This window comes from Sciurus vulgaris (assembly GCF_902686455.1).
Source record: "Sciurus vulgaris genome assembly, chromosome: 11".
NCBI classification, from domain to species: domain Eukaryota; kingdom Metazoa; phylum Chordata; class Mammalia; order Rodentia; family Sciuridae; genus Sciurus; species Sciurus vulgaris.
This window is the reverse complement of record NC_136472.1, coordinates 13,775,685-13,847,773: the sequence shown is the minus strand read 5'-3', so window position 1 is coordinate 13,847,773 and position 72,089 is coordinate 13,775,685. Positions and strand designations below refer to the sequence as shown.

The following is a 72,089-nucleotide window of genomic DNA, read 5'->3' as shown; positions in this document are numbered from 1 at the left end:
TTTTAGTGTTTGAATTTGCTTCTAATGTTTATAAAAGCTGTCTCAAGTGCTTGGTAATTGCATCATCTCTACCATGTATAGTTTTGTTTCAATTGTTTTCTTGTTTGCGGGTCCAAATTTCTAGCTTCTTAAGACTAGAAAATTGGAATTTTTATATTTTTTTTACTTCTCAAATTATTATTGCAATTATGTAAATACGTTAGGTGCAATGTGATAATTCAACAGATGTACACAGTGTGTAATGATCAAATCAGGTATTTAACATTTCCCTCTGCTTGAACTTAAAAAAAAAAAACCAAAACCTTTAACATGTAATAGTTGAACATATTTATGAGCTACAGTGTGATATTTCAATGCGTTCATACAATAAGGTAATGATCAAATCAGAGTAATTGACTTTTTATCTCTTTCTCATTGTTTTTTTGTAGTCTTTGAGTTCCTCTCATTTAGTACTTCATAAAATGTAGTTTAGAGTATTGTGAAATATAGTACCTGTTACGGTTTGGATGTGAGGTGTCCCCTGTAGCTCCTGTTAATTCAGGAATATTCAGAGGTGCAATGATTAGATTATAAAAGCTGTAGCCAAATTGACCCATCCTGGTGTGGATGGAGTAAGTAGGTGGTAAGTGTGGGCAGGTGGGGCTGGAGGAGGTGCCCTGGAAGGGTGTATCTTCCTCCTGCTTCCTGGCTAACATGAGCTTTCCTCTGCCACCATGTTCTACTTCCGCTTGGGCCCAGAGCAATAGAGTTGACCCACTATAGGAAGGAACCTATGAAACCATGAGACAAATTAAAATTTTCTTGTACAAGTTCTTTTTGTCTGGTATTTTGGTCACAGTGACAAAGAAAACCTTAATGCAGCACCCCCATATTATGAGGAATGCTGTACTTACTACTCCTACCTGTGCTTGGGTGCCTGTTATCCAACTTTGTTGGGAGAAATCCTAGTTCTTGGCTGGCAGTAGTGAACGTCTCAAGTGTGTAAACCTGCTGGGAGGAGCGGTCCGCTTTGACCACATAGGAAAGTAAACAACTGCCCCAAGTTGACTCAGTGCTACCAAGGCAACCCGTATAGGAGCCTGGTGGTCTGATCCCCTGTGACACATTGTGATTGGGCAAGAAACCTACAAAATGTATAGCTGCTCCCGCAATAAAGGAGTTTGCAGGCTGCTCACCACAAGCCTGCTTCCACCCAACTCCCAGAGTCTGGGTCTTGACTCTGCACCTTAACCCACGTCTGAGCAAGCCCAGCACAAGAGAAACTCACAACTTCATATTGCAATCACCATCCCCACTTCTCCTGGCCTTTAAACATAACTAACATTCATTCTAACGGACTTTGTTTTATAACACCAACATATGAGAAAGAAAATGTGGTGATTGCCTTTCCACATCTGACATCATTCACTTAACATAATACCCTCCAGTTTCATCCATTCTGCAACAAATAATAGGATATCATTCTTGGTGACTGAATAATATTCCATTGGAAATATTCTGCATTCTGTGTCCATTCATCTCCATGAGCACCCAGGTTGATTCCATGTCTAAGGCAGCAACAAACAGGTGTGCAGGCATCTCCTGGACATGATATCATTTTCTTCAGAGGTACACACAGAGGTGGGGCCACTGGATCCTATGCTAGATCTACTCTTAGTTTATAGAAGAACCTTCATTCTGTTCTCTACAGTGACTCTACTGATTTACATTCCTACAGCCTCTGTATGAGGGTCCCATTCTACAACTCACCAGCATGTTGTATTTTTTTTGATAATAGTCATTCTAACTGGGATGAAATAAGTCCCATTGTGATTTTTAGCTTGCATTTACCTTTCAGGAAAGTGAAATATTTGAAATGAAATATTTTTAAATAAATTTGTTGACCATTTGCATTTCTTCTGTTGAGAAGTATGCACTCATATGCTTTGTCCATTCTTAAGTGGATTCCTTTCCATTCATGCGAACAAATAGCTAAGATAATCAGCTGATAAAGAGAAAAGGTTTGGTTTGGTTCACAGTTGTGAGATTTCAGTCTGGGGTTAGTTGGCCCCATTACCATTGAGCCTGGGGTAAGTACGGAAAACCGTGGCTAAGAAGCCGGCTTGCTGCAAGCGGCTCGCCCCGCTCTTACGGAAAACCGCCGCTTCTAGCCTGGGTTGCTCCAAGCCGCTCTGCAGCCACTTCTCTTACGGCCCAACCAGCGGGAGGAAAGACACATACACTTCAGAGGTTCATGAAGCAGCTTCCCGTTTATTCAAATAACACCCTCAATATATAAGCAGTCTCATGCATAAGCAATTGTAACCAGATATGTCCATCCAATCCTGTTAAAGGTCAAGCGATCACTAGCTCAAGCATACATGTAAAGTATATCTGTCCACGGGCTAGGCGGCTGAACTGATTATCATGCAGCCAATTGTAAACGCTTCCTGCCGTTCTCCATGCATAATCAGGACGCCGTTTGCTCTCTGACAGTCCCCATCTTTAGATCCACGTGGCATAACCCTGGGCCCCGGGTTTTGCCCACCACAGGTAAGGTAGTACCTCATGGCAGGAACAGGTGGCTGTTCACCTCACAGCCAGGAATGAGAAGAGGAGGAATGTGTTGGGTTTCTAACAGCCCATTCAGGGCCACCAACCCAGTGACCAGAATTCCTCCCAGTAGGCTCTACACCTTCAAGGTTTCACTATCTCTCAATAGCACCTTGGGCTGGGGATCAAATTTCTTTTTCTTTCTTTCTTTTCTTCTTTCTTTCTTTTCTTTCTTTCTTTTCTTTCTTTCTTTTCTTCTTTCTTTCTTTTCTTTCTTTCTTTTTTCTTTCTTTCTTTTCTTTCTTTCTTTCCTTTCTTTCTTTCTTTTCTTTCTTTCTTTTTTCTTTCTTTCTTTCTTTTCTTTCTTTCTTTTCTTTCTTTCTTTCTCTTTTCTTCTTTCTTTCTTTTCTTCTCTTTTCTTTCTTTCTTTCCTTTCTTTCTTTCTTTTCTTTCTTTCTTTCTTTCTTTTCTTTCTTTCTTTCTTTCTTTCTTTCTTTCTTTCTTTTCTTCTTTCTTTCTTTCTTTCTTTCTTTTCTTTCTTTCTTTCTCTTTTCTTCTTTCTTTCTTTTCTTCTTTCTTTCTTTCTTTCTTTCTTTCTTTCTTTCTTTCTTTCTTTCTTTCTAATCACACATAACAGTAAAATCTATGTGTACCTATATGTACACATAATATCTCATTTTAATTAGGACCCCGGTCTTGTGAGCAGCTATGCTGGTGAGATTCACTGTGGTGTGTTCATGCAGGAGCATAGGAAAGTTGTATCAGATTCATTCCACCGTCTTTCCCATTCCTATCCCTCACCCATCCCTTCATTCCTCTTTGTCTGATCTACTGAACTTGGGCCTTCAGGGGACATTTGAGACCCAAATTAAAGTATCAAGTGTATTTCCAAACTGTTCAAGTGAGTTCGTTATGATTCTACGAAATTTTTAGAAAGGGAAAGGCATGTGATTTAGGATGGTGGCACGTATACGATCTATTTTTTTAAGATTGGCAACAGCCTGGGGATGAACACATTCATTGCAGCAATAACAAGGATACACTAATTTATGCTAAATTTGAAAGAGATGAATATCATTAAATGAAGAAAAACACTCTGGCCCATCAAAGATCCTATTGCTGCAATGTTTCTTCTTCCAATGAGGGCAATTTTCAAACTCTGTGTGTGTGTGTGTGTGTGTGTGTGTGTGTGTGTGTGTGTGTGTGTGTTTTTACCATAGAGTTAATTCCAGAGGGGATAATGAAGACATGGATTGTATCAGGACATCTCCAACCCCATGTGGTTAGAGTTGAGTTTTAGGATACATGTGGTGCTTTTTGTTTTGTGAGATATTTGAGTTAGGTGAGATGGCAAGGAGTTCACTTATTCTTGCTACATGGAGGAGACCATAATAGAATGAAAGTATCCAGAGACATGAGACTGGCAGAGACCTTTCTTTCTACTTCCAACCTCCTCAAATCTCCGTCTTCCATCTCTTTTGTTTTTGTGTCCTGTTTGGCAGGGTTGGTGACTGTAATGCTGGTCCTTGTTGCTAGAAGCCTGCATTGTTTGGCTTTCTCCATATTTTGGTGCAGGGCAGTCTGCTGTGTCAACAAGGTAAGTGTTATAGGGACTTACGGGTTCTCTCTCTCTCTCTTTCTCTCCTCCTTCCTCCTCCTCCTGCTCCTCCTTCCTCCTCCTCCTTTTCTTCCTCCTCCTCCTCTCCTCTTCCTCCTTCTTCTTCCTGTGCCTTTTTTCTTACCCATTCTATTCCCATCTTCCTTCTTTGATAAAGGTCTAGGAAAAAAAAGTAGAATATTCAGTTCATCTCATGAATTTTTCCTATCTTTGGGGGAATATCAAGAATATAGATGATATGAAATCATATTTTCTATGAAGCAATGAATGACCTGTTTCCAGAATCCACAGGGTCCTGACTGGCATTTTAACTGGCAAGGTTAAAAAGATCTTAGGAGGAGCTGGAATGCATAAATCTACTGGGTGCTAGGATACAGAGAGAAGGTGCCAAAAGACCATCATGTGGATGGATTTCCCATAGATGTGAGACTTCTCTTTTAACCAAACACCTGCATGCTCACAAAAATCTCACATTCTGACTCCTTTTGAGTTGAGGGTTTATTGCCCTCTCATGACCACATGCCTTCAGTTCCCTCTCCTGAACACATACATCATGTTGTTATGGGGCGCAATTTAATAACAGACCGATCACCTCTGAGAAGTCCAAATTTGAGAGTCTTTATAAAGCTGGCCCGCTGACTGTCTACACAATGCCCCAACAATGGCTATTGGGAGAACAGCCCCGACCACAGGGTTGTAGGGGTTCTTATACCAAAACTCACCTCAATCATAAATGTCTGTTGCTATGATTCAAAATTACAAATTAACATTATGAGATCATTGACAGAGGGGGAAGCCCTTACCTAGGTACAAACTAAAGAATGGTTGCTAACATCCACACAATTACCGTTTACATGGTACATTGGTTAAGAGCAATAGGAATCAAAAGAGAGCAATTCTTTACTACATAGGAGTTGCCATTGTATATTATTAAACATGTCACACCAAGTAACTGATGATGGGCACAGAGGTGGGGTGTTCCCATGGAAGAAGCTTATTTCCTACGTAACATGGAGTCTCAGAGCACAATGGAGTCCGTTTAGTCATTTCCCTTAGAGTCTGGCCTATAACATTCTCATGGAGCCGGATCTGTCAGCCCATCACAATGTGAACTTTCAAGGGACTTGAGCTGACTGACATTCCCATCACTCTGCCATTGCATCCTCCTGCTCTTCAACCTCCAAAACTAAATCAATGAGCGTGCACCCTGGAATCGCTTCGTCTTCATAACGAGGGGACACAGATGCTGAAAACCATCGTAATAAATATTTTTTTTTCACTTCTGATGTTGATTACGATTTTGATTTCCAGTTTTCCATATACTTCAATTTAGAAGGTGTCTGGGACATTGTGCCATTTTAAAGTTTCTACCTTTATAAATTCAGTGAAATTACAATGGACATTTCAAAAGTCTTTCTAATGTTCTAAAACATTTCAGTAAAGCCCAGTCTTTGCAGGCATTCGAGCCTTCCCTAGAACTTTTCTTTGAAATCCTGTATAACCATGGACGTGGACCTGTATAGCTATTGTGAAATAGGCACAGCCCTATGAAGCTTTTAGCAAACTGCGAGAGTACACATAAGAATCTCCTCTTCCTTCATAGCTGTTTGGATGCTTTCCTGAGAAACCAGAAAAATTACTGTCATACATTTTAAATAAGTTCTTATGCTTTGACCTGAACTCTCATAAAACATTGTCTTTTGTGTGTGTGTGTGTGTGTGTGTGTGTGTGTCTGTGTGTGTACCAGGGATTGAATTCAAGGGTGCTTAACTACTGAGCCACATACCCAGCTTTTTTTAATTAATTTATTTTTTTGTTTAGAAACAGTGCTTGCTGAGTTGCTTAGGGCCTTGCTAAGTTGCTAAGGCTGACTTTGAACCCATTATCCTCCTGCCTCAGCGTCCAAAACTGCTGGGATTACAGGTGCATACAACCGTTCCCCTCAGAACATTAAGCTTCTTACTTAAGAGGAAATAAAGCTGGAGAAGAGCGAATCTGAATGTCACCCCCTACTTCTTAAAGAATCTCGGATCTTAACAGGATTCAACATTTACTGAATGATGTCCTCTGGTCACCACCTCTTACAGTTTCAGTACAAGGTGTCCCCAAAAGTTCATGTGTGAGTCAATGCAAAAGGACTTAGAGGTGACGTGATTGCGTTATGAGAGCTTAGCCTATCAGTGTGTTCGCCCACTGATAGGGATTGGCTGGATGGTATCTCTAGGCAGCATGTGGCTGGAGCTGGGTCACTGGGCCTGTGCCCGTGGGGTTTACATTTCGTCCTTACTGAGCAGACCCCCGACCTCTCTGCTTCCTGGTACCATGTTCTCAGCTGCTTTCCTCCACCACACCTTTGCACCGTGATGTCTGCCTCACCTCGAGCCCTGTGAGTGGAGCTCGCTGTAAATGCACTGAGACCTCTGGAACCAAAAGCCCTGAAATGAACTTTTCCTCCTTCAAACTTGTTCTTCTCAGGCCTTTCAGTCACAGCAGCAAAAAAGCTGACAGAAACTCCATCATAAGGGGAGCTATGTAGTCAATAAATAATATTCTGTTGCAGAGAAGAGGGAAATGAGGTGGGATTATAATCAATGAACAGTGTATGAGCATGAGCTAATCTCTCAGGTAGGTCCATGTTATAATCACCAAATTGCTTGATGAGGGCTAGGACTAAATAAAAGCAAATTTTAGGCATCTCTGGGGCCTCTTTGATAAAGGAAGGTGAAGTTCACTGCCTCTGTGAGAAAATACATTAGGACATTGTTTTTAAGCCACCAAAGAAAGCATCTGACCTTCAAAAACGTGATTTTGGCCCTATCAAAATTATAAATGGAATTAATTGTCTACTTTAAATCAATTTCAGAAGGTTCAGCTAAATAGGGATGATGGATTAAGAACAGTCATTGAATTGATAAAAATGTATTTAAAATACCTGTAGGGGAAGCTCATGAAAAACACATGAGAGGAATTTCCATATTACTATTGAATAGTTACAGCCTTGGCAGTTATCAGGATGCTAATAGTTTTAATACTTCATTTCTATTTGCAAAAATGATGTTGAAAGAATTATGAAAACATGCGTGAACCGTGTCGCCAGTAAACATACTACATGTTTTCACTTAATTTTTCATATTTTGCCTGATTCTAGCCTCAAATCTAATGAAATATTTCTGCCATCTCATTATAAGATACACACTCAGTGGATACTGGCAGGAATGTGGCTTCTCTTGAATTCTTCAAATCTCTGAAGCCTTTGCAATGATCAGAGAGATGGACTGTTGAAAAATCCAGCTTGTGTGGCATTGGAGAAAACTCTTTCATACATGAGTTGTAAATTAAAAACAAACAAACATGGATTGTGATGAAAATTTCTTAACTGACAAGAAATTATACTATGGAATATGCATTATTTAGCTAAAAAGTTTTGTTCTAAATCAAATTGTTATTCACACAAATAGCCTAAAATTGTGTCAGTCAGAACAAGACTTCAAGCAAGGCCTTAATCTGAGTGTTGGTAGTTTGCATCAGGTAGCACCATATCCAGCTGGAGTCCCTGGGCTGAAGAAGGTGAGGCTCAGGAGGAGCATAGCGTGGGAAAGGCCCTGGGTGAGGGCAGGCCCTCCCTTCAGCATGACCTTGAGCAGGAGGAAGTGCAGTGAGGTCACCATCCTAGGGACCCATGCAAACCAGAAAGGACACACACACTCCTCTATCTGGATGGTGAGATAAACCACGGGAAGTGTGTGGCCACGTGGGACCTCCGGCAGGGCCTCCTCACAGAGCTCAGATCAGAACAGGTCACTCCTGGGGACAGTGAAGAGCGTCCTCACAGCAGAGAGGATAACGGCTCTCCTGGGTGCACTCTGAGGAGATGGAAAGGTAGGCTGAGCCCAGGCTCCTGCTGGCCCCGTGCTTGATCTCAGAAGACAGCCAATGTGAGGGGCGTGACTGCCTGGACTTAGGGACCCCGTAAATGATCCCCAGGAAACTGGTGTGCAAGAATCTGGTTGCCCAAGTTTGCCGCTGGTGAGGCGGCCAGGTTTCAGGCCTACAAACGGAGACCCTGCGTCAGTGCTGAGAATGAGGCAGCTCTTGGATGATCTGAGCTGACCCCTGGGTGGGTATGGGAATGAGGACCTGGAAATGTCCATGCTCTTCCCTAAGCCAGAGGTGGAAATCAAACGTCATTCATTCCCCAGAGAGAAAAAGCGTCCCCTGCTGCTGGCCTTTGCTATGGGTCAAGAAAGGTGTGGGAAAGCAGCCCATGCTGAGCAGTGTTTCTCTCCTGGTGCCAACAGCAATGCCTGGACTTCAGAGGCAGACGCAGCCAAAGCATCAGCCATCACCCTCCCCAGGGCTGACAGCATCTCCAGCCAGGCCAGCCTGGCCCCTGGGCCCTGCTCTCCCAGCAGCAGAAGGGTCTACTGCTCTTCCTGAAGGGGCAGCCCCAGGTCCTAGGGGTGAGTGTAAGCACGGTGATTCCAGAGTGCAGGCCTCGGGGCAGGCTGCCTCCCGCAGCACCACATGAGCAAGTACTTTATATCAACGACGGCGTCCTGTGTTGACAAAGGAAGAGGCTCAATGTGTAGATGGGCATGGCCCTGGGGGGTGTGCCAATATTGGGATCTGAGAGGTGGGAAGGATTCGTGGGCAATGATCTGGGAGAAGTTCCCGCTGCTGAGAAACTGCACCTTCTCACAGAATGTGTCTTCCTTCCCAGGTGGCCCAGATCCTGACTGGGCTGATGATTCTATGCCTGGGGGCAATGACTTATTTTATGCCACAACCCTATCGAGTCGGGGACCTTTTGTTCATTAATATAGGCTATCATGTCTGGGGATCCTGCTTTGTGAGTATTTGGCAATCATTTCACTCTTCCCAGCTTCTTCTAATATATGCAAATACCTTTAATCCTCCCTTTTTAGAATTTGAGTCTTTATGTTCAGGTCTCATGTTTAGGCTGAATGACTGGGTCCGTAATTTCAGCTTGGGGATTTCTGTAGGAACAGGGGAGCTGATGCACACTCTGAGTGAATTCTCTCTCTTCGGTCAGTTCTTTACATCTGGAGTGCTGTCCATTGCTGCTGGCAGGAAAATGAGCAAACGTCTGGTAAGTGTCTCTGTCCTGATGCCTAATGAGTCAGGGGGTTGTTCAAACTTAAATTAAGGCACATAAAAATTGCTTTTTCTCCAGTGCAGGACCCTAGAATTGTTGAGAGGGTCTTTATGAACATTCTCTCCATGGCACTTGGGGCAAGAATGATCCACGTAGTCTGAGCTCTGTGATGTTCCATGGTCAACCTGAAAGCTGTGTTAGAGCCCTAGGTCATCAAAGGTGCCCCTTCCTACTGCTTGTTCAGAGTAGTGAGGTCCCCAAGTGGATTCCAAACCCAGCTGAGCTGAGTGGAATAAGATTCAGCAACTTCTCAAAAATGGAGGAAGACAAGACGGACTTTCCAACAATCTCTGTCTTTCATTCTTTTCCAGCTCCAAGGCAGCCTTGGAATGAACACAGTGAGTGCCACCATAGCAGGGATTGGCTCATCTGTACTGATTTTTGATGAAATAAACATATTCACACCAATAAAATGGATCCCCAGAAAATTATTATTTTTTGGAGTAAGTATTTCCCTTTCCAAAAAATATTTGGATAAATAAGTTTATAGTTAGGATTCTTTGTGAATTCTAATCATGTTGCTGACTGGGGTCACTGATTATAGATCCTGGACAATTTCCTGAAGGTTACTGAACTGTGGTCTTTGCACCTTGCCGGAAGTGTCAAGGGGTGAAATTAGCCCTTTGGCAATCATTCCTCTCCAACCACTCTGCCATTGCCTGGTTGGTCCGTGGGAAATTCTACCAGAACTCAGGTTCTCCAAGGAGCCTGTTCACTAGGTTTCCAATGAGCTGAGGAGAAATAGGAAAACGGGAGCTTCAGGCGCTTCACTATCTTCAGGATTGTAGCAACACACGGACTGACAGGCATGTGCGTGTCGGTTCATGTTGTTCCATGTTCCATGTTCTTCCATGAGGAAGTTCAGACATTGGTTACAGATTTTCACAGGTGATAAGAAACGGTTATTTTCAAATTCCAAATGAGATCTCAAGACAAAAGCAACAACCAGCAACAAAACAGCCTCAGAAGTCAGTGAGGGAACTTCTGCTGGAAGCTGATGTTCTTGAACCCAGGAAGGAGAGAGGAATCCTATGGTGTGCTTTCACGCTGATCATTCAGGGCGTGGAATTGGGAGAAAGCTGAGGAATCCCTCCTGAGCAAAGGGGCTCCTGCCGAATGAGTCAAGGGAGAACCAGATGTGACATATTGCCATCCACTGTGCCCAGTGTGTCCCCTCCTATGAACCACTTTCCTACCCTCAATAGCTATTTCTCGTGCTGTTTTACAGACATTGGTGACTGGAGTTCTCACCCTCTCTCTGCTTGAAGCCTGTATTGCTTCATCTCTGTCCATATTTGGGTGCAGGGCGGCTTGCTCTGTCAGCAAGGTGAGTGCTCTGGGCCTTTACGGGGTTCTCTTTGCTCTCCCAGGTTGTGCGTGTGTGTGTGTGTGTGTGTGTGTGTGTGTGTGTGTGTGTGTGTGTGTATGTGTGTGTGTGTGTGTGTGTGTGTGTGTGTGTCCTCCACTCCAATCATGGGAAAGAACAGGAAGGAGAGAAGGAAAGTGTTGTTCTTACCACTGAAGAGCAGCCATTCCAACACTGAGAGCAGGTGGGCCCCGCCAAAGAAGTTTCCCCAGACCCTGAAGAGTCTCCTTTTCCTTTGTTTCTGGGGATCATCGCTGGCGTTATGAAAGGTCTAAGGTTGGGGGGCTTAGAGCAGGTTCCAGCTTAGACCCTCAGCATCAGGTGCCCAGGGAGGGTGCTTAGTGCCCTTGCTGTTCCTTGAGGAGTGGGCCTCCTTCTTCCCTCCTAAACTCCCGACTGCAGGACCCTAACGTGGTGGTCTTCCACAGGTCCTGGTCTACTCACCAAACAATGACCAAGTGCTCCCAGAGGTCTCTGCGGATCACATCTATGACGAAGTGGCATTTCGGTAGCTCCGAGTTGCTGTGAAATTCCTGGTTGGCTCGTTCTGCTTTCATTGAGTGAATATTCAACCCCAGTGACCAAGCCTGAGAGGAACTCTATCTGATGGTCCTGGGGTTTACACCGGGGAATCCTGCTGGAGAAAAGAGCACCATAAAGTCTACTCTTCATTTTAGCATGCAGATTATGCTGATCATTTTCCACCTTTCCATCCCCATACTTCTCAAGGAACCAGGACTCAGAATGTCGTTTTAAATTATTCAGACCTGTCTCGTGGTTCCAGTGGGGAGAGAAGGAGGAAGCAGGGAGTGGGGCGGCTTGGGGGGGACCCGCAGCAGCTGCTGCCACCGCCGCCACCACCGCTTCTGTGCTGGTGGCCTGGCGATCCGGCGGCGGCAGGAAGGCGATGGCGGATATAGATAAACTCAACATCCACAGCATCATCCAACGGCTGCTGGAGGTGAGAGGGTCCAAGCCAGGTAAGAATGTCCAGCTACAGGGGAATGAAATCAGAGCACTGTGCTTAAAGTCTTGTGAGATCTTTCTTAGTCAGCCTGTCCTCCTGGAACTTGAAGCTCCCCTCAAAATATGTGGTGACATCCATGGGCAGTACTACGATTTGCTTCGACCTTTTGAATATGGTGGTTTCCCGCCAGAGAGCAACTTTCTATTCCTTGGGGGCTATGTGGACAGGGGGAAGCAGTCACTGGAAACATTCTGCCTCTTACTGGCCTACAAAATCAAATATCCCGAGAATTTTTTTCTTCTCAGAGGAAACCATGAATGTGCCAGCATCAATAGAATTTGTGGATTTGACAATGAGTGTAAAAGAAGATACAACATTAAACTATGGAAAACTTTCACAGACTGTTTTAACTGTTTACCCATAGCCGCCATCAAGGATGAGAAACTATTCTGCGTCATGGAAGTTTATCACCAGATCTTCAACCTATGGAGCAGATTCGGCGAATTATGCAACCAACTGATGTACCAGATCAAGGTCTTCTTTGTGATCTTTTGTGGTCTGACCCTGATAAAGATGTCTTAGGCTGGGGTGAAAGCGACAGAGGAGTGTCCTTCACATTTGGTGCAGAAGTGGTTGCAAAATTTCTGCATAGCATGATTTGGATCTTATTTGTAGAGCCCATCAGGTGGTTGAAGATGGATATGAATGTTTTGCAAAGAGGCAGTTAGTCACTCTGTGTTCTGCACCCAATTATTGTGGAGAGTTTGACAATGCAGGTGCCATGAAGAGTGTGGACGAAACACTAATGTGTTCCTTTCAGATTTTAAAGCCTGCAGAGAAAAAGAAGCCGAATGCCACAAGACCCGTCACACCTCCAAGGGGTATGATCACAAAGCAAGCAAAGAAATAGGTGTCATTTTGCCACTGCCTGGTTGGGACTTGTAACATAGAGTGTATAACCTTCATTTTTAAAGCTGTCATGTACTGATCAGCCTGCTCAGATAGATCTGTGTTTGTGGGGGCCCTCCTTCTGTTTTTGAGTTAACGAATGGCATTTGCTGGTTATAGCAGCAAATGAAAGACGCTCCACTCCCAAGAAAAGGTGTTTAGCTTTTGTTTTTTAATTCCCTGCTCCTTTTGCAAACAACTTTAATGATGGTGTTAAAGCTGTACACCCCAAGACAGTTACTTGTCTACGGGGTAAGTATACAATTGATCTTTTTTAAATTCAGCACAACCCATGAATAATGTAAATGCTCATTTTCCTTAGGATATAAAGAGAGCCCTAGGGTGCTCTGAATCTGTACGTGTTATTGTCATAAAATGCATACTGTTGATACAAACCACTGTGAGCATTTTTTATTTAAAATTTTGTTTCAAAGGGATTGCTTTTTCTTCTCATTGTCTTATCATGTACAAACTAGTTTTTATAGCTATCAACAGTAGGAGTAACTATTTCAACCTTGCCAGCATCACTGGTATGATGTACATTTAATTAAAGCATACTTCCCCTACCTACCATATACTTAAAATGACAATTAAAGCCATTCTTTTAAATGTTTGTGACTCTTTCCTAAAGCCAAAGTTTCTGTTGGAAAATGTACTGACACACGTGTAAGAACAGGGTGGCATGGCGGTGCACGCCTGCTGCCTCCTCAGGGATTCAAAAACAGGTTTTTGATTTTGAATAGCAATTAGAATATAGTGCTGTTTAAGCTATTAATGATTAAAGTTAATAACATTTTGTACAATTTCCATATAGTCTATCCATTAAGTAATCTTTTTACAGTTGTATCAGGCCTGAACCCATCCATTCAGAAAGCTTCAAATTATAGAAACAATACTGTCCTATACGAGTGACCGATTATGCTTTCTTTGGCCTACATTCTTTAATCTGCGGTGAAGTTGAGGCTTATAAGTCAAAACAAAGGAACCAACTTGCTATCCACCAGTTTATACAGAACTCACAGTATCTATGACTTTTTAAAACTAAGATGTGTTAAAAAGAAATCTGTTTTAACAGATGACCATGTACAATACCACGTGGTGAAAATTAATTCAGATTTATTAAATGATGAACTTGTTAAAAAATAAAATAAAATAAAATATTCAGACCTGTGAAACAGAAAGAAGGTGCTATTTGTTGCAGGTTATTTTCATAACAGCCCATGTGTTACCACAGATCAAGGGTTAGGGTTCTCTTCATTCTGGCAAGGCCGTAGAAGTGAAGTGGTTTTCTACAGCAGGCTGCACCTTTCAGTGTTTCCTGAGGTGGTCAAACACTGAGGGAAGGAAGAGCAGGTCAGATCAAAGGAAGGAGAGGAATGGAGACCATGGTCTTCCGGTTAGAGAGGTTGCTCAAACCCAGGAGGAAAGAAATGAGGTTGGTTTCTGAAAGTGAGAATCAGGGTAAAACTGTATTTACCCAACATCAGAACATCAGAGATTTCTTCATTCTTTCTTTCTTTTCTTTCAGGTAATCCAGTTCTGTTTGCTGTCCCCATCCAAATCAACAGATCTTTATCTTTGCTGGAATAAATGCAGACATTTCCAATAACATCTCCTTAAGTACTTCATCTCAAACTTCATTTGCAGACAATATATCAAAGAACGTCTCTCCTTTCCTGAGAAAAGGCCAGGCTATTTTGTGAAGAAGAGTTGAGCGGATAGATTTCTCCCAATAGATTAGCTCGGCTTTGATGAGTGGGTCCTCAAGTTCCTCAGTGAACTGACCACTTACTGGTACTGTGGCTGGAGTAGATCTTAGCTTGGCTGGACTCATGTTTTCCATTTATAAAGTAGGGGTCACTATTCATGAGTGTGGTGTAGTGAGAGGGTTGTTTTCTCTGCATCAGGATGCTTCCTTCCACAGAGAGAAAGCTCCACCAGGGATCTCTTTCTCATCTATTACTCACTACTCCTCTATCAAGAGAGAAGTCATCTGACCCACTTGGACACAGGAATTAGACATAATGCAGAGAGCCACGGTTCTTCCTGTAATAATGGGCTTGCTACACATCTTTAAATATGCTGCACATGAACATGTGCTATTCCAGAGGTGTGTGTGTGCATGCATGTGTGCATGCGTGTGTGCGTGCACTGATAAGCCCTGCCTGATTTGCATTGCTTGTGCTGTTCTGAGGTCCACTGTTGGGCAATCTAGGAATCACCAGGTATAAACTGACAGAGGACAGAACCTTCCACAGAGCTGAGGCAGCTCCAGAGGCCTCTTCACCTCAGTTCATACAGGATAATTTCAGACCTGCAGCTCAGAGTAACAGGCCTGAGTTTATTAGAAGGGATAGGAAAAGGGAAGGAGGGACACTCTCAAGGGAGAAAGTAGGTCCTTTTAGAGAGGAGAATGGCATGTCTCTTGTCCTCTAGTTTTATTAGGGTTTCCAGGGAAGTTTCCAGAGAGTCCCACTCTGGTTCACCTTTTGCCTGACAGCATAAGAATAGCACAGACCTGGCACAGAGGATGGTGTGGTAGCCAGAGTTGGAGGTTTTAAGGAAATCGAGGCAACACTATTTCCCTAGGGAGATTGAGTCCCCTGTTTTTGCTTTAATTTCCTGCCTCCTTATTTGGGGTTTATGACCCTTTGAACAGCCCTCAGCGAGTTTTCTTCCTGAGGGTCTTGGCGTTTGGGTTTTCAAGGCGATGACAGTTTCTGTGATACGGAGGGCTCAGGCCACCAGGGCGGGACATGATCTTGCAGGTGACAGGATTACGGTTGGGAGAGGTTCTCACACTCCAAGTGCTGACTCTGAGGTGTTAGCTTGACAGACGAGGCTGGCTTGGTTTTCGGTTGTTCTTGGCTCTTTCCCTGCTCACCCACTCACAGCTGAGCAGCTACCCACCAGAAACCACATCTGCCAGTATCAGACTGACTGGTCTCCTTCTGTTTTACTTCATTACTTTTCAATAGGTTAGGAAGACAGTGAAGAAAGAAATGTTCCCCAGGTTTCCCTTGGATCTTGATAACTGGTGTTTTGGTTAGGCCACTAAACATATAATAAAATGACTTCTGTTGGGGGGCACAATGGCCTGTCACCATGGAGAATCAGGAGGCTGAGGCAGGAAGATCCACAGTGAAGACTTGCCTGGGGATGAAGGGAAAATGTGAGTTTGCAGACTGGGATCCAAGGCAGTTGCTGGCAGAATTCCTTCTTCTTTGGGGAGGTGAGAGTTTTTAAGGTCTCCAGATGGTTCTGTGAGGTTCACCCACATTGTGGAAGGTTCTGCTTTATTCAGTATCCTTATTTAAGTGTTAGCCTCACCCAGGAAAAATACCTCCACAGAAACACCTAAAACAACGTTTGACGAAATGCGTGGATGATGTGGTCCAGCCAGGTGTACACGCACGCTGACATCACCACGCACCTGTGGGAGGTGGGGCGCCACAAACAGCCAGCGGGATCTCGGCTGCTTAGGGGAAAGACACAACATGCCCTCGGTAGGCAGATGGAGCATTGTTGCGGCACAGATTGAAGCACGGCAGTTTAGAGAGGCACGGGGAGGTCCACAGAAGGGCCCACGGGCTGTGTCGCATGGTGGCAATGGAAGCCAGGGGTTTACATGAGCGAATCTTGAAACCCATGTCGTGCAAACGTCGGGGATCACTGTATTGACTTGTCTCTGCTTTAAACCAGGGCTGCCATTTCCATTCTGCTTCTCTGCTCAGAAATTAAGCTAAAACTTTTGAGAAGAACTGGAACAATTTCCCATAGCCTGAAATAACAACTGGGGTTCAAAGATGGCCCAACAGGACCATTTCAGGAGCCAAGACTGGCTCAGGAGAAAGATGCTGCTACGGACTGAATGGTCCCCTCCCCAGATTCATATGTCCAAGCCCTAATCTTCCTGTGACTCTTTAGAAATAGTGCCTGACGTGATAGGATTAGTATTAGTGTCTTTTTTAGGAGGAGACAGGGAATCAAGCTTCTCTTGATCTCTACTGCGTTTAAGCCACAGACATTTGCAGGTCTGTGTCACCATGAACCTTGTCCCCATGATACTACTGTCCACTTCCGGGATACCCCAGGCAAGGCGTGGAAGGAACATCTCTAGGTCTTGTTTCCTAACTGGCAAAATGATGGAGTAACAGGACCAAATTCAAATCGAAGTCATAAAGATTAAACAAGTCAATCAATTCTAAGGGCTTCGAACCATACTGGCACTTGGTAAGCACTCAGTACTCTCAGTCCTTATTTTTACTTTTACTTCTCATGTAGAAATATTCAAGTTGAAAATACTCCCTCACCTATATGGAAAATTAATGAGTCTATATTTCACTGGAATCTCTGATTGAAGGTGTGTTTTACTTTTATTAAGTAGTTGTTCTACCTTTTAAACTCTATCCAAGAAGGTATCTCTTGATAATCAAGGCTGACGACAGACTGCGATTTCAGAGATAGAGAATATCTAAAAAGATTGGTATGCCTTGTTTACTTGGTTGTGAAATTGTCCCTAAGCAGGAAATGACATGACTTGCCCTTGAGATTTAAATCATCTTATATTTCCATCCGATGTGCACAGTCAGATTAGGCCCCCAAAGAGGAACCTTCCAGAACACCTCTTCTTTACTAAGGAATACAAAATATGTAAACAATGATGTCTGTCATCTGTGCAAGGCAGGGCTGAGGAGACAACCAAATCAGTGTCTAGCTCTGACCCCCAAGACAGTCAATAACATGCTGAGCAAAGACCCACACCAAGTAACAAAGCCTTGCAGCAGGCAGAGACTCCCCATACTCTTGCTCGGGGTTCGCAGAGGTGCTGATTGACTTCAAGCAGGAGTGTGAGTTCAGGTAGCTGAAGCTGTGGTAAAATTTCCCCCTCAGGACTTGGGACAGGTGGGCAGAAACCAGCCTCAACCTCCGCCATTGATAGCTGCAGACCCCCCGAGGGTCCAATCTGGGTCAGGTGGTATGAGGACGTGCAGCCCGAGTCTACACTCTTAGAGGTCCAGCCAGACCCAGCGGTGCCCCAGGGAACCAGGAGAAAGTATGTTCTTAGTTTTGAGAGTGGCAAGAGGTAATTCCTAAATTCTATTCTATGAATATGAAGAAAAAGCTGATTCTCACTAGATTAAAGGCCAGCAGAATCGTCAAAAGAGCCCAGCCCCCTTCAGTGTGGCCATCTGTGCATTCTCCAGTTTCTGCTTTCTGAAGGAACAGTCTTTTAAAAAACAACAGGAACCTCTTTATTCAGGTATGACTGACATATAATAAACTGCATTTGTTTTAAGGTGATAATTGGAAGAGTGTTGGCTTTTGTATGCCACAATGGATCATTATCACCATCAAGATAAAGAACAGTTCAACATCTGTGTAATTAGAGAAATGCAAATTAAAACAACTCTAAGATTTCATCTTACTCCCATTAGAATGGCTATTATCAAGAACACAAACAATAATAGATATTGGCATGGATGTGGGGAAAAAGGCACACTCTTACATTGCTGGTGGAGTTGCAAATTGGTGCAGCCACTCTGAAAAGCAGTGTGGAGAATCCTCAGAAAAATTTGAATAGACCCACCTTTTGACCCACTCCTTGGTTTATACTCAAAGGACTTAAAATCAGCAAACTACAGTAACACAGCCACATCAATGTTAATAGCAGCTCAGTTCACAATAGCTAGATTGTGGAACCAACTGAGATTTCCTTCAACAGATGAATGGATAAAGAAACTGTGGTATATATACATAATGGAATATTATTCAGTCATAAAGAAGAATAATGTTATGGCATTTGCAAATAAATAGATGGAATTGGAGAATATCATGCTAAGTGAAATAAGTCAATCCTAAAAAACCAAAGGTCAAATGTTTTCCCTGATAAGTAGAGAATGATATATAATGGGGGTGGGGGTGGGGAGGGAGAGAAGAATGGGGGAACTTTAGAATATGTAGAAGGAAATGAGAGAGAGGCGGGTATGAAAAATGGTGGAATGAGACAGACATCATTACCCTCTGTACATGTATGATTACACGAATGGTATGAATCTACATTGTGCACAACCATAGAAATGAAATGATGTACCCCATTAGTGTACAATGAATCAAAATACAGTCTGTAAAAATGTAAAAGATAAATAAAAAAATATTTTAAAAAGAAGCATGGTAATGAGAAAAAAAAAAGAACATTGCCGTCTCTCCCTCAAAGGACCTGTCCTCCCACTTACCATCTCCTTTCCCAGGAAATCATTGATCTGCCTCCCGTGAGTGGCTATGGAGTTTGCCATTTTCAAATTTTATATAAATCATGTGGCATACTCCTTTAGCCTGTCCTCTTTCACTCAACATTATTATTTTGAGATTTGTACATGTTTTATTGTGCATAGGTAGTCATTTCCTTCTTAATCCCCAGTGGTAGTATTCCATTATCCAATGATATAGATATGCCATGATTTTTTAAAATTCATTTAGCTGTTAATGGGCAGTGACGTGTTTTCAGCTGTGGGTTATTACAATTGAAGTTGCTGTGTGCTTTGTGTATAGTCTTTAAATAAACACACCTACATTTCTTTGGGGCAAACACCCAGAAGTGGGATGACTGAGTCACAGATATATGTTTAAATTTTTAACAAACTTTCAAAATGTTTTTCCGACACCTTTGTACCATTTCGCATTCCCACTGGTCATGTTGGAGAGGCCGTGTTTGCCACACTCTTGCCAATACTGGTTACGATCAATCTTTTAGATTTTAGCCATTCTGGCAGGACTGTACAGGTGAGATCAGCAACTTGAATTTCCTCACAACTAATGATATTGAGCATCGCGTCATGTGTTTATTTGCAGTTCCAATATCTGTCTGGTGAAGTTTCTGTGCAATTATTTTGCATGTTTAAATTTTTAAAAATTTATTCTTTTTAGTTATGTACAACACCAGGATACACCCTGACGTTGTCACAAAAGCATGGAACACAACCTGCTCCAATTCGGTCCCCAGCGCTCCCCACACTCCCTTCTACCCTCCCTCCGCTCCACTGAGCCCTCTTCAGTCCACTCATAGTTTACTTCTTTTTCAAATTAGAATCGTGTGGATTCACTTGATGACCCGCCAGGCCACATCTGTGCATGCACTTACTAGAGTCCAGTGGGTTTATTCCACTGCTCTTCCCTTTTCCTGTCCCTTCATCCTCCTCCTCAGTCCCTTTGTCTACTGATCTTGCCTTATTTTGATGAAATTCCCTCTCCTCTTCTTTCCTCTCTTTCTCTTTCTCTTTTTGTTTTTGTCCCTCGACTCCCTTATTTTGGATTGGCTTCTGCATATCAGAGAAAACATTTGACCTTTGACTTTTTAGGGCTGACTTAGTTCACTGAGCATGATAATCTCCAGTTCTATCTATTTTCTGGCAAATGCCATAATGTTATTCTACCTTATGGCCAAGAAATACTCCATTGTGTATATGTACCACCTTCTCTTTATCCAGTCATCTGTTGAAGGGCATCTATGTTGGTTGCATAGCTCAGCTATTGTGAATTGCCTGCTATAAACATTGATGTGGCTACATCACTGTAGTATGCTGATTTTAAATCTTTTGGATGTATACCAAAGAGTGGGATAGCTGTCTAGAATACAAAAGAAAACAAAAAACTTACACACACACAAAGTCAAACAATCCAATCAATAAATGGGAAAAAGAACTAAAACACACTTCTCAAAAGAAGAAATGCTCATTTTTTACTTGGTTTGTTTACTTTCTTATGATTGGATTTCATCACTCATTATTCCTGAACTTGAGTTTCTAGTTCTTGCAAAGCAGAGATAGGGTATTTTATTGAGGGACACAAAAAGGGTTCTGCTGAAAATATTAGCATTGGTTATTTTGTAATCTTCAAACCAGTGAATCAGAAGGGAATGAAAGAAGTTATAAAGTCCACATGAGTTGAGGCAGTCTGATTGCTCTATGTCAGTGAGCAGAGAAGACTAAATCTAGAATTCTTGGTATTCACTAAGATGTATCTTGGTGCTTCTATGTCTGGTGATAAACATCAATGGAAATTTGGAGAAACCATGAAAAAGTCATGCAACCAGAGACTCAGACTTCTCAAGAAGTATGAGATTGAAAAGAAACTGAGAGAAGTCATAGGTAAGGAAGAGAGGAATTTAATATGGAGCTTAAAAGAAGGAAATAATGCAGATGAGTTGCATGCTACTTGTAGCCTTTGGAAAACTGAAGCCAGGGTGGGTTAGCTTATTCCACTATTGCAACTTCAAAAAATAAATATTGAAGAAAAAAAGAGTAGCATGAGAAGTTAGAGGAACTAACTAGTGCATGGTTTGGCTAATACTGCCAGGATTTTACTACTGTCCCATAGGTTTGATCTCAATATTGCACTCTGGGTTCTTCATTTGAGGTCCTTCTCCACACCAAAAGTAGGCTTTGCCATGAATATAAGAGAAAGACATTGCCAAAGAACTAGAATAACCTGGGCACAGCATTCAAATAGTGACTGCTAGGGGTTGGTACCTAACCATAATTTCCAGAATTTTTCTTCCATATTACCATAAACTTTGCACACTATTGGAACTGGATCAATTTTATTGGTTGTATTTCCAGCAAACCAAGGAAAGAGATCTCAAACAAAATCAATCCTGACAACACCTGACCACCTAACAATGTCTCCAGCTTACAGAATTGTGAGAAGAGAATTTCTGTTGGGTCAGCCCCTCAGTTGGTGGCCTTTGATTATGTCAGCCCTTGAAACTTAATATACCTTCTCATCTGGCTCTCTTCTAGTTTCTGTTCTTCTCTACTGAGATTTTTCTTCACTCTTTAAAGCAAAATATACACACTCAAATCCTCATCTTAAAACCTGATTCTGAGCAACCAAAACCTTAGTGTCAATGATGCATAATTACCAGTGATAAAGCAACATTGCGTGTGTGTGTGTATGTGCACACATGCATGTGACCCAGCTAGAAGGTATGGCGAACATTGTCACTCTAACAATCATGATGCTTCCTTAGATTTTTATTATATGCCATATGCTATAATTTGTTAGTATACATTTTGCATTCCATTATCCTTTTCAAGTTCATCTTGACAAGAGCAGGAAGGAGCTGGAACATTCAACAGTTGAAGGAACTTGAATTGGACTCAGTCAGACGATATGTCAATACTCATCCAGACTTATAACTTGAGTAAACTGTCAACTAGGAAGAGAAATACATGTTCTAATAAAGGGCAAACACCTCTGTGAGAGCTAGGAATTAAAATTTATCTACAAGTAGTAACAGATCATTGAAGTGAAAAGAGATCCTTTAATGTATGGAGTACAGATATTAGTATTGGCTGGCCAACCATAAAACGAAGGACTTATAGACATGCTAATTGTGTGTGTGTGTGTGTGTGTGTGTGTGTGTGTGTGAGAGAGAGAGAGAGAGAGAGAGAGAGAGAGAGAGAGAGAGAGAGAGAGAGAGATTGCATAATAAAAGACATGGGGGGAAAGGAATATGCACAAGATTCCTATCAAGAAGTCCCTTTGGTGGCCAGCATCCAGCATGGACCCAGGATGCTTTGGTGTGACAAAAACAAACAAACAAAAAACTGTTCTGACAATGTCTACATGTCTCATGGAGCACAGTTAATAGGATCTGTATCTTGTAGTACCAAGTCTTCATAAGCTTCAAGTTGAGTCAATAAGTCTTGACAAGGATCTTCAGAATCTGATCTGGTCAAGCCACTTAGTGCAGTAACCTGGAAATATGGCAGCATAATATCTGCAATTATTCCACTAAGTCCTCAGTGGCTTTGAAAAAAATTTTTTGGTGTGAAATTGTCAATTTACCTCTGCAATCCTTTATCTTGTCCAGTAGTTATCAACTGGAGATGATTCTGCTCCTCACCAAAACTGGAGTCACTTTAGTTTTCACAACAGTCAGAAGGAATGATTGGTGCCTGGTGGATGGAGAGGCCAGGGATATTCCTAAACACCTTATAGTGCAGATATTCCCCCTGTAATCCCCAACTGCTCAGCTGATGTTTTCACAACAGCCTAGGCAGAGGCCCATGGCAATTTTAGCCATATCTGAAACCACTGTAAAATATTGAGTAATCTTGTAAATTTCTGAATGATCTTGTGAAGTATTTGTGTAGCTGACAATTTGTGTCAGCATGTTCAAAAGTTTGAGAACTGGGAGAGAGGGCCACTCTTTAAAAAAAATGAATCCATGAAAACCGTGAGACACATTCCTGTATTATCCGAGAGTCAGGGAAATATGAATGTCAACACGGTGGCTTTGGGACCACCACTTACAAAGGTTCTATGGTGGAACACACTTGTGGCTTTCTGGTAGACTATACATATGCTTGAGCTCATGAATATGTCTTTGTGTATATGGCTACTGGGGATTTCATGAAACTTTTTAAGAGGTATTAAATTAATATCAAGATCCCAATTTTTATCTTTTAATCGAGTTATAATTTTTCCATATAACTATTTGTCATTTATATGACATGTGTTTCTTGAGGAAGTGGGTGATGCCACTCTTTTATCATTGTTATAATTAAGAGCTGGAATGTTCCCCAAAGACTGATGTGGTGAAGACATGGTCTACAAATGAACAATGTTGAGAGATGGGGTTTTTGGGAAGTGATTGAATCACAAGAGATCTAATCCTATCCATAGATAATTCATTGATAGAGTCATCATGTGAATGGACTCTTAGTAGGTGGTATTTTGTCATAGTGATGAAAGGTTAACTAACACATGTCTTAAAACAAAGTAAACAATACACATTCAATGTATTTTAGATTAATTAGTAAAAGTGAATGCATGAGAGAATGAAGGGAACTGTGTCTTTTATACTACGAATGAAAGTACATTTGGAGAAAAATAGAAAATAGAATGTCTGGTGAATGTATCACATAATTATTGTTTTGTAAACCACCATTTCCCATCTTACCACTAAGAATTTGTTTTGGCCAATTTCTAAATAAGTAGAGACTGAAGTTCATAATGAGTTCACAGGATTCTGGAAAGTACTTCAAATGCCTCTCAACTCAGAAGACACAGAGACATTGCTGGCACAGAGGCATCTTGAGGTGGAGAGAACATGGACACATAAGTGGAAAGGTTTACCAACAAATATAAAAGAAGTATCTTCCCTTGCAGCTTGAATCTACCAATACATGAAAAGGCGGGTGTATGCACAGAGGAAGGTCACGTGGAGAGAAGGGGAGACAAGAACTCCAACCACGTGAATGCCTGGCTGTGATGATACTGGATGGGAAGAAGGAGTCTTCCCTGCACTACCATGTCCTAATCCACCCCAGATATTCCACTTGGCAGTTTACACATTTAGGTGCTGCCTAAGGTCATTATCTTCAGATAAAGTGCCTGAATTGACACAATTAAGAATATCTCTCCCTTCCAAGGAGACAGGATATAAATAAAGAACATTTTTTTGTTGTTTTGCCAAAATCTTCAACACTTTCCAGAGATAAATTTTGTGTCTTTTTCTCTTATGAATTCCCTAAGAGCTTGGCACAGTGCTTCTACTGAAAAGAGCATAAGTTATTCTCTAAAAAGAACACATAATCAATTGAAAATTAAAAAAAAAATACAAAGGATCAATGAAACAAAGATTTGGTTTTTGGAAAGGATAAAAAAGCTTGATCAACCCTTAGGTGAGCTAACCAAAAGAAAGAGATGAAAAAGGAAGTATCACCAACAACAGATACTACGGAAATCCAGAGGGTCATTAGAAACTATTTTGAAAATTTATACTCGCATAAGCTAGAAAATCTTGAAGATATTGATACAAATTCCTATGGATATACTACCTACCCAAACTGAACCATGAAGATATAGAAAATTTAAACAGATCAATATCAAGTAATAAAATTGAAGCAATTATCAAAAGTCTTCCAACAACAACAACAACAACAAAATCCCAGGACCAGCCAGATTCCCAGACAACTTCTACCAGACTTTTAAAGAAAAATTAATCCCAATCCTCCTTAAATTATTCCAGTAAATAGAAAAGGAGGGAACACTGCCAAACTCATTCTAGGAAGCTAGTATCAGCCTGATACTAAAACCAGATGAAGACACACCAAGGAAAGAGAACTTCAGGCCAATGCCCTTGATGAACCTAGATGCAAAAATTCTTAATAAAATATTGGCAAACCACATACAAAAACAGATTAAAAAGATCGTGCACCATGATCAAGGGGGTTTCATCCCAGGGATGTAAGATTGGTTCAGCATATGCAAAGCAAAACATGGGATTCACCACATAGAGTTGAGGACTAGAATCACATGATTATTTTAATAACTGCAGAAAAAGCATTTGACAAAGTACAGCACCCAGTCATGTTTAAAACACTAGAGAAACTAGGAATAGAAGAAACTTACCTCAACATTGTAAATACTATATATGACAAATCCAAGGTCAAAGCATTTCCTTTAAAAACAGGAACAAGAGAAGGATGCCCACTCTCACCACACCTATTGAACATATTCCTTGAAAATCTAGTCAGAATAATCAGGAAAGAGAAGGAAATTAAAGGGATACGAATAGAGAAAGAAGAACTAAAATGATCTTTGTTGATAACATGATCTTATATTTAGAAGACTAAAAATCTCCACCAGAAGACTTCTAGAGCTGATAAATAAATTTAGCAAAGTAGCAGGATACAAGTTCAATGTACATAAATTAATCATTTTCTTTTACTGCAATAATGGCTTGACTGAAAAAGAACTTAGGAAAATTATTCCATTAACAGTAACCTCAAAAATACTTGGAAATTAATCTAACAAAGGGAGTGAAGGACCTCGACAATGAAAACTGTAAACACTGATGAAAGAAGTTGAAGAATATTTTGAAAGGTGAAAAGATCTCCCGTGTTCTTGCATGGGGAAAATTAATAACATCAGAATGGCCATACTACCAAAAGCAACATACAGATTCAATGCAATCCCCATCAATATGTCAATGACATTCTTCACAGAACTAGAAAAAGCAGTTCTAAAACTCATTTGGAAAAAATAAAGAACCCAGAATAGTCAAAGCAGTCCTGAAGAAAGAGAAATGCTATAGGAATTATAATGCCAAACCTTAAATTACACTACTGAGTTATAACAAAAACAGCATGGTACCAGCACCAAAAAAGACACGAAGACCAATGGAATAGAAGACACAGAGACAAACCCACATAAATACAGTTATCTGACACTAGACAAAGGTGCCACAAACACACGTCGGAGTAAAGAAAGCCTTCTTAACAAACGGTCCTGGGAAACCTACTATGCCTATGTAGAAGAATCAAACTTGACTCCCATCTCTCACCCTATACAAAAGTGAATTCAAAGTGGACCAAGGCTTAGAAATGAGACCAGAAACTTAGTAACTGCTAGAAGAAAACATAGGCTCAATTCTCCAACATACTGCCACAGGAATCAACTTCCTTAAACAGACTCCTAAAGCACAAGAAATAAAACCAAAGTTCAACAAGTAGGATAGCATCAGATTGAAAAGCCTCACAGAGCAGAAAACAAAACAAAACCAAACAAAACACCAAAAAACCCAAAAAAACAAAAAAACCCTGCAGGCATTTATTGAGAGCCTACAGAATGGGAGATCTTTGCCCCTGTTTCTCCGGGGATTAATTTCCAGAATATATGAAGATCTCAGAAAACTTGACCCCTCAAAATAAATGACCCAATAAATAAGCAGGTAAAAGAACTAAATAGATACTTCTCCAAAGAAGAAATACAAAAGACCAAAAAATATAAGAAAAAAAAATTCAACATCTCTAAAAATGAGGGAAACATAAATCAAAACTATGTTGACAGTTTGACTCTTGTCAGATGGCAATTACCAAGAATACAAATAATAAGTGTTGTCAATAATGTGGGTGGAAAGGTATACTCACACATTGTTGGTGGGTGTGCAAATTAGTACAACCACTCTGGAAAGTGTTGTGGAAATTCCTCAAAATCTAGGAAAGGAACCATGATATGACCCACCTATCCCATTCCTCAGTATATATCCGAAAAATCTAAACTCAGCACATTACAGGGACACAGCCACATCAATGTTTGTAGCAGCACATTTCATAATAGTCAAGTTGCGGAACCAATCTCAGTGCCCTTCAACAAATGAATGGATAAAGAAAATGTGGTATATATGTATGCAATGGAATATTACTCAGCCATAAAGAAGAAATTGTGGTATTTGCTACTAAATGAATGCAACTGGAGAATGTCATGCTAAGTGAAATAAGCCAGACTCAGAAAGCTGAAGATTGAATGTTTTCTCTGACATGTAGAAGCTAGCTTAAAATTTTAAAAAAGAAAAAGAAACAAAAGGGGGATTCCATCAAAACAGAAGAAAAATCAGTGAAGTAGAGGAAGGGATTGAGGGAGAGGGAGGAGGGACAGGATAAGGAAAGAACAATGGACTGAATCTGACCTAACTTTCCTATGTGCGTATACGAATATACCACAGTGACTCTCATCAGTATGTATACCCACGAGTCATTAATTTAAAAAAATGTAAGTCAATAGTGGAAAGATCCGTGGAGTAGAGGGGAGGGAGGAGGGAAGGGAAAGAGGAAGAACTGGGAGAAAATACAAAATCCTAAGTAGCATGATTATGCCATTGTTAAAAGCCATCATCTCTGATCGACCTCACGAATAAAACCTTTCTTGGGTTTTCTGTAAAAAGAAAAAAAATCCAATGAGCCCAAATGCTTTTAAAGCCTACAGATCTTGCAAAAACTTTTAATTAAATAAGACTATTTTAATATTATTGGTTTGCTAGCATTCCACTGATGTCCATAAATGGCTTCAAAGAAATTTCACCAGGACTTTTTCACTGTTAGTATTATATTAAAATCTTTCTATGTTTCTTCTTATTTTTCACTTTCTGCCTGTGCAATATTTGTTACAGAATATCAAAATATAATTTATTCACCATTCTCAAGATGACTTGTGTTTAAATAGAATTCTTGTTATTATACATAAATATTCACTTAACACTTTGTTTATATATTTCCACCTGTGGTCTTGCTGGGTCAATTATCAGGATCATATTATACTGTGCATTATACATTCCAAATTGCAAATTGAAACTTTTATCAATTTACACCATCACTGGAAATGTTTGGACTTCTTGAGTTTTGACATCCTTGCTAAAAACCTTCAAAGACTAAGTGGGATAATTATAAAATCTATTAAAGTAAATAAAAAATATTATGACAAAGTTTTTCTCTACAATGTGCTAGAAAAATAAGACTTTTCCTCTTTGTTTCATTAACATTTAGAACAGCACTTGGCACCTGATGGTAGAGTAATCTTTCCTTACTAAATAAATTAATTTATTTCCTTACTAAATAAATTAAAAATTTTTTAAATAAAAATAATATGTGAGCCTATGGCTAACATTCTCAAACAAAAAAATTAATATGTTTATTGATAAGTTAAAGATTTTATGCAAAAGATAGAATTTATAGTGATATATGTGGCTATAGAAATTTCCTGAATTGCTGCTGAATATGTATACATGTGAGAAATCACTCTGTGGATTTCAGAGTCTAAGAACACATGGGATTTTGAACTTTTGCACTCTTGGTGGGATTGTGAATTAGTATAACCACTATGGAAATCGGCATGGAGGTTCTTCAAAAGACCATGCATGAAACCACCATATGACCCAGCTATGCCACTCCTGGGGACTGAGTCTAAGGAATTAAAGTCATGCTACAGTGACACATGCAGACCATGTTAATAGCAGCACAATTCACAATAGCCAAATGATGGAACCAGCCTAGGTGTCCATTAACAGATGAGCGGATAAAGAAAATGTTGCATATATACACAATGGAGTATTACTCAGGTATAAAGAAGAATAAAATGATGTAATTGCAGGAAAATGGATGGAACTTGAGACCATTATATTAAGTGAAATAAGCCAAACTCAGAAGGTCGAGGGTCATATGTTTTCTCTCATATGTGAGAGCTAGAAAGGAAAAAGGAAAAGAAGATGGTGCAGATCTCTTGAAAATCAAAGGGTGATTGGTAGAGGAAAGGGCTCAGGGGAGGGAGGAGGGAAGGCAAAGCCAAAATCCTGGGAATAATATTGGTCAAATGATATCATTACATTGTGTGCATGAACAAATATACGACAAGTGATGTACAACTATGATGCACATAAAAATATGGAAAGATGGGATTTTGAGCTTCTGGTGAAGAAAATGATCTTATTTCCCAAAACTCTTGAATTCTAAAAAAAAAAAAAAAAAGTTTTCATGCATACAAAAGCATATGTGGTAAAAAAAAATATGTGTATGAGAAGATAAATAAAACCCAAAAAAATAATTGTCTTTGAGCTTTAAAAGGGTGAAAAATAGAACAGAGGCTCAGGCTGGCCTTCAATTCCACTTACAAAGATTAATTCGTTTTACAATGTAACATGGAAACAAATCTGGCAAAAATAAGTATGCTGACTCTGGTTAGTAGGTAAAGAAGCATCTATTCCATATTGTCTGTGCACACATCATTACTGAGCAGGTCATGGTGAAGAGGAAGCAGAGAAGTCTCTGCTGCACCCCAGGGCCTCACCCCTACAGCCTGGATCTGCTCCCAGCCAGGGCTCTTGCAGATCCCCAGACCAGACGCAGGCAGAGTCATGCTAAGATCTACCGGAATAAATAAACCCCAAATGGGCTGTGCTCACCTTGCTGTCTACCCAAAGCCTCTTGGGCTTTAAGTTGCAAGCTTCCGTTATTTTTAACCTTGGTGTGCATAATTTCCACTGAGTCACTCTACTGAAGAAAGGAATCATCATCTAGATTTCATGATAGTATCCCAAGATAGCAGTCTTCAGTGCATAGAAACATGGATATTCTAACAGTTTCCTGGCTCCTCCTCGGATGATATTTATCATAACATTTCTGTTTTCTCTTTATTCTTTTATTTAGACAAAAATTCCCCTCAATTACAATATCTATATGAATTCATTCTAGTTATATTCTTAAAGCATCCCTATGGACAAAGATAACTTTGAATCCTGGTCCCTTCCCTGTGTCAAGACTGATTTTGCTTTGCAGAAATAATTTTGCAAGGTGAGAATAATGTTTCCATCCCCTTCTCAGCGACCAAATATTAAGGAGAAACAAGTATAGAGGCAATTTTTAATGATTAATGATTGATATCAGTAACAGAGAGCAGATTTTTTTAATTCGACTTTTTCTGGTGAGTTTCTGATTCTCCTCTTACTTTTTCATTTTGGTTTATATTTTTCGAGGTCTTGCTGTTAGGTGCATGTTCATTTACAATCGTTAGCTCCCTGCTCAACTGACTCCTTTATCCCTGTAAAATTTCCCTCTCTATCTTTAACAATATTTCTTAAAATTCATTTTATTTGATATAAACAGAGCAATCTCAATTCTCTTATGATTATGGTTTTATGATATATTATTTGAAAAGATGTAAGAGTTTTAGGAAGATCATGGTTCCGCTCTCACTGGTAACAACTGGGAACATGGCAAAGGACAGAGTCTGCAAGTGGGCTTTCCTGGGGTCCTCCCTCCGCAGGCAGATCATGGCTGTGCTTTGCCTTTTCTGTTTGTCTGGGAGGAAAAGATGCTTCTCTTGATCACCAGGAGGTGTCAGTACAGACACCGGTGCAGAAGCTACGGAAAAGTCCATGCATCTGAAATCTTTCTCTATTGCAGGAAGGAAAAACAAGTTTACTGCCCAGTTCCAGGACCGTCTGTCTACAGCACTCTCTAGACTTCCTTGAAGAAATGAGAGATTTGATGAGAACAAGGTTGAAAAATCCCACAGGGGTTTTGGATGTAAACTTTTAATCAGAGAGGATCAAGTTGGAGTAGGGGAGAAGGCAGGGAGGGGAAATAGAAATTAAAATCAGGACAACTGAGCATATTCTGTGTGTCACACTCTACAAAGTGTGGTCAGTGCTCTACAAAGGTCATTTCGGTAATTATCGTATCACAAGGTAGATACCATTCTCATGTCCCTTGGGCTGGACGGTCATTTCTGCTTAAGAACCAAAGACATGGATGTCTGACTCAGCAGGAAGGGTGGGCCTAGGATGGCTTCAGGCGTTGTCAAATGGGTTGGGTTCCTTCCCTGATAACAACGGCAAGGCAGAAGAGAATCCCAAGAAGATTCCTAGATACCAGACCTTCTGTTAGATGGTGATGTGGCCATGGTGGAAATATGGTGGCCAGGAGTGTGCGGAATGGACTGGAGGGCAGGTGCAGAAGATAGATACATCACAGAAGAATTCTGGTGAAATTCCTCCTGTGGCAGGAAGGTGGCGCCAGGTGTCTGATGCGCACAGGTAAATTCTCAAAAGGATTCTCTTTTTCTCTCTCTTCTCCTTCTTTCTCTCCCTCTCAAACACATGCACATACATGTTATTTTCTACATTTTGAGGCAGAAAAAGTACTCACTATTGTGTGTGTGTGTTCAAATAACAGGGAATGTGTAATAGCTCTTGTGCTCTGTATAATACTTCCATATTTTATTGTCATCTCCATTTTTCTGATTTGACTGTAAATTCCTTGAAGACAAGGAGTATGTATTATTCACTTTGGAAACTCTGGCATCAGGCATAGGGACTTTTACTCAGTATGTGTCAATAAATGTCAAATGTCCACAATAGCAAATAAGAGAATCTCTCTCTCTCTCTCTCTCTCTCTCTCTCTCTCTCTCTCTCTCTCTCTCTGTGTGTGTGTGTGTGTGTGCGTGTGAGTGTGAGCAGGGAAACTGAGAGACCTGATATAGTAAGTATGAGCCTGCCATAGTAGGTATGGGCAAGGAGAACATGACAAGATATTTCAGGGAAATAGAGCTCATAAAATTGAGGGTGTGTATGTATGTGCATGGTTGTGTTGAATCTTAACATTTACACATAACCAATTGTTTACTGATGATTTCTGATTTTTCTGATTGAAAAAGAGATGAATGATTTGTGGTTGTCCCTTAATAACAGATCTTAATAACAGATAAGTATTCCCAGTTAGCTATTGTGTGATATTCTGTTTTGATTAAAAATTTGTGGTGGAGGAAAGTAGTCTTTAAAATTAGAATGAGCTCTACCATTGTTGACTTACTCTCTGTTTAAGGGGGAAAAAAAGAACAGTATAATGAATTTTTGAATAAAATATATGGTATAGTTTAGATCTGAAATGCCCCTCCAAAAAAATGTGTTAAAAAGTTTAGTTCCTATCTTGGCGCTACTGTCAAGTGTTAGAAACACTAAGAATTAGGATGTAGAGGGAGGTCTTCCAATCATTGGAAGCATGACTTAAAGTGGGACTATGGGATGCTTGTCCCTTCCCTTCTCTTTTACTCCCCCACCATGATGTGAATGGACTTCATCTACTATGCGCTCCTGACATGATGTGCTGCTTCACCACAGGCCTCAAAACAATGGGTCCACCCAACCATGGACTGAAACAACCAAAACTTTGAGCCAAAGTAAACCTTTATTCTTCTTAAGTAGATTACCTCAGGAATTCTTTTACAGTAATGGAAACTGACTGACACAACCTGAAATCGAATATAAAGATTTTGAAGCTAACTGCTACAGTTCCTCAGATTCCACAATAGAAGACTCTTTTCCACGTGCTAACAGATAAAAAGCATGTGATGACACTCTAGTGCTCGTTATAAAAGAGTCATTAGAACACAACAAACCTAGTATTCCAGAAAAACCGTCTGTGACTATCTGGCCAGTTGAATTGGGTTCAGTGCCATAACTTTGACTTCTGCCAGGTCCTGGTTCTCAAAACTATGGGTGAGTACTTGCTCCTTAGCAGACTTGGCCTGTTACTTAAGGAGAGAAACTGTAGTATGAAGCAGTGAAAAATACAAAACGTTGGTTTCATGAGGGATTTTCCATAATATTTGACAGTCTACTGATTAAAGGTGATAAACAGCACATCACAGGAATGTGGCGGCAACATGAATCTTGAGATGTTCCAATGGTCAACAGCAAACGGTCACATAAAATTGCAATGTGTAGGAGTCTCCCTTTGCCATAGTCCTGGCTACAACAGCATCACCCAGTTTTTGGTAAATTTCATCCTCAAACTATTCCACCATTTGTAATGTGATTAAGGTTTTATTCATCTCTTTCTTACTCAGATTCTGTTCTACTAAGACTATCTAACTGCTCCTTTTGATCCAATAATACTTAGGAGCATTAATCTTAGGCATTCTTATATTTTATTAGCCAGTATTCTGCCATGTCTTTAATCCTTAACACAATCTTGCCAGTTAGTTATTAGAGTCAAGCAATGTTAAGGAAATTCAGAACCAAAAAAGTTGAAGTTATTAGCACAAATAATGCACATTTTGCCTAATGCTGATGTAGAGTTAATGCTGAATGAATATTTAGAGTTATTATAAGTCAGCCATGTTCACACAGCTGGGCATTGTTACCCTCCTCTCCCTGAGTCTCAATTCTCTAGATCAAGATATGCCTCCCTAATTTCCCACCTGGCCATGGCAGGCTGTGTTGAGTTTTTCAGTCAGAAGCAGCAGCTGTATGCAGGGGTAGGAGAAGTCTCGGAGTCATAACACCTCTGTTCAAAGCCAGGACACTCCCCTTGATAGCCATAAGGGCTGACTTACCTTGGTACTAATTGCTGAGCTCTTTTGTTTTCTTAGGTAAAGCAATATTTTAATTTACTTTTATTATTAAACATGTAAAATTATATATCAATTTTTCGACATGAATGTTTATTTTTAATTTTTTCCTATGTTTTTGCCGGGGTCCAGCCCTAGCAGCAGCCGGGGTTCTGAGGTGGATAGGAGGCATTGGTGTGGTGGAGAAACAGCACACAGAGACACCAAGTGTTCTGAGGCTGAGTCTGAATCTTTATTGTTCACAGAGTCTTTTTATATGTTTTTTCTTTGGTATTGATTACATCATTTCATGGTTAATACAAGGAAATGTTAAGTAAAAAATCTTCAAGAGTATAATTAATGATCTTATTCAAGAAACATGTTTTTACTGTATAATAGCTTAGAAAGAAAAACAGTTTCCAGCAAGGTAGAGGACACCATGCTCCGTTTAGTTGTTGTTTTTTTTTTTTTTTTTTTGGTGTTGGGGATTGAACCCAGGGCCTTGAGCTTGCAAGGCAAGCACTCTACCAACTGACCTATATCCCCAGCCCTCTGGTTAGTTTTAAATTCCCTGAAAGAATACGACATTAAGTTTCTGTAGAAGTTACCCCTCCCAAGAACTGTAATGTTTGTTATTAACAGTGGAATGTTTTTGTTATTACTAACAGAGAATAGAGGAATCAGCTTATAGTTAATATTTGTTCTATTTCATGTACTCAATGATGGACTAAAACTCTAACTAGACATAGAAAGAATACAAATTGTACCTAGGATTAACCTATTTATTTATTAAGTGGGAAAAATATCCTTAAACTTAATCATAAACACTAAGAAAGCAATGAAGACCAAACACTACATCAAAGCTCAGAGGAATACTCTCACATACTTATATATAACTTTTAGAGAATTTGTATACTAAAAGAAATCACAGGCTCCTTACAAATTTGAGCAAATCATAATTGCTTATTGATAATTTTATCTAAGTATTAATATTAAACTTTATTGTATGTTATTTTGTGTCCCAGCACCATGAAATCTCCCCAGTATTCTCTATAATATGAATCTAAGGATATATTGATTATCAGTATTAAAAGCAACTACACATGGAGACATGCCACGCCTATGGCCCCCAAGAGGGAGGATGATCTTTCAACAGAACCGTGTCAAGTGTTGGAGTGGTAGGAAATAGATGTGGCATGTTTTGATGCAGAATAGTTTTGTAACTGATGGGATTTGCTGTTACATATTCCTACATGCACAAGATACACAATGTAATAATATAATTTTGCCAGTATCGTTCCCCAGACTTTCCCCCTACAGAGCCACCTCCCTTTGGTGGTTGATCCCTTTCCTATACTGACCTCCCTTTGATTTCATGAGATCCGCACCCATCTTTCTTTTCCTTTTTCCTCTCTAGCTTCCATATTTGAGAGAAAAATATCACCCTAATCTTCTGAGTTTGCTGTATTTCACTTAACATGATGGTCTCTAGTTCCATCCATTTTCCTTCAAATGTCATAATTTCATTTTTCTCTATGGCTAAATAAAACTCCATTGTGTATATATACCACATTTTCTTTATCCATTTGTCAGTTGACGGACACCTAGTTTGGTTCCATAGTTTGGCTATTGTGAATTGAGCAGCTATAAACACGGACATGCATGTATCGCTATGGCATGATGACTTCAATTTTTGAGGGTAACTGCTGAGGAGTGGCTTAGCTGGATCATATGGTAGTTCTATGCCTGGTCTTTTGTGGAACCTGCACACTGATTTCCATAGTGGTTGCACTTATTTACAATCCCACTAAGTGTCAAAAGTTTCCTTTTTCTCCACATCCTCTCCACTAATTGCTGAGCTTTTTCCTCTTCATCATTCTTAGACCACAGGCTAACAGCATGAGAACATCTGAAGAGACAAGAGTTCTGCTCCCATTAACCATGTGGCCTTAGGCAAGTGACTTACCAAGATCACATAGTTATAAAACAGTAGAAATGAAGTTAAAACCAAATGCTCCTTCCCTTCGCCCATTCTAGTTCCAAAATGCTATAGCATCTCTTACATGCTCTTCAGGAGCTTCAAATTACTCCTTTAATGGGATCACAGCAAGAAACTGGTGAGCTGAGAAGTCTTCCAGCTTTGCCTGCCTGAGACAGTGGATCAGCCCTTGGTCCCAGCTGAGGTGTCATAAACTCTTTAGAGGCTTCACTCTGGGTTCTCAGACTGATAATTGATAATTGTGTTAGTCAGCTTTTCATCCATGTGACCAAAATATCTGACAAGAACAACTTAGAGGAGGAATAGTTTATTTTGACTCATGGTCTGAAAGGTTCGGTCTATGATCATCTGACTCCATGAGGACACTGCTCTGGATCTGAGGTGAGGCAGAACACCATGGAAGAAAGGCAGAGGAAAGTTGCTTAGCTCATGGCCACCAGAAAACAAACATATATATATAAAATATGTATTCATATATAAAGACAATATATATTATATATAAATACATGTTATATAATGGTATGTATTTATATAATATATATTTATATATAATATATATATATATATAATATGTATATATATGAAGAGAGAGAGAGAGAAGAGCCAGGGATAAGACATAAGATATAGTGCTCAAGGGCATAACCCCAGTGACCTACCTTCTCCAGTCATGCCTACTTTTCTACAATTACTGAACATTAGGACATTCAAATTATTAATCCATCAAGTGGACTAATCCACAGATAAAGTTGAAGCTCTCATAATTCAATCACAGTGCTTCACCTGTAAACACTGCTGCACTGCCTAATTCATGAACTTCTGGGGGGACATTCCTAAATCCAAACTCTAACATAGTTCCTACGAGTCCTCATGTTCTGAAACTCACCAGCTGTTCCTTAGTGAAGTTTGTGCAGCCACACAGGATCAGACACCTCTAAGTTGTAGATTTATGAAATGTTCCTGCACTCCCTTTTTATAAACTCTTAGCACCTTCAAGATTAATCGCAAATAGAACCTAGTAATGATGAGAGGCATGGAGTCATGTGTGAATTGTCAACCTAATACTTAAATGACTTCCCATACTAAAAAAGTCTTGAGTTCTTGTAATCTTGGTTTTCCATTCCATTAAACAGAATACCAACACAGTATTGTTATAACAATGAAAGAAAATATTTATAAAAGGCATACACTGCTTCTAAGAAATATTCAATAGTAAGTAATTAATTCTAATATTACTATTACAGTACTAGTGAGAAATAATATTTAATTAAATGTAGTAAACGATGGTACTCAGAATAATAGTCAAGAAATAATGACTGTTCTGCTTCCAAGGAGCACTCAATAATATATAACTCATAACAGTAATAATGAACATAGGAAAAAATACTTTCTGCCCTATTTTATACATACACATGTTTATTTATATAGTTACAGATACCCTCTCTTTTTCTAGTTCCCCAAGGCCAGATCAGGCTGAAAGCACTCACTGGTTAATTGGTATCTACTCTAAAGCTGCCTTCCTCCTCCGGCTATTCTCTCCCTCAGGAAAGTTTGGGCACTTCTTGACTTGCAGGGAAGTACTGAAACTGGAGGTGGCGCCTATGGGGACAATTCGTTCAGCAAACTCATGTTTGGAGTGGTCTCATGAGGATGGGGGTCACTGAGCCCCTGGCCCCCTGGGTGACTTTTCTCTGAAAGTGGACTTTGATATACTGGGCGAGGGAACCTGAGCCAGCAGCAGCCACGCCCTGCCACAAACTTCCTTCCTCCTTTCCTTGTGGGTGTGGATGCTGCCAAAAGGAACCCAGGAACACAGCATGAGCAATCACTGTCCCCCAGGGGACAGTGGGCTCTGCATGAAGGAGCCCCATTTAGAAGGTTGGCTTTGCTCTCAGGGACAGAAAGACAAGAGGGTACTACACAGAGTCCCTCATCTTAAGCCCTAGAGATGGGTCTGAGAGAGGGAATGGATTCTCCCAGAAGTCTGTGGCAGAGGGCAGAACAGCCTCTGCCCCTGGTCCTCTTGCTGTCATTTCCCCATCGCATCCTGTCCCCCTTACTACTATTGCAAAATCCAGTGAGTTAGTGGGATGCAACTTTCCTCCTGAGCTTGACCAAGAAGGAGGTTGGCCCCTTAAGGGATAGCCACACTCACTTCCCTTCCAGGAAATTCATCAATAAACCAGCTGAATCTGCCCACCCTGGCAAAGCCTCCCCCTCCAGTCTGTTTCCTCTCTGTACTATTATAATTTTTAAAATGATATATATTTGTGCATATGTATTTACATGCCCCTATACTGCTACATAACGTATTTGTGTGGGTAATTTACATATATATGTGGATGGCGTTCAAATTTACATTATGTACGTATATAATATATATGTAGTCAGAGGTCCTCAGTAAGAACTGCAGTACGCTGCTGCTGGTAGCAACACAAAAAAACTGTCCTGGTGTCATTGTACCCTGAGGTGCTGAGCCCAACCACACCGGCCCTCCCCGCATGGTGTCCAGCCCTCCTGATTGCATTCATTCCAGAGATGAGAACGAATTAGAGAGCAAATCTGCTGAGGCTGTATTTGGAGTCTAAGAGGGATTACAAGAAGCTGTCCTGATCTTTTTCACTGGTGGAAAACACTGCTCTGTGCTGAAATATACAAGAAAAATTTACAGAGGGAAAAGAAACTCCCCAAGGAGGCTTCAGGACCTCCTCTGGCTGCATATGTGCACTTACTGAACACAACAATTAAAAAAACCTGGTGTTATCAGTGTCACACGGCTATGCAAAATAGTTAAGTTCCTGAAAATCACGTGAGGAGCAGCAATTCCAACAAACCTCAGTCAGTGAAAAGCAATTTGCTGACCTCAAAGAGGATCAGAGGAAGGCAGATGCGTGGTCAGCATTGTTCAAATCGTTTCTTAGTTTAGCTCCTGTTGTTTTTATTTTCCTTATCCATTAGGGTGATATGAAGAAAGTGTCTTTATATAGCTTTTCCATGTTTACCATATGGCAAACTCAAAATTGAAACCAAAGTACAGATTTTAATTAATTCACAAGTTTAAATATTTTCCCTGAAATTTGCATAGTTTTGTTTCGTTGTGTTGTCTTTATTTATTTTGTGTAGAAACAACTTTTGAGCATGGGTTAAAGCTATTCAAATGCTACTTTAAAGTCACTGGAAATATCAATTTAACTCAATTTAAATATAAAATACCAACTGAAATGTGCTGGTATATTTTATGAGTTGGTTCTTCTAGAACCTAATGTGGCTTAAAAAGTCAGTCTGTAGAATTTGTTATGCTTAAAGATTTTAAGTTATTAGATGACAATTGATTTCATTAAATTTCACATATGGACATTGTAAATGTATTTTAAATATTGAAAAAATAAAATAAAAATGCAAATATCTATATTTGCTTGGATCCTTTAAAAGAAAAGTCAATTCTTCTGAGTTGAGAGGCGCAAAATGTCAGTGGAACAATACGAAATAGTCTAGCATGTAAGCAGAGTCCAGGAAAATAAGAAAAGTACTGGTGGAAGATTATTGGAAGAGAGGATTGGTATTTCTTAATACCAATAAAATGTATAAGCCCACAAATCAAACCAGCTCAGCTGACCTCAATTCAGTAAATAAACATAAAACATGAGGGCATATCATATTAATTTGCTAAAAGCAAGTAATCAAGAAAGAATGTTAAAACAAAGTCCAGAATACTTGCAGACTTTCCATCAAACATCGTGTCAGGCAAAAGGCAACATTAAAGACAGAAACTATCAACCTAGGATCCATAGCCTGTAGAAATATTCGCCAACAAAAGTCACATCTCACTAGTATGCATAATTATAACGCACCAATAAAATTATAAAAATATAAGAGTCAAAACAAATTAAAATAAAGACGTATTCTGACAATAAACAAAAATATGAGAAAATTTGTTAGAGGAAACTTCTGAAGGAAGTTGGTATCAGATACAAACCTGGATACACACTAAGTAATGAAGAACACCAGGATGAAGAAAACTAATAAGGTGTGGTTTAGAAGCTCAAAATATTAAAGTCAATTGTATTTCTGAAAATTAGAAATAATTTTAAGATCATATATATATATCACACCATTGTTTTATGTGTATTTGTGTATATACACACGTGATATAAATAAAATGCTATTTCTATAACATCAAAATACCCCACAATATGCATATAGACAAATTTAATAAAATATGTGTGAGACACTACAATACAAATGAAAAAACTATTGCTGAAACATATTAAAGAAGACCTACATAAATGAAGAGGCATATGGCATTAAGGCAACGTTGCTTTAAGCTGGCAGTCCTTCTGAAACTGACTTGTAGCTTCAGCGTTCTAATGACATCCCAGAAGGTCCCTTTAAATAAGTTGATAAGATAATTTTAAAGTTTATCTGAAATAATTGAAGACCTAGAATGGCCAAATCAACATTGTTACTGTAGGGAAATGATGTAAGTTCTATGCTACCTGATTTCAAGACCTACCCAAAAGCTACATTTCAGTGATAAAAATTAATAGCAAGTTACAAAATGCAACTCAAAATGCAACTAACTCAACATGAGTTCTCATCTCTGGAATGAACAGAAAATTATTATTCAAGTTCTAAAATAAAATGCACGAGTGGGTTCTGCAACCAAAACAGTGAACTTGCACTCTTTATTCCTTGCCTTCAGGTTTAATTCATGGTCTTATTATTGATACGAACATCTCTCTCCTCATCTCTCTTCATACCCTTTCCACTGAGTACAGCAAATTTACAAGATCAGGATACAGAATAAGAAAAAAAAAACAAAAAAAAAAAAACAAGAATTGTAGAAAACAAAAAATTTAAATAGTTAAATTTGGGTAAACAACAGATTGTCTGATAGTCACTAAAACATCTCCAATTATTCTCCCTCAAAGTGTTTCACACTTCATCTTCTGATTCATTGAGTAACATGGAAATAATAAATCCCTTTTGCAGCTGTTGATTTGCTCCTTATTTTGCATATTTTACTCAGGATTGTTATCTTCCAATCTCATAATATACTCACACCTATTATGACTATTATGGCAATGATAATAAGCCTGGAGGGAAGTAGAGGACATTATGTTAAGTGACAGAAATCAGGCACAGTCAGACAAGTACTGCAGGATCTCATTCATATGTGGAATCCAAAACAGTTGATTTCATAAACATTGAGAACCATAAACTGGTTTACAAGAAGCTGGGGAGAGAAGGGGGAGCAAGGGGCAGGGGAGGGTTGAAGAATGGGCACCAAGTTACAAGGGAGTATGAGAAAGACATCAGGTGTTTTATCACTTGACAGTAGGGAGACTGTACCTAATGATAATGTACTGTGTATTGCAAAAAAGAAAGATTTCGCATGTTTTCACTATGAAGAAATGATGTAATAAAAGTTTGAGAAGATAGATATTTAACCCAGATTTGATCATTATAAAATGTATGATTGTGTTGAAACCTCGTATGGTACCCCACGAACAGGTTCAACTTATGTATCAGTGAAACATAAGTAAATAAAAATAAAAGTAACTACTAATATGCTCAAATGAAGACTTGCCCTAATCATTTACTTATTTTTTAAATTTTTTTTTGTTTTTTACAGACTGCATTTTGATTCATAGTTTTACTCATTTTTATGTTGCTACTTGTTTTCGTTTTATTTTTTAGTTGTTGATGGACCTTTATTTTATTCATTTATTTATATGTGGTGCTGAGGATCAAAACCAGTGCCTCACACATGCTAGGCAAGCATTCCACCCCTGAGCCACAACCCCAGGTCTTGCTTTCATTTAAATTGATAAATAATCTTTAAATACAACCTACCAGAGTCATGTACCAATTTAATAATGATAGTGTTCATAACAACTTAATTTGGATTTTTAATAATGCACATTGGCTTTCCCTTCCCTCCTTAATGTGTTGATTAAGATATTTTTGGGGATATTTAAAACATCAGTGACTAGATAGTTCATTTCTTATTTGGAAATATCATTTTCTAATCCTTTTACAGTTCTGCTAGTCACAAGAAAAATAATTTAAAATGCAAAAAAAATCCCCTAATATGTAAATCACACTGTAATTTTAATACATGAAGAAGTTGAAGCATCACAATAAGTTGCCCAAGATCACCCACTGTGTAAGTTGTGCAGTGTATAATTAGTGTGTAATTCAAAGGTAATTGTTTTTATTAGAAATGTAACAAAAGTAGGCTAAGATTCATGGATATTTTCCTATTGCTATTCATTCTAATCACTTAGATAAGACCTAGAATAACCAGATGAAGAATAACTTTGAAATGGCATGATGTGAAATGAATGCAAGGAACCTTCTCTAAAATTTAGAATCTTAATATCTAATCCTACTAGCCGAGAATGTTTAAATGAATTTTTTACAACTAAAACTGCACCTTTCTTAAAATATCTGGGTTCCGTAATTCTCAGCAAAAGAAGGCATTCTCTGACCATTTAAAATCGAAGCAACAAATCAGAAAATACAAGTGTAAAACAAAACCCAAGATGGAGAAAAGGATCAGGTAATAAAGAACGTAAAAGGTTTAGTATGACATTTGCTTTTTTCTTTTTTTCTGAATTACAGAAAAAGCCATACAAGGATTTTTCCCAGGTAGTGTACTCTCTGATTGGTTCTATTTTTCATTTCTTCAGATATTATAAACACCAGACCTGTTCAAATTCCAGGTACACCTTGGATCAGACTCCAAGGTCACTATTAGGGTCTGATCTTTCACTTGGGACCTCTCAATTCTGCTCTCCTCTGTGAAGATTGTCTTGTTACAGGATTCTTAAAGAAACAATGTCTGCTGAGAGCAGCAGATTCATATTCGCACAGTGGGCCACATAGCCAATCTCGTAGAGTGCCTGCCTCGCATGCTGGAGGCCCAGGTTTGAGTCCCCAGCACTGTGGAATTGTAGAAATAACATTCTCACAGCTCCAAGCCCAACAGGAAAAAGAAATGATTTCCTGGTTGGTGAAGCAACCAGTGTGATTAAATTTGATTGGCAGCATGTCATTCATACAGTTGAGGTTTCCTTTCACAAGGCCACCCAAGAACATCACTTTAGTTGGGTTAGTGAAATTATTCCACTGTCTAGATCCAGGGAAAATTGGACTCCTGGTGCTGGGACAGTTGATTGACTTTTTCTAGTTATTTGTTTGCAGCTGGTGAAAGTGGATTGGTTGGTGCTGAAAGAAGGGAGAAGCTCACACTCATGGAAAGAGGGATTCCACTGTGACTATGTGAGCTCAGAAAAGGAAACACAAACATGTAGAATGAGTTTGAAAATACGTTCAGAAAATGCAGTGGCTACTTTGTCCTATCACAATGACATCAATTCCTCAAGAATAACCTTCCATCTCACTCTAAGGTCACTCACCTTCACCACCACCAGCAACAACCAGTCTCTGGTCCATTAATCTGTTTTACCTCCCACTTAGCTCCTAGCAATATATGAAAATATTTTGATTAATTTTATATATTAACTTAGGTTCTGCCCCTAAAGGTTTAACCTCTCTCGAGTAAGGACATTGATGGGTTTGTTCACACTGTTTTCTCCTGTGTTTAAAATAATGCCTCCTTCATCATAGACACTTTATAAATATGTGTTGATTCAAATGATGAATTGATTGATATATATATATATATATAATATGTATATGCAGATATATTCATGTGTATGTAAAAAATTTAAGTTTCAGGTCAATATGGTAATCAGAGTAACTGGTGACTCAATCTATATTATACCAAATTATTGCAGGTCTGTGAGCTGGGTGATATTATTATTCTTTTACTAAAGAGAAATAATGAAGCTCAGAAGTTGTGGTTGTATACCCATGGTACCACAGGTAGCTAATAAGAGAGACAGGATGTTCAAGATGGAAGCCGAGGACAGACTAATTAAGAAGCCCATATTCTTTTTGTTTTGTTTTGGTTTTTTTTTTTTGAAGTTTTTTTAAATTTATTTTTTTTATTTTTAGATTGCATTTTGATTCATTGTACACCAATGTACAAATTTTCATTTCTATGGTTGTATATGATGTAGATTCACACCATTCGTGTAATCATACATGTACACAGGGTAATGATACGTGCTTCAGTCCACCATCTTTCATACCCCTGTCCCCTCCGTCTCTCATTTCCCTCTACATAATCTAAAGTTCCTCCATTCTTCTCTCACCCTCCACTCCCCCCACCCCCATTATATATCATCATCCACTTATCAGGGAAAACATACGGCCTCTGGTTTTTGGGGATTGGCTTATTTCACTTAGCATGATATTCTCCAATTCCATCCTTTACATGATTATTTCCTGACATTCATACTTTCAGTAATATCACACCTGCATGGAAAATCGACAGCAATGAATGTACTGCTGCTAATTTTATCTGGTTATTTTTGCTCTGTAATAAATAGAGCAAATGTATTTAATAAACATTTAGGAAATTCTATATATAGTACACCCCTGTATAGAGCACTGGATATAAACTTGACTGAGATTTGAAATAGAAACCTGCTGAGAGGGGAGAGGCACAGAGAGAATGTAAAAGTTGGATCTCACCCAGGTGTATGTATATTCAAAGGCTTTTGTGCGTACAAGAACTGACTGTACTATTCCATGTTACTTTACTTGGCATTAGTGAAGAAGCAGAAGGCAAGAGGAGGGAGGTATCCATGCAGCTCAACTTCCAGAGGGGGTAAAAATAAAAGTTGTGTCCCCTAAGGGGGCTTTAAGAAAAAATAAATAAAAACAGTCAAGCAAATGGGAGGAAGGGCACTGGACAAGGGAGCAGAAATGTGCAGTCTGCGTGAAGGCCTCAGGGTGCCCCCTGCAGTAATGTCCTCCAGTCCCTCTGCAGGCAAAGCTTCTTTGCCATGTCAGTGCCCTTATACAAAGTCCTGGAGATGGATAAATAACATTCGAATTCTGTTGACCACTGAATGCATGATTTATTTATTCAGCTTCCCGTATTCTGATAAAATTCCATTGGAATGCATTGCTGAGTTCCTGAGGGGGAATCGGAATATGATTCCAAACTTTCATAAACAGAAAGAGACAGAAACAAAGAGAAACTAGAGCTGGATTCTGGGACTTTCCCAAATGGGGTTCTTGCTTTACAGTCAGAATAGATCTTTCTGGAACATTTTTCTCTTGATTTGTTGGTGGCATCAAACTTCCTTAAAAGATGCAGGAGCATCTGCCACCTGAGGATTTGGTGGCATAACTAACACGACCTGTGAAATAGAAGAGAATGTCACAGGTGAGTGGGCAGAACGACCTCAGGCGTCCCTCCCCCCCCAGGTCATCAGCGGCAGCATCTCCTCCTTCTTCTCTGAGTTCCATCCAGAGCAGTCTGGTGGACTCTCAGGCATTCCTCAGACCCTGCTAGAGCTAGACCCTCAGCCAGTGGTGACTCTGGGCCTGAGATGCCAATGGCCGGGGCTGAGTCTCAGAGTGGATCCACCTTACGCATGGATGGTCATTCCTGACGAGTTAGGGGAACAGAGGAGCTGTGGGAAACACAGGGCTGCTCCTCCAAACCAGGTTACCCATGAGGACAGTGCACATCCACATGGGGATCGGCCACCACAGATAAAGCCCTACCAAACTCAGGCTGGCCCAGGACGGCAGGAATTATCACCAAACTAAGGAATATTCTTCCACAAACTCAGCGGGAAGTGGAGTTGTCTGGGATGGTGGCAGAACTGGGAAGATGTGGAGACTCATCCCTGAATGCCCCGAAGCCATTACTCTTCTGGATTCACTGAGGAGAGTAGAGGGAGCAACTCCCACAGGCCAGAACTACTCTGGAGCAGAAGGGATCGCCCTTAAATGTGGAGATTTTTAAGGTTCCTAAAATCTGCCTCTATGCCTAAGTGCTTCTCTCAATGAGAATAAAATGCCTTGTTCAACAAAATTACAAAATCATTGTTAATTTCTGAGAAACTCACACTTCTAGGACCTTAATAATGCAACACTGTTAGACTTCCTGTGATTTAGTTCCCATCTCTTCTGTGCGGGTTTGTCTCTTTTGTTGTGGGGTTGCCTGGGAGCCTCAAAAGAAGGCAAAGAGGCACAAAAGAACAGAAGTGAGACCCACAAAGGCAATCTCATTAGACTATCGCTTTGTATTTCTCTGTGAGTTTTGCTATCCCAGGGCCTTTGGGTAATGAAGCTAATAAGCAGCTGCTGAAGTTTTACTAGCCACTTCCTCTCTGGACTTCCCAATGTTTGAAGGCTACTCCTGCTCTGCTATTCCTCGGATTTCTTTCGTGGTCTTTTGTCCTTCCATTTCCTACTTTCCTTTCTCCGACTGACCTTCTTTTCGCTTAGCAACCTGGCGGGTCTGCTGCAGGCCTCAGGTAACACAATAACTAGGTGTTCCCAATCCGATGGAGAAGTCTGATGTCTGATTTTTCTTCATTAGGCCAGGGAGGTTTTGTAATAGGGTAATGGAGTGAAGTCCGGCATTCTCTGGGGACCTTATTGTGAAGTGATCTCTTCTTTGGACTTTAAAAGATGCCTTTTAAGAGGGTAAGGATGGGGAAACCTCGTTTTTCTTCAGTCATCGTGATAGGTAGAATTCTAAGATCACACTCAGTGACTCAGCTCTTGAGTGTGGTGGGACCTGTCAATATGATGCATCACTCCTGTGAGTAAGTTATTGATCAGTGTGGCTTTTAGATCATTATTCTGGAAGAACCTGATCTAATCATGTGAGTACTTTAAAAGAACTGGAAAGAACCTCATGTACAACCAGAGAAATGAAAAGCTGTACCCCATTTGTGTACAATGATTCAAAAAAATAATAAAATTAAAAAGATCTAAAAAGTGAGCTGGAAAGAACTTGAGATATGCTCTCCTGCTGTCCTCAGAGAAGTATGTCCTTGTAAGTTCTAGAGTGAAACATGCCACACGAACATGGAAGAGGGCTGAAAACTTCATAGGAGACCACAGTCTCAACCAGCTCCAGGAGTGCAACCTGGTAAGACCCTGAGCAGAGGAGCCAGCTCAACTGTGTTCAGACTCTTGAGCCTTGAAACTGAGATAATTAGCAGGTGCTGTCTTAAGCCTCTAGGTCTGTAAAGTGGGCCACATGCAGTAGAAAACTGATGGAGACGTCTTCACATGAAGGCCAATACTCACCCCGTTGGGGTTGCAGCAGGTCACTTTGCATCCAAAGGCAGAGAGGGTCACAGCAATGCAGAATTCCAGCACACTCAAAATGAACATCACAGCATCCAGACCCTAAAAATAAACGGACAACAAAGGAACATGAGGAATCCAGACAATATGTTCCTACATTTAAAATTAATACAATGCCAAAGGAGAAAAAGCTCTGGCCAGGAGTCTGGAATTCTGGCTCCTGATTATGACCATTGACCAATTCTTGGAATACTGTATATCACTTATTCTCTCACTTTTTTTCCACTGGTAACATAATCATTTCTCCCCCTCATTTCTACATTCCAAAGCGATTGTGGACACAGAATATGAAAGAGCTTTGAAAAAGTGTGGCGGTGGGGGGAATCTTAAAGTTTTTTCAAACACTCGTAATTCCATAGAGTTAATACAGTAATAGAATCTCACATCTTAAATTGTATAAGCAGAGTGGAAATTTGCCAAACAGTCCAGGTCCTCATCTCCAGAACCTGTGGATGTGTCAGATTACACAGCAAAGGAAATTATGTTTTCAGATGGAGTAAAGGCTGCTCATTAGCTGAGATGGGAGGATTATCCTGCACTGTTCAAGTAAACCCAAATGAATCACAGCATCCTGCTAAGTGGAAGCAGGAAGCAAAGACACAAAAGTCAAAGTCCAAGAGTCACATTAAAATACTGCACTGCTGGTAGATGGATGCAATCTAACAAAAGAAGTGAAAGACGTCTACAATGAAAACTACAGAACACTAAAGAAAGAATACAAGAAGGCCTTAGAAGATGGAAAGCTCTCCCATGTTCATGGATAGACTGAATTAATATTTTCAAAATAGCCATAGTACCAAAAGCACTATACAGATTTAATGCAGTTCCTAATAATAAAATTCCAATGAACTTCTTCATAGAATTAGAAAAAGCAGTCATGAAATTCATTTGGAAAAATAAGAGGCCCAGAATAGCCAAAGTGATCCTTAGTGAGAAAAGTAAAGCAGGAGCCATAACAATACCAGATCTTAAATTACACTACAGAGCTCTAGTAACAAAAACAGACATGAAGACCAATGGGACAGAATAAAAGACTCAGTGCCAAACCCACATAAATATAGTTATCTCATAAAAGGCAAAGGCACCATAAACATACATTGGAGAAAAGACAGCCTCTTCAACAAACAGTGCTAGGAAAACTGGAAATCCATATGTAGCAGAATGAAACTGAACCCCTATCTCTCACCCTGCACAAAACTTAACTCAAAATGGATCAAGGACCTCAGAATCAGACCAGAGACCCTTCATCTTATAGAAGAAAAAGTAGGTCCAACTCTCTACCATGTCAGTTTAGGAACCGACTTCCTCAACAAGACTCCTAAAGCTCAAGAAGTAAAATCAAGAATCAATAAATGGGATGACATTAAACTTAAAGGCTTCTTCATAAAGGAAACAATGGAGAGCATGAAGAGAGAGCCTACAGAATGCATCTGCACCTCAGATACAGCATTAATCTCCAGGATATGCAGAGAACACCAAAAACTTAACACCAAAAAAACCAAATAACCCAATCAACAAATGGGCAAAGGAACAGATGCTTCACAGAAAAAGAAATATGAGTCATCAACAAATAAATGAAAAAATGTTCAACATTGCTAGAAATTAGAGAAATGCAAATTAAAATTACACTGAGATTTTATCTCACTCCAGTCAGAATGGCAAATATTAAGAATACAAGTAACAATAGATGTTGGTAAGGATGTGGGGGAAAAGGTACACAAATACATTGCTGGTGGGACTGTAAATTGATGCAACCAGCATTAATGAAAGCAGTATGGAGATTCTTCAGAAAGCTTGAAATAGAACCACCATTTGACCCAGTTATTCCACTCCTCAGAGGACTTAAAATCAGCATACTCTAGTGATGTGGCCACATCAATGTTTATAGCAGCTCAATTCACAATAGCTAAGCTATGGAACCAACCTAGGTGCCCTTCAATAGATGAATGGATAAAGAAAATGTGGTATATATACACAATGGAATATTACTTATCCATAAAGAAGAATGAAAATAGGGCATTTGCTGGTAAACGGATGGAACTGGATACTATCATTCTAAGTGAAATAAACCAATTCCAAAAAACCAAAGGTCGAATGTTCTCTCTGATATATGGATGCTCTCACACAACAAGGGGTGGGGAGGGGAAGAATAGAAGTTCAGTGGATTAGACAAAGGGGAATGAAGGGGAGGGATGGGGGATAGAAATAGGAGAGACAGTGGAGTGAATCTAACATGACTCTCCTATGTACACATATGAATATATCACAGTGAATCTCCACATCATGTACAGAAACAAGACAGATCCTAGTTAGAAAAAGACATATTTCATGTTTGCATAAATATGTCAAAATATACTCTATTGTGATATATATAACTAAGAAGAATAAATTTAAAAAAAAAAGAAGATGGGATGACAAAACAAGGGGCCTTGGTGGGCTCTAGAAGCTAAAAGAGAAGGGAAAGAAACCGATTCCATCTGGACACTTGGCAAAAGCAAATGGCCCTGGAGACGCTTTGATTTTAACCTAAAGAGACCCTTCTGAACTCATGACGTCTAGAAATATAAAACAACGAGCTCCTATTGCCTTAAACCACCATATTTGTAATACAGGCTACAACTAAAATAAGAAATCCATGCAACAATGAACACCAGATTACTCATTATCTTTAATGAATTCCCCAGGAACTGGGTTAGGGCCTAGTTTTCAGCCCAAACACATGGTCCAATCTGCCAAATGTTGAGAAGTACTCCTATTCCTAAGAGGAACACTCCATCAGGGATTCATGCTGGGGATTCTTAGGTTTAAATATTCTGTATTTTTCTCTCCATGGTTAGATGGTTTTCACTCCATGGTAGAGATGGTTCCTCTACTGTGCAAAAGCTCAGCACATAAGAGTCACACTCAATGGACCTTGGGAGTATCTGGGTTATATATTATATAAAGGAGGACCAGAGAGATGAGATGCACACCTGACTCCTAAATCAAGTTCATTCTACTTTTCCATCACTTCCAGTTTCCCAAAGTGATGAAGCAATTACAGAATGTGTATTGTTGTCTGGCCAGAGACAGCGGCTTCCCACCTCCCCAATTGGCTGGAACCATAGCGTCCCATGAAAAGAGGAAGCACTCACAGTTAAAATGCACATGATCAGGGAACAGTTCTCTTCCATCATCTCCTGGGCACACTGATGGTATTCAAATGACAAGATGCTCAAGCTAGTTATACTGAGCATGATCCCTGACCCAGCTAGCACAGAGCTGGCAATGTTCAATCCTAGGCTGCCTTGGACCTAGAAAGGAGTGAAAATCAATTAAGCCATCCAAAAATGTCATCAGATGTGTCTCCCTCTACCTCTTTTCCAGCACATTCCATCCTGTCTTGATCATGTCGATAGTCATTACAGCAGATATTGTATCTGGGTATATAATGTCTAGAATGGAAGAGTAGCCATGATTTCAATGTCTCTTTCTTTATAGTAAACTTTATTCACTTGTCAAAACACAAATATTATCCAGTCATTTCCAGGTTAAAGTTTCCAATGACTCCCATGTGCACATAAACTCCAAATTGAATTAAGAAGGATTTCAAAGATCTTTATATTTTATCTGGAAAGCCCTGTCTTGCATCCAGGTGCTACAGGAACCTGACCTCTCATTCTCTAAATTCTGCTTGCCTGACGTGCCTCTGTGCCTTTTGTACATTCTCTCACAATGCTTTATCTTCCTTTCTCCATATTCTCTTCTCACAATGGAAGAACAGAGAATTTTTACAAGAACTAAAATTTCTCAGGAAAGTGTGAGAGATTTAGCAGGTTACAACACCAGACACATTTCAATACTCGTAGTCGGTAACACTAGGCAGGTAGGCCAAGACCAGGTTTAGAAAGGTCATACTGATCATGCTTAAAGGTTATTTATCTTTTGAGCAATAAAAACTAAAATATGACCTTTACCCAGGAAAATATTTGTTGAGATCTGAGCTTGTTGCCTTTTTTCTTTTTTCTTTTTTTTTTTTTTTTTTTGGTGGGGGGGAAGACGTGTTGGCATGAACCTTATGTGTTAAATTTGCTTATTTCTATATAATAATCTTATCCTGAATTTCTTTTTTGCAAACTTAAAATACTTTCTGGATGTGTTTGAAATGTACTTATCAATAAGATGGTGGAATGGGACAGACATTGTTATCCTATGTACATGTCTGATTACACGCATGGTATGAATCTACAAGGTGCACAACCATAGAAATGAAAAGTTGTACACCATCTGTATACAATGGCTCAAAATGCAATCTGTAAAAATAAAAAAAAATTAAAAACAAGTCAATAAGTATTAAGTCGCTTTGATGCTTGGTACCACTGTTTTCAGGGGCCGGGTCTCAAGCTTCAAGATTTGAACCCAATTGATGTTCCTTCTCAGGACTTCTCTGTATCTTCATGAAGATACCCTCACCCTGCCAAACTAGTTAGTCTTATCTCAGTAATTTGATTATCAACCAATTATTTAACTATAGCTTTTGGAAGACAACTCCAATTCATTATCTCTCCTGAATTTTTTTAAACAAAGTCTGATTTGCAAATGTCTTGGAGTTCTTAGGTTTCCTGTTCATTTTACTTATTGTCCCCTTTGCTATGAAGAAACTTTTTGGTTTGATGTTATCCTACTTGTTTGTTTTATTTTATTTTATTTTATTTTAATTTTTGCCTATGCTACTGATTTCACAAACACAAAATAATCATTATACCAATGTCCAGGAACTTTTTCCATATATTTTTGAGGAGTTTTATGGTTTCAGGTCTTAATTCTATATAAGAATATATGTCTCCCTCTGGATTTTGATATAAAATAGACCCAAGTAACTAGTTGCCAAAAAAACAAATTATCTACACTTACTTCATTGTGGTTGTTTTGAAATCAAAAATTAATTTGGGAGGAAGGACATCATTACAGCATTGAGTTTCCTGTTCATTTTCGTAGTTTATCCCTTCATTTGTTTTACATGGCTCCTGCATTGACATTATAAACTTTTTTTTTTTTACAAACATGTAGTACTGATTGCTTGGTTACATTTTGTTATTATAATTTTAACATTAAAAATCTAGCTGTTCATAGCATACGTGTGTATGTGTGTGTGTGCATGCGTGTGTGTGTGCGTGTGTGTGTGTGTGTGTGTGTGTATACTTTTGTATTTTGGCCATAAGAAATGGGTGCAGTTGAGTTTAAATCCTCATTATTTTTCTATAGATTCATTTAAATAAGCTACGACCATAATTATAGTTTCATCTTTTTTCTTTCTGCTCTTCCTTTTTCCTGTTTCTTACCTCATTGCCCTATTTGGTTCTCTAGCGCGTTATAAATGTAAATGCTATGTGCAAACTGTATAACTGTCAGGATGTCAATTTGCAAAATATATGAGGAATTCCTACAAATCAATGCCAAAAACAAATTTAAAAAATCTAATTTTAAAATAGGCAAAGGACCTGCATAGACCTCTTTCCAACGAAGATGCACAAATGGCAACAAATACAAGATAAGGGGCTTAACATCACTCATCATGAGTGAAATTCAAGTCAAGACCACAATGATGCATCCCTTCCTGCCTTTTGGGATGGTGGTCATTAAAAAAAAAAAAAGATAACATGTGACAGTGAAGACATAGAGAAAATAAATCTTTCTTTGCTGAATGTATGGATATGGCCCTAGGGGAAAGCATCATGGAAGTGCCTGAACAAACTAAAAGTAGAACTGTCCTATGACCCAGAGCGCACTGCTCTGGGCAGAGCACCCAAAGGAAGTGAAAGAGCATCCCAGAGAGAGCTGCTCATCTCACTTCCCTGCTCATCTCAGCCTCATTCACCAGAGCCAAGCTGTGGGAACCACCCAAGTGTCCGTCAGGGGATGAAGGAGAAAGAAACCGTGATTCCCACACCTAGAGAACCCCTGGCACAACATGTATGTGCCAGTAGACTGGAGAACTGCTCAGGCTTCTGAGTGTGGGAAATCCCTCCATTTAATGAATCCACCTGGGGTCCCTTATCTAAGTGCAGTGAGTCAAACACTTGAATGTGGAGTGTAGAAACAGTTGAATTCACAGAAGCAGAGGGTGGAACGGGAGCTATGAGGGGCAAAGGGCGAGGGAACAGGGGAATTGACCATCAAGGGGGCACGAGGTTCCAGTCACACAGGAGGTATCTAGAGATATGACCCACAGGCAGTGACCGGGATCAACAGAGAGGATACTTGAAATTGGATAAAAGAATACATCTAAGGTGTTCTCACCCCCCTCAGGAAAAAAGGTATCCCCAGGAGGGGAACAATACATCAATTAGCCTGTAATTTTTTAAGTTACACTTAAAAAATCTGTTTTGTGCCATTGACATGTGCAAAGTTGATCAATTCATCCTCTTTGAACAGGAAAAAAAAAAAAAGAGGAACTACTACTCACCAGACCTTTTGTAGTTCTGATTGCAGCTGCAATTGAAAAAGATCCTGAAATAAGAAACTAGGAAGAAGAGGAAGAGGAGGAGGAGGAGGAGGAAGAAAAATTTAAACAAATATATGAAATCATAACTTACTAAAAGGTATCCATAAATTAGATATATTAAGCAGATCAATTATTGTAGAAGAAACAAATAATTGTTTCTTTTCCCAGAAACAACAGAGGAATTCTACCAAATGGATTCTTGCAGTGATTTAACAAAGTTTTTAAAAAAATCTCTAAGTGCAATGATATTAAAACTGCTTGAAGCTGGCTTGGTGGCATATGCCTGTAATCCCAGTGGCTCAGGAGGCTGAGAATTGAGGATTGTAAATTCAAGGCCAGCCTCAGCAGCTAAGCAAGACCCGAAGCAACTTAGCAAGATCCTGCCTCTAAACAAAAAATAAGGAAGGGCTGGAGATTTGGCTCAGTGGGTAAGTACCCCTGGGTTCCATCTCTAGTACTTCCACAACCACCCACCCCAATATAAAAAATTATAACTGCTTGGGAGCATTGAAAAATAAAGCTTCCAAATCCCAGATATGAAGTAACCCTACTATGGTACCAAAATTAAATATTACAAACAAAAAGAAATGGAAAACTATTCTAATTTGAAATATCTGTTAAAAGTTGTAAATAAGTTAATAACAAAGAAAAGTTCAGATTCCTTATTAGATGATGACTAGAATATACTAGTTCATCTGATTCTATCAGTTGGGCAATTATCTTCCATTTAGCTGGAGTGGCTGAAGTCAACTGAGTCTTTTGTTTCAACTGTCAGGAGTTTGTGTCTGTATTTACTTTTCAAGTTTGATTTTAGATGTCTCAAAAATTTCATATTAATACCAAAATTGATAGGCCCAGTGAAATAGTTTGATTAACCTCTTCAACAAAACTTCTAATACCAAGACAGAATGGTTCGTGTAAACTTAATCACCCTGGGTCATAAAGTAGCTCAAAGAATCAGCTGTTTTATTACATGAAATAAAGCATGAATATGTGTGATTCTTTTTTCAAACGTACAGGCATTTTTAATATTAAAATATTACTATAATTTATGGCTTTAATGAATTTAAGGAGAAAATTAACTTTATAATTGCTATTTGCAATTGCAATATTGATAAGACATTTAATACAATTCAACATTGTTGTTAATAAATATCATTTGTGAAATATAAAGAATTGTATTTTCCATAACATGACAGAACATCTCTGGAGGTCTAAAAGCTTTTTCATGTTTAATAGGGAAACACTAGGGCCATCACATTAAAGTCAAAATCAAGATGAGGATATGGACTATTATGCAATATTACTCTGAATATATTAACTGAAATAATTATAAAAGAAAATATTTGGAACAAACAGTTCAATTAGTATTACTTAGGAATATTGGTTGAACTGCAAACATCCAAGTTTCACAATTAAGGGCTACTATAAAGGATAAAAATATTTAGCATGGCACAGGAGAAGCATTTTACTTAGAAAATAATATTTACACATAATTAGTATTTGTGTTGGTGTTTTTGAAGCTAGGATTGTACAGAAGCATATCATTTACCATACCAAAAATATACACAGCTGGCCCTCCCTATCCACAGGCTCACATCCACAGATAAGGAGGGCTGAGGGTTGACTTAAGAAACTTGAGCAGTCCCAGATTCTCTTTCAGTATCTATTGGAGTCCTGGATCCCTTCTCTTATGGATATTGAGGGATGACCTGTATATACACACGTACCATATGTTCAATGGTATCTCCTGGGAAAGATCTTAACAGTGAATGTGAAAATGCATATGAATAAAACTATGATATTCCAAAAGAAGCAAAAGAACACTGAACAGGTCAATGTGGACATAGTCTTACGGTTATGGAATTCTAGGAAAGGACATGTAGGTGTACTGGTAACTAAAGAGGTCAAAATGAGAAATACTTATAATCGGTTCTTAGTATTGGTACTTGTAAAGGAGGTGCTGTACAGGTGGAGTCTGAAAATAAAATCGAAAAAGTAATGGAGGTGGCAGCAACAAACAAACAGCCAACTAAGCAAAAGCTCATCTACTGGGGTACAATACTCTAGTGGGCAGGGTGCACCTACAACACTCCAGTGGGCGGGGTGCACCTACAATACTCCAGGGGGTGGGCTGCAGCTACAACACTCCAGTGATGCCTCAAAGGACCAACACAGCTCCTGCACCTGCTCCAAATGTGGGTGGATTAAACTACATAGACTGGTGACCACAATGGGCTTGAAAAGGAAATGCAAAAGGAGTCAGAACACTAGCGGGGTTAGATGTGAGGAATCACGAGATTGCACTGGCTCGACTGCGGCCCGATTCCTGGACTAAATCGTAGCGTGATCTTGGGCACGTTACTTAACCTCTCCACCTTCCAGTTTCTTCATCCTTACAATGAGGTTACTGAAAATCCTCCCTCAGAAGTTCATAGTGATGGTTTCAGATGGAATTACACATATAGAACATGAAGCAGGGCAGCCAGATCATGGTAAGATTTTAATGAAAAGTCCATATTGGCCTTAGTAGTATTTGATGTTTAGTGTGTGCAATACCCCAGAAGTAGATCAGCTCTTACACTTCTTCAGATTTTGCATGCCTGCTGGCAGCTGAACAGGGAGCACAGGAACCAGGCAATAATAAAACTCTAGACTCTCTCCTTCCCAGATTTACAGGAAAGAGGAGACCCCACCACATTCAAATGGTTTCCCTTATTCTAACATGGATCTGGTCTGTACATTTTATTTTTCTCTCCTCAGTAGATAAGACTTGGTATTTTATACTCAGTTTTCACCTTCAATGTTTAGGAATAATTCCTTTGTTTTATCTTGGAGAAACTTTTTAAGACATTTTAAAATCCTAGTTTCATTCCGTTTTACTTATACATGTTACTAAACATAGGAAACAAAAGTTTATGTAACCGCTATTCTATTTGCTAAGACAACTATCTGCTAAGATTTGACAGTCAATGGGTGGGACACAGTCCAAGGCCTACACATCAGGCAAGTGTCCTTTTCTTCCTTGAAAAAAGTCCCTTATTTTGCTCAGTTTCTCATGAATTTCAAGGAAGTGTGAACCCTTCCCAGACACAGAGGTGAATCTTGATTAGTTCAAGTCAATAATGGCAAGTCCATTATTCTTACCCATAATTCACTTGAGAACAGATATATCAAATATTTATGAACAAGCAATTTCAAGTTCGATACATTCTGCCAACAATCCTTGATGAAGTCCTTGCGCTGATAAATTAACTAACCCTGGAAATGACAGGCCACTGCAGTCCTTGTTCTGGATTGGTCTTTGGCTACTTGCTTCTGTTATATATCCTAGTTCATGTTTATAGAACATTTAATCTGCCTACCTTCCTGAGTTTTACATTATCATTACCATTTTAAATATGAGAAAACTGAGCTTAAAAAAAAAAAAAAACTTTTAGATACCTTTCTCAAACTTAAAGAAATGCAAGGTTGGGAAGGTAGTCTGTGACAGAGCACTTGCCTAGCATGCGCAAGACCCTAGGTTCGATCCTCAGTACTGTAAAAAAATTAAAGAGATAGCTGAGCTGAATGGTACATGCTTGTAATCCCAGTGTCTCAGGAAGCTGAGATAGGAGGATCACAAGTTCAAGTCCAGTCTCAGCAATTTAGTGAGGCCCTAAGCAACTTAGTGAGACCCTATCTCAATCAATCAATCAATCAATCAAAAGGGCTGGGGATGTAGCTCAGTGGTCAAGTAACCCTGTGTTAAATCCCCAGCATTCCCCAGCCCCCACCAAAACAATCAATCAAACAAACAAACAAAAAACAATTAAAGAGATACAGGTTAGAGTTCAGATAGGATTCCAGAACTCAGGATATTAACAGTATTAACCAATATTAACAATGACATTATCTCCAATTGTATCAGAAAGTACTCACCATCACCGACCCCCACACTGGGTATCCTATGTTAAATGAATAGGGATGTGGTTCATAAAACGAAACTAGTACACTTATCATTATTATTCCCAGGCTGAGGTTCATCAGGGCAATCAGAATCTGCACAGTCTAGAAATGATAAAACAAAAGGCAAAAACTGATTATTCACCATAAAAATGTTGCCTCTGACACCCCCTCTCCAACCACTAAGTCACCCTCTTTCTCTGCCTTTTCATATACCCAGGTGACCTTCTTAATATTTTCTTGTTACCTTTCTTCACATAAAGAACTGTGGATATGCTATTTTTCCACCAATTGTCCCTAAGAACATTGCCAACCTTCAAGATTAGAAGAAGCATGTCAGAACCTGCCCTGAGCTGTTTTTCTTACACCCACGATGATACTTCTACCACAGGGTTGCTCTCCTTTGTCACACACTCAGACCGAAGTCACCCAGGAATTTGGGAGCAATTACTCTAGCAAGGAGAAGTAACCTGAAGAAAGGAGAGTATACAGAGGGGAAGAAAAAATGAAAAGTGAATACGGCCCTCTATTGGGACCGAGAACGTGTGTGAACTCAGGGTTCTAAAACCAGGGAAGTTGGAACACAATTACCCCCACGCATTAGAAAGGACCCCCCAAAAATGAAAATAATTTATCACAATTTCTGGGATGCAGCCAAAATAGTGCTTAGAGGGAAATTTATAGAAGAAGAGATTTAAAATCAATCATCTAAGCTTTCACTGTAGGAAAGTAGGAAAGGGAAGAACAAACTAATTCCAAAGTGAACAGAAGAAAAAATAATAAAAAAAAATTAGATCAGAGGTCAATGGAAAAGAAAACAGGAACTCAAATGAAAATCAATGAAATCAAAAGATATTTTTAAAAGACAAATGAAATCAATAAGCATTTAGCCAGGCAAACTGAGGGGAAAACAAGACAAGACATAAAGTACTGGTATCAGAAGTGAAGGGGCAGCCCTACGGTAGATACCAAGGGACATTCAAAGAGACTAAAGGACGGTGTGAACAAGCCATGTCCACACGTCTGATGACCCAGGTGCACGCAATCATGTTTGAACACACAATATGCCAAAACTCATCAAGGACAACTCGCTGTGTAAGTTCAAATGTGTAACTCTGGAAAAACAATCGTGGGGAAAGTAAAAGGTCTACGGTTGCTAAGGGTTGCGGGAAGGAAAGGAAGAACAGTAGAGCGCAGAGGAGTTCTTAGGCAGTGGAACCAGCTTGTCGAATACTCTAGAGGTGGCTACACGTTACCGTCTGTTTGTCCAAAGTGACCAAATGCACGATGCACAGAATTAAACCCAACGTAAATTAGGAACTTTTACTAATAATGACAAGTCCATGTAGGTTCATCAATTGTAACAAATGCCCCCCGCATGAGGGAGGTTAATTAAGGGGAAGCGATGCACATGTAGGGGAGGATATGTACGTACCTTCCTTTCAACTTTGCTGTGAACTTAAAACTGCTCTTCAAAAGTCCATTTAAAAATATATATTAAGATGTTAAAGATTAACCCTAGGGTAGGTTAACATATAGCATATTTCACCAAATCCCCCTGGATTTTCCAAACAAAAGAATAAAATAGTGGAATTAAAAAAAAAAAAAAAATCCGCACTGTCCACAATGACATTTTTCCCAGTGGCTTGAAGTTGGGAGTAGAGACAACCGCCAATCTCAATGTCCTTTCATCTGCCCTAATCTGTTGTTCTTTAACGCTCCATTTCTTTTAGGCATATCCAGTTAAGATTCCAGATCCGAGGGCTTGGAGGATAGATTTTTTTTTTTCTCTGAGGAGCAGGATAAGAAAAGAATCAGAGAGACAGATATAGGGACAATAAGGTCCATCTGCTACCAGATAGGCCTATGGTGGGGACCTCAGCAAGCACACAGAGGCTTTTCTTCGGCAGTTCTTCCCCTGGGGTGAAATATAACTCCCCTGGATGACCCACAACCTGCAATGGGTCTGTAGCCACCATACTTCAGATGCAGCTGAACTGACAATCAAGAGCAAGCACCAATGGTTCTAGGTCTGGCTGATGTGTTACCAGGCTAGTGAAACAGAGTGTTTGGCATTGGGCTGGTCATGTGTGAGTCTATACCACTGGTCTTCTCTCAGATCCACAGCTGACTTACCCCAAGGACTTTGGGTTCCCCCTTCAAGAACTTCTCTGGCATCCCTTTCCACAGGTGGGAGCGGAGAACGGTTGACTGTTCCAGTTGCACAGTAGGACCAGCCCGCAGGGTGGTCTGTTCTGGTCCTTGCATGGTTGTCATGGCAGCAGAAGCAGTGCTAGAATAAGAAATGCACTTTAGATGAGGACCTGGATGTGACAAGAGAGGGACATGCCCCTGTGAGGCAACTTCCTTCCTATGGGCAAATCTGGACTAGGACTATGGTCCCATTATAGATGATAGCTGTTTGAAGCAGGGAAGTGGAAGAAGCAACACATTAAGGAGGGGAGGTGAGGGGAGAGAGAGACAGAGAGAGAGAGAGAGAGAGAGAGAGACCTGTATTCAGTTGCATAATGTCTTCAAATGTTGAGGGAGTTGAAGCTTACTGAGATCTTCAAGGCACAGTTGGTTCTTCTGCTTCTGCTTCACTGAGACCCCATGAAAGAATTAAGTTTGAAGATATTTTTTCCCTATTGGGAGCACAGCATGAAAAAGATGTTGTAATAGCTACACATGCTACATTCAGGTAACTAATCCAGATTTAGATGGAAAGGATTATTGACCTAAATTTATCATTGACAGATAAAGAGAACTCCATTAGTATCTCAAAAGAAATTGATGAAAATCTGTAGGAAGAAGATCAGTTATTGAGAAATATGCAGGTAACAATAAAATATGAGAATTTAATAATTTAAAGCATTAGTTTTAGTAACATACACTCAAATTTATGGAAAGCAATACAAGGAAAGTATAAAAAATACATCATAAATAAAAATACTATAAAAATTAACATAGAAATAGTAATAAATAAGGAAAGCATAATGTGAATGAGTTTAAAATAGTTAAAGACAGTAATTAGAAGTAACCAAAAAAATCCAAACAAAACAAAACAAATCAGTGTTTCTTCTCTTTTCTTGTAGAAAATTTCAAATAACTATTTGGAGAAAGAATTAGAAATTCATTTAAAAAAACAAAACTGAGAAACAACTAAGATCCCTATAAATCAGGAGGAATAATTATTAATGAAAATTGTATGAGGATTAATTTGTGGGTAATTAGAGAGAGAGAGTTTCAAAGCAACTGGACACATGGCCAGAGAGGTATAAAACATAAAGTATTATTTATAAAGCTGAATGCATCAGTTAATAGCTGGAACTACCCTGGACAAATACAATTCCAAGAACCACAGAAAGCAGGAAGAAAGGAGAAATCAAACCCAACCACATTTGCTGACAGCAATCTGTTTGGTAATACACTGGAGTCCAGAAAGAAGGGAGCAATCCCACAAAAGAAGATCATTTGGTTGCATCATCACAAACAAAGATCATTGTTCTGGGTCAAATATTTCCCTCCTCTGGGTTTCTTATCCCTCATCAGAGGAGAGTGCATTGGGACCTCTTTCCGCCAAGTTTCTTTCTGATCTCCACAATGCTGAGAATCTTCAAGTGTCTTCTTTTAGCAGATCCTCCCAAGCAGCTTCAGTTTGTGGGTTGGGTGTCCCATGAATATTGCCACAAACTGTTGGGGAGTCACGATGGGCCACACTCTGTCACAGGACCAGGGTAAGTACATGAACTGGGAACTCTGACTTCACCCTGAACTACCTCCCCCAGATCTGCATGTGGCAGACCTTTTCTTAACTGTCCAATTATAAAAACAACAATTCAGAGACAGAGCAGAAAGGACATAGATGAAGGGATGTTGGGAGCACATGAAATAATTAGCCAAAAGTTTAAAATAATACTTATGGTTTTCCAATGGCCATGGATTTGGAGAACAAAAGAAACTTAAACAACTTTCCACAACCTCACAAAACATCCAGCTTTGGCCTTGAGGAAGCCTTCGGCCTTGCCTTTCCCCCAACCTGTACGGCAAAGTCTGCTTCTCATTTAACGAGGCATCCAACCCACCCAATCCAGAATGCCAACTTGCGCCATGAGAATTGGCCTGATTTTTAACCCTCCTGTACCCAGGAATTCTGGAACCAGAAACTGAAAATTCATCAGCCCAAAAGCCAAGGAAGGGTGTCCCTGATCTACCTTCTTCTAGTTCGTAGAGTCTGCTGTGGCTGCCGGGGCCCTGGGCTCTGGGAAGGCACCTTAGTTCCTTGTGCAGATGGAACCACCTTCCTGGTACCACACTTCACTCAGTTTGGATCTTCATTCTTTCTCTGGTGGCTTTTCTAAATCCTAAAGGCTGTGCTGTGAATTTCTAAGAAACACTACTAGTTCCTTTTTTTTTTCTTCCCTTCAGTGTTGGGGATCCAATCTAAGTCTCTGTGCTTAGTTCCTTTTTCATGTCAGAAATGCAAACTGATTTGTGATCTGTAGAAGGGTGTGTGCCTCTGTTATGTGAAATTTGCTGAATTGTCTGCCTCACCAACTGACCATGGACTGAAACTTCTGAAACCTTTGAGCCAAAATATACCTTTCCTTCGTTTAAGTTGATTATCTCAGGTATTTTGTTACAGAAATGGGAGGACTGCCTAAAATATATACAAAACTAACTGAGATGCAGTTAGAACCTTTTTGGAAAGCCCATTTTTCTCAATTGTATACATTTCTGGGTTAACTTTATCTTCCTAGATAACTTATTTTATACATAAGTTAGATTTATAATCTATAAGAAATTCCACTGTGGGAGATTTGTCATTCAGGTCCATAAAACAGTGACAAGTTGGTCACAGAGCAATAATTAATACAACGCCTTCCTAAGAACCACCTGATATTGCATGACCTTGCTATTTTCCTGAACCTACTAAGAGTTCTCATCTGCAAAATGAAGACAATGCTTACTATTCGTGGAGGAGGAAAGCAAAATCGTGTTCATTTTTTCTTAAGATTTTATTAGAGAAAATAGAATGATGAGAAATGATAGTCATCATTATTGCTTACCACGGGGGCTCGTGTGACGGGGCTGAAGGGCGCAGTGTCAATAACCACCCAGACAACGGGAGCCAGGTAAGAGCAGGCGAGCTTGTAGCTGCTGACTCATTTATTGTAGAAGCTTCTTCTTCTTTTATTGAGCACCTATCCAATCAGCGCGTCAGCGCGTCACACCACTTGAAGCCGCCAATCATTTAGTCTCCTAGAACCACCAATCATTTGAGGGTTTTGTATTTTGCACCAATGGGGATATATGACTCCACACATCATCTCTTCCTTCAGAGTTGTAGAGAAATTGCAGTTACAGATGGCCTAAGAGCATGGGGTCACCATGGGGCCATTGAGATCAACGTTGTGATTTCTTCAACTTTGAAAGGTGCCTAACCTTTCTATTTTGAGGACACGGACACAAACCCAAATAAATACAATTTTCTCATACTAGACAAAGGGGCCAAAAATATGCAATGGAGAAAAGATAGCCTCTTCAACAAATGGTGCTGGAAGAATTGGAAATCCATATGCAACAGAATGAAACTAAACCCCTATCTCTCACCCTGCACAAAACTCAACTCACAATGGATCAAGGACCTTGAAATCAGACCAGAGACCCTGCATCTTATAGAAGGAAAAAGTAGGTCCAAATCTTCACCTTGTTGGCTTAGAATCAGACTTCCTTAACAGGACTCCCATAGCACAAGAAATAAAAGCTAGAATCAATAACTGGGATAGATTCAAACTAAAAAGCTTTCTCTCAGCAAAGGAAACTATCAGCAATGCGAAGAAAGAGCCTACAGAGTGGGAGAATATCTTTGCCAATCATACTTCAGATAGAGCACTAATCTCCAGAATCTATAAAGAACTCAAAAAACTCTACTCCAAGAATTCAAATAATCCAGTTGACAAATGGGCTAAGGAAATGAATAGACACTTCACAGAAGAAGATCTACAAGCAGTCAACAAACATATGGAAAAATGTTCAACATCTCTAGTAATAAGAGAAATGCAAATCAAAACCACCCTAAGATTCCATCTCACCCCAATTAGAATGGCGATTATCAAGAATACGAGCAACAATAGGTGTTGGCGGGGATGTGGGGAGAAAGGTACACTCATACATTGCTGGTGGGGCTGCAAATTAGTGCAGCCACTCTGGAAAGCAGTGTGGAGATTCCTTAGAAAACTTGGAATGGACCCTCCATTTGACCCAGCTATCCCACTCCTTGGCCTATACCCAAAGGACTTAAAATCAGCATACTACAGAGATACAGCCACATCAATGTTCATAGCTGCTCAATTCACAATAGCCAGACTGTGGAACCAACCTAGATGCCCTTCAATTGATGAATAGATAAAGAAACTGTGGTATATATATACAATGGAATATTACTCAGCCATAAAGAATGATAAAATTATGGCATTTGCAGGCAAATGGATGAAATTGGAGAATATCATGCTAAGTGAGATAAGCCAATCTCAAAAAGCCAAAGGACGAATGATATCGCTAATAAGTGGATGATGACACATAATGGGGGGAGGGAAGGGTTAGTGTTAGGGTTAGAGTTAGGGTTAGGGAGGGGGGCAAGTATGGAGTAAGTAAGGACTGTATAGAGGGAAAAGAGGGGTGGGAGGGGTGGGGGGAAGGGAAAAAATAACAGAATGAATCAAACAACATTACTCTATGTAAATTTATGATTACACAAATGGTATGCCTTTACGCCACGTACAGAGAAACAACATGTATCCCATTTGTTTACAATAAAATTAAAAAAAAAAAAAGAAAGAAAGGTGCCTAACCCTGAGACAAAACAAAAATATACATGTCCATCACAACTTAAGAATCCGTTTGTAAATGAAACTTATTTGTTTTGTTCATTTAGACAAAAAACAAAACAAAACAAAACAAACAAAAAAAAAAAAAAAAACAAAGAGGTGAACTGAGTGCTTTCCGTGGGTCAGGAATACTAGGGTAAAGGTGAGATGTTTTTTCCAGTGAAGCAGTTGGCAATTCTCAACCTGACTTCAAGACACGTGCACCTGGGTTAGGACCTTCTCTTTCCTATCTGAATAACTCCAGATTACTTATGTAGCCCTTCCCACAGGCTTTTACTTGACTAACTGCACGGGGCCTATAGACACCTGCACAAAATCCCAGAGTCTGTGTGTCTGACTGGCAAAGTTTGTATGTGGTTCAGAGCCACATTTGCCTGAGCCGGATCCTTACCTATCTACACTCATGATCCATTAATGGAAATTGCAAGCAAAGTTTGTGCTGGGAGTGCCATCCTTCTCTGTTGATAGCAAATGTCTTCTTTACTTGAAAACATGGGCCATCCTGAGAATGAATATGCAATAGTATCTCCTATCTTCATATGATGGCATACTTCTGGTATGCACTGTCTTTTCAAAGAATATTTATAGGAAACTTGAAGTACCCATGGAAGGATAGCTCCCCTTCACTTATAAATTGCATTTTTAAAAAAATTTCCAGGATCATAGCATATAGAATTTATGACGCAAATATATATTGAAACATCGGAAAGAGAAATATTTTTCAGCCTGCATTAAAAACTGTAAAAGATGTTCTTCTTTTACAGAAATGAAGCCATTTATTTATTAAAGGCATTTATTAATAATTTATTGTCATTTTCAGGGAGAAGAATGAGTGGGAGATAAAAGAACTGTGAGCATATTAAGAAGTATGTAGGTGATAAATTTGTACAAAGGTTTCTAGGAATAGAAGCATTTCTGCTTCAAGACTAATAATGTCTCATATAATTGACCCATGATATCATGACCTTATTCTTGTCCTTGTTGTCAGTGGATATTTCTAACCTCTGGTTTCCCCTCCTCAAAACCAGCATGTTTCAGTTCCAAAGGGAATCTCTGTTTGATCAGAAAGAATGCATGTATTTTTTCCTTAAAATTTTTTTCATGACATCATCATTATTTCTAAATTACCTTTACTATCTAGTTTAATATTTATAAATCTTCTAATTCCTAGATTTGTTCTCATTATCAATTCATATTTGGAGATATGTGTATACATATATATACACAAATATATATGTATATTCTCTTTGGACTCACACTTTATGAGAGTAAAGTTCATATTTTAAAATTTTTCTTTCACTGACTTCAGATTTATAAAGAACCTCTTTGAAATGGAGTGTCTGTCAATGACAAATCTTTCTTCAAAAAACAAATAATGAAACTATAGAGAGAATAACTCTGAATTGTGTCACTCTTTCCTTAAATCAAAATTGCTATATTGATACACAATTTTAAAAATAATTATTGGATAATAAATTTAGGTAAGATAGCATGAAGAAAACAAGCTAGACTTCATTGGGTACTTCTGAAAAAATACTCTGTGTTGCATCTTCTGGGAAAAAACGTGAATGTAAGGTAAAGTGGGGCTTTTGTAACTTATGAACATGATTATGTGTCTGAGACTATATAAGGACACAAATAGGGTTCTATATGTTTTAAATTATAGCAAACCTGCAACAGGGACATCTTATAATTACTGTTTCCTGGAAAAGAAATGTTTATAAATATTGATGGACTTCTCAAACAATTATTCTCATAATAAATGTCTGCATTAAAATTAATTTCTCCCACAGTTTTCACCTATGAGACAAATCTAAGAACACTTGTATTTGCCTCGGGCTCTGGCATGGACTGACCTTGTCCTATTACAACCCAAAGGAATAGCCAGCCAGGAGAAGGAACAAGAGAGATACACGCCTCTGTCCACGATGTCATTCCTTCTTAACGAGGTTTCTGCTCCACGCCAGGGAGCATCATGCCCAAAGTCAATTTCAGAACCTTTCCAAGTCCCTTGCAGCAACATGCTGTAGACCCTATGTGTCTCTGCTGGGTACCCCAGATCTTGGGGATTGGGTGTAGATTGCAGAGGATTTGCTCAACAAGACAGAGTCCCTGCTGTATGAAGAGGTAAGGGTGCATCACCTTGCGAACATCTTTTTCTACTGTGTTTCTTGTCAATGGATTTCTGTGATGGGGTCACATTTTCAATGCCAACAGAGTCATTTATTCAACCACTCAAACACCCACAGTTTTGAGTATGCACCCTTTTCTCATTCTAAGAACCAATATTAAGTCCTTCTAATCCACACGTCCTCATAGAACATGATAAGGAATCACTTTATTTAGGGGAACATTTCAACTTAGAAATAAAAGCTTCATTAGTTCATAGAAAATGTTGATTTAGTGACAGTAGGTTGGGTTGTTTGATTTATTTCACAAATATAAGATTTTTTTTTCTCCAATTTCTATTACTTGAAAAACAACAATAGAAAAATATTACACAATGTTTCCAAACACATGACAGTAAATTCCAAGCATAGAAGTGATCTGCTATTTCTCTGTGATTCTGAAATGATATCCTCCAGACCCAAGGAGAACTTGACACGCTCTATAGTCTCTGCTAAATTGTACCCTACCTTGGACTTAGAGAAAACAATTCCAACACCTAGGATCTCAGCTGCCGATGGCCTTAGGTCTCCTCGTGTTCTTCCTGGGATCTAGTGATGTCTCTTTAATTAAAAGTTTATACCCGCTCATCAAGCATCCTGAATCGAACCTAATCTTATGGGCGTTACTCCAAGACACAAAAGTGAACACTAGGGGTTTCCACTCCAAGGGTACATGAAACAGCGTTTTAACCTTCTTTGTCTCTTACATAAAACATGAGGAGGTGACAGTGAAAACGTCACGGAGTATTCTAAGCCATCTAGACCGGAGGAACTTACTGAGATCATGTGGCAGCAGCCTGGGTTACAGCTGAATACAGAGGGACAGCAGCGAAATGTCACAATCAAAATCCTCTGCCAAACAAAGCCAGGTGGGAGAGAAAAAGTAGAGGACTGGGAAGAGTAGTCTGGTTACTGGCACTGCTTGCTGTCATCCATAGCTGATGGACATACGTCTGTGACGTGAGACGCCCCCCTGGGTTTCCCACATTGCTATCTCTAGGTAACATGCAGCCTCTTAACTGCTTTCACACACAGACTGTCACCTGCGGTCCTTCCTGTTCTTACAATACTCACGCAAATGAAATGAGCTCATGGCATTGAATATTTTCCTGATGTAACCAACATCATAAGAAGTCCGCTCATTTGCAAAGTCTGCTTTACTGAAGTGTCTGACATTGAAAATATCTTATAAACCATTTAATATCCCATAGTCATTTATTTTCATCAAGGACCTAGTGGATGGGGCTGAGTGGCGGTCAAAACGCTGCTCCCTGTTGTGAACCGAACTCACTCCTCCAATTCTCTTCTTCTTCTTCTTTTTTATTAACCTTAAGTAAGACTAGAATAAAAATCATTAAATGAAGTCACCAGTGCCATTTCACATTCACTTTAAATAGAGGTTTGATCATTTTGGGAATCGAGGTTGATCTAGGCTTTATCTGTCCTGAATTTTCTGACTCGACAGGGCGACTCTCCAATTTTTTTGTCAGTTTCTTCCCAGGCATAACAGACAGCGTTCCAGACCTGAACACGTTATCCATGAGAGCGGTACATGAGTTAGCGTAGGGCACATCATCTGAAGTCTTTCGTTCCACTAGATCAATGCCATCTTTGACTGTCCTCTCCCCAGAGGCAAATTATAGGCTAACTCTGAGTTACAAAACCTGTTTTGCCTATACTGCTGTTTCTGTTTTATGTATCTTTTTCTCAACTTCTTCTCTTTAGTAATTAGCATTATTTCTGAAACTGAGGGGTGGTTGGTAAGTCTTCATGGTTCAGAACTTGGTCTTAGAATCTCTTTGTAGTAGACTTGGCTTTTTATGAAAAGAGCCTTTGTAAAAAGAGGGAGGTGAACATTTTAATTCTTAGGCTACGTGTAGAATCTATTTATCTTTCATCCTTTCTTCATTTCTTCCTTCCTTCTTTCTCTCTCTCTCCCTCTCCTTCCTTCCCTCCCTCCCTCCCTCCCTCCCTCCCTCCCTCCCTCTCTTCCTTCCTTCCTTCCTTCCTTCCTTCCTTCCTTCCTTCCTTCCTTCCTTCCTTCCTTCCTTCCTTCCTTCCTTCCTTCCTTTCTCTTCCTTTCTTTCTATCTGACACATCCTAACCTAGTGCCTACAGCACGTAACTGCACTGAGTATGGGTTTGTTGATCACGATAATACAAAATCCTGGCAACAGTAGTTGAGGATCATGCAGAGGATTTCCAGTGCCTTAAACCTCTGCAGATGGTACAAGGTTGGATGGTGTCCGACTCTCTGTTAGAGTCTCCGGAATCTTTGGAATTGCACTTACAAACAGGGCAACATGTATGATTTTACTGGAGATTTGAGTCAATGCTGTTGGAATGTGACAGCCACACCATGTCTCACACTATGTGTCTGTGTCACCCTGTGTCAGGACCCAAGAGCACAGGGAAGACAAGGACCAGGCAGGAGAGTCATGGCCAAAGAGACAGAACAGATAAGCAGAAAAGGTGAGTATTTTCTCATTTTAAAACAACAGCTATCCTTTATTTACTTAGTCATTTTTATTGGATTCTGTTGTTAAAAGACAGTGGCAGATGATCATAAGTAGAAAAAACAGAAAACCATGCTTCCCTACAAGATACTAAGCACCAGATTTATTTGTAATTTTAAAAAAATTAAATTAATTTTAACTGATATATAAAAATAAAGATTATACATATTGATATGTTCATTGCAGCCTTATTCTCAAGACATGGAAACAGCATAAATGTCCATCATAGATGAATGGATAATGAACTGTTAGTGTCCTGGAGAACATCATGCTAACTGAAATAAGCCAAACACATTAAAATTTCATTTTATCTGGCTTATATGTATGATCAAACCAAATAGAGAACAAGATGGTGGTTAATAAGGGAAAGTAGAGGCCCCATTGCAATGTAGGTACAAAGGTTCAAAGTTGAAGTTGTGTACCATCTATCATCCAGAGATGGAATGTGTAGCATGATGGCTATAGTTAAGAGCACTTGTATTCTTACATACTGAAAATTAACTAGAATTACTGATATTAGGTGGTACAAGGAAAAACAATAATGTGAGCTGAAGTATATGTTAATTTTCTTGATTAGAATAATCATTTTACTATGAATATGTACATCAAAACATCATACGGAATACCTTAAATATTGACAATAAAAATGGCAAGTGCATCCAAGACATTATATGGATCATTGGTTCTGACACAGCTCTTCAAGGCAGACCAGTGTCCTAAAATGCCTACAAACTTTCTGATGTGTCTCATTTTTCTGCTAAGAAGGATATTGGGTGTTGCCAGCTGTATGCAGATGAATACTAGGGCTCCTTCACCAGGTTCAAAGGTAGGGAGGGGTAGAGCAGGAGACCACGGCAAAGTCAACATCAACAAATCAATGACATTCCTTTTCCTGAGAGATCCAAAACTTCCTTCTGTCATCTGGAGACTGGTATGCTGGATGAGAAAATGAAGGGAGACCAGGAATAATACATTAAGTATTTATATAAAGCAGTTTAAGTTGGTGGGAAAACCACACCATCATAGTCATGATATGGAGCATGTAAAGAAAGTTCCAGATCTTTGGAGGATAAGTCAACCACCACCTGTGGAGAAATGAGACACACAGCAGGTGAGCCGTGGTGTCCATGGCCCTGGTCTCCTCCTGCCCTGCAGCTCTGCCTGGACCCAGTTTCCTCTCTCTCCCGCTGCTCCAACATTGACACCCACCCACGACCCTGTTACTCCCAGGGGCAAAAGTGAATGCCAGGGGTTCCTTACACAGGTCTGTAACGTGGAACAAAGGCTTGAGTGTATGTTGTTTGCCTCATAAATAAAACATAAAGAGGTCAATGGAAAAATGGTAGAGGTCTCTAATCCAAAAATACACCAAGTCCTCTAGATCAGAAAGACTTACTGAGGTCTCCCCACAGCAGACGGTATGGCATCCAAACGCAGAGACAGAGCAGTGAAGAACTCAAGAGGAGTAAGGATGCGCTCCCTGATCACAGTTCCCTGCCAAGTGTAGCCACGCGGGAGGGAAATTGGAGAACTGAAGTTTCTGAAGTTGAGGATATTTTAGAATCCACTGTATCCCGAGGTAATCAATCTTCAGCATATCAGAGTGAGTTGGATGGGGTCCAATAGCTGCCTCCAGAGATGATTCTGGATTTTCCCTCTCACTGTTCTGAATGGAACAGACCCCTCCAAGTCTCATGTTGTTACCTACAGGAAGACTAGCATAAAAATCATTCAGTGAATTCATTTAGTACCGTTGTTTTCATATTAAATAGAGGCTTCATTTAGGTTCACCTGATGTGCTTAAAACTCATCACCAATACTTCATGTCATAAAAAATCGATTTGTTAGGCTCAGGGCTACGACCACACTTTTCAAGTGATTCATCATGTTTAACCTATAGTCTTTTGGCTGCCAGAGATCAAGATAAAATATTCAAGAAATTCTACATGTGTGGATACATGTCGTTAAACCTTTCCCATGGAACTGGAAATACTTACACGCATCAGATTTTTAACTTCTGTGTCTGATATCCATCTGGAACTCAGCAAGTACAAGGCAGGGATTATCAGTGTCACTCCTGCTAATATGGAACTCATGGTGTGCATTCCTGGGCTGCTACGAATCTGAAAAAGAACAAGAAAACAGTCCCTCTTCAAACACTCTTGACTCTGGAAAGCAGTATGGCGATTCCTCTAAAAACTTGGAATGGAAGCCCAATTTGACCCAGGTACCCCACTACTTGGTTTATATCCAAAGGATTTAAAGCCAGCATAGCTAGGGGACACAGCCACATAATTATTTATAGTAGGACAATTCATAATACCTAAGTCATGGAGCCAACTTAGTGCCCTTCAACAGATGAATCGATAAAGAAAATGTGGTATATATATACATAATGGAGTATTACTTGGCCATTAAGAAGAATGACTTTGTAACATTTGCTGGTAAATGGATGGATCTGGAGACTATCCTGCTAAGTGAAATAAGTCAATCCCCAAAAAACCAAAGGTCAAATGTTTTGTCTGATATGTGGAAGCTAACTCATAATAAGAAGGGATAAGAGGGGAAGAATAGAAGTTCAGTGGAGTAAGTAAAGGAAAATGAAGGGAAGGGAAGCAGGGATAGGAAAAGGAAAGACAGTGGAATGAATCTGACCTAACTCTTCTGTGTATATGTATGAGTACACCACAGTGAATGTCTTCATTGTGTACATTCACAAGACTGAGGTCCTAATTAGAATAAGATGTACTCCATGCTTATATAATTATATCAAAATGGATTCTACTGTCATGCATAACTAATAAAAATGTTTAAAAACTAAAAAAAATTAAAACAAACGAAAAAACTCACTTGACTTAGTAGATTATTATTGGCATGCATGTTGACTCTTCAAGTACAACCTACACTAAAATTTGTACAACTTAGGCAAAATTTCTTTGCACTAAAAGCAAATTTATGCTTCTGAGACAAAAAAAAAAGATCCATGGAACTCAGGAAGTAGGAGGACACAAATTAGGAGGACACAAGGAAATTGGGAAGGCGTAATAATTTGGGAAATCAAGGTTGATTTATGTTTTCCTTTTCCTAATTTTCTAAAGTTCTGATACTTACCATGATTTTTGTCATTTTCTTTTTAGCCACAATAGACAGAGTTCCAGACAGGATGAACCGTGTAATAACAGAGGTCAATGAGTTAGTCTAGGAATATATCAACCAAACCCTTCTTTCCTAAGCCAAACATTTCTTAACGCCCTTCCCCAAACTCTGTGTGCCTAATATAGGAAAATTATATTCATATATTTTTGAAGATTATATTCGTGTTTAAAGTAACTGAACTCAAAGTCATTCTGACTGACTTACAAAAATTGGTCCAACAAGGAAAAAGAAGGGCAATATGAAGAAAGGAAGATCGTCATGAAATAAAAAGGAGAACTTTAAAATAATCCACAGGCAAATACTTATCAGTCCAAGCATGATTTGGCTCACCTAGGGAAGGAGAAAGTGCTCTTGAAAGAGGAGGAATAGTGTTACTCTTAGAAAAAACAATTCCATGCATTACA

At 39.5% G+C, this 72,089-nt stretch overlaps 2 protein-coding genes and 1 pseudogene across 10 annotated transcripts; 2 read left to right on the top strand and 1 right to left on the bottom strand.

The window, feature by feature from the left end:
• Nucleotides 1-7,953: 7,953 nt before the first annotated feature.
• Nucleotides 7,954-11,501, top strand: LOC306638302 (membrane-spanning 4-domains subfamily A member 4A-like). 7 transcript variants are annotated; one of them, XR_013757465.1, is made up of 6 exons: nucleotides 7,954-8,029; nucleotides 8,449-8,610; nucleotides 8,871-8,999; nucleotides 9,638-9,769; nucleotides 10,555-10,653; nucleotides 11,121-11,501. XR_013757465.1 is itself a non-coding variant. In XM_079101568.1 (5 exons), the coding sequence occupies exons 1-5, from the start codon at nucleotides 8,853-8,855 to the stop codon at nucleotides 11,202-11,204; spliced, it is 414 nt and encodes a 137-aa protein (XP_078957694.1). In that variant the 5' UTR covers nucleotides 8,632-8,852; the 3' UTR covers nucleotides 11,205-11,501. The 7 variants fall into 7 exon arrangements, 4 of the variants coding, with proteins under 4 accessions (XP_078957694.1, XP_078957693.1, XP_078957692.1 ...); XR_013757466.1 differs by having other exon boundaries at nucleotides 8,871-9,769; XM_079101568.1 differs by lacking the exons at nucleotides 7,954-8,029; nucleotides 8,449-8,610 and adding an exon at nucleotides 9,204-9,260 and having other exon boundaries at nucleotides 8,632-8,999; nucleotides 9,638-9,664.
• Nucleotides 11,502-11,597: 96 nt separating this feature from the next.
• Nucleotides 11,598-13,741, top strand: LOC306641010 (serine/threonine-protein phosphatase PP1-gamma catalytic subunit-like; annotated as a pseudogene). The gene is made up of 2 exons (XR_013766799.1): nucleotides 11,598-12,540; nucleotides 13,449-13,741. The product of XR_013766799.1 is annotated as a serine/threonine-protein phosphatase PP1-gamma catalytic subunit-like (transcript).
• A 29,731-nt stretch (nucleotides 13,742-43,472) lies between these two features.
• LOC306639204 (membrane-spanning 4-domains subfamily A member 4A-like) lies at nucleotides 43,473-61,380 on the bottom strand. Of its 2 annotated transcripts, XM_079102604.1 has the most exons (7): nucleotides 61,170-61,378; nucleotides 59,092-59,248; nucleotides 56,932-57,060; nucleotides 52,972-53,028; nucleotides 49,661-49,819; nucleotides 46,467-46,568; nucleotides 43,482-44,554 (listed from the first exon to the last, which is right to left on the bottom strand). In XM_079102604.1, the coding sequence occupies exons 2-7, from the start codon at nucleotides 59,230-59,232 to the stop codon at nucleotides 44,489-44,491; spliced, it is 654 nt and encodes a 217-aa protein (XP_078958730.1). In that variant the 5' UTR covers nucleotides 59,233-59,248; nucleotides 61,170-61,378; the 3' UTR covers nucleotides 43,482-44,488. The 2 variants fall into 2 exon arrangements, with proteins under 2 accessions (XP_078958731.1, XP_078958730.1); XM_079102605.1 differs by lacking the exon at nucleotides 52,972-53,028 and having other exon boundaries at nucleotides 43,473-44,554; nucleotides 61,170-61,380.
• Between the last annotated feature and the right edge of the window lie 10,709 nt (nucleotides 61,381-72,089).

Bases quoted from the DNA above. Each gene is read 5' to 3' on its own strand.
- LOC306638302 (XM_079101565.1), top strand. From the start codon at position 8,853: ATGTGTCTTCCTTCCCAGGTGGCCCAGATCCTGACTGGGCTGATGATT. The intron at 9,261-9,637 runs GTAAGTGTCTCT...ATTCTTTTCCAG, and splicing joins GGAAAATGAGCAAACGTCTG to CTCCAAGGCAGCCTTGGAAT. The intron at 9,770-10,554 runs GTAAGTATTTCC...GCTGTTTTACAG, and splicing joins GAAAATTATTATTTTTTGGA to ACATTGGTGACTGGAGTTCT.
- LOC306639204 (XM_079102604.1), bottom strand. From the start codon at position 59,232: ATGACAACCATGCAAGGACCAGAACAGACCACCCTGCGGGCTGGTCCT. The intron at 49,820-52,971 runs GTGAGTAGTAGT...ACTCCTTTCTAG, and splicing joins TCAGAACTACAAAAGGTCTG to GTCCAAGGCAGCCTAGGATT. The intron at 46,569-49,660 runs GTGAGTGCTTCC...GTTTATTTTTAG, and splicing joins TGATCATGTGCATTTTAACT to GGTCTGGATGCTGTGATGTT.